Source organism: Archocentrus centrarchus, chromosome 8 (assembly GCF_007364275.1).
Source record: "Archocentrus centrarchus isolate MPI-CPG fArcCen1 chromosome 8, fArcCen1, whole genome shotgun sequence".
Classification (NCBI taxonomy): Eukaryota; Metazoa; Chordata; class Actinopteri; order Cichliformes; family Cichlidae; genus Archocentrus; species Archocentrus centrarchus.
This window is the reverse complement of record NC_044353.1, coordinates 8,801,603-8,862,550: the sequence shown is the minus strand read 5'-3', so window position 1 is coordinate 8,862,550 and position 60,948 is coordinate 8,801,603. Positions and strand designations below refer to the sequence as shown.

Here is a 60,948-nt window from a genome sequence, read left to right as displayed (position 1 = left end):
GAAGGAAGGCAACAAGACCCTCGTTAACGGCTCATTATCACACAGCGGGCGTGTTCTTTTGCACATATCTGTCGTTCACAGAGTACCATGATCCTAACGATGGCCTTATCTTGTCACCAAGATTCATATCCATTGTGGTTTTTGCTCTGTTCCTTTAATCATAAAGGGCTGGTGAGTTGCCATGCAAATATAGTTAATCAGGTAGAAGCCATTTGCAAGGCCTTGCTCTGCAGCCTGTTTTCCTCTTTGGGACTGTTTAATCAGCTCTAGGCTGAAACCTGATGATGTCCAGAGCAGGCTGGCCAGCTCCTCAGCCCCTGGCTGCATCTTTGAGTGAATAATGCATGCATGTTCTGAGGATCCTGGAAAGCTACACCACTTCACCTCACTAAGAGGAGTATCTGCTTCGATATTAGTCTATCGTATGCTCTCTCATTCCCATCTTCACTGTGTGGTTTTGATTTAGCTGAGACAGCCTCCCTCTGCATTTATTTCACGCTGAGTTGCAAGGTAGTTTGTGATTACAGTAGACTTGAAGTTTAAGTACTCAACTCAGCATAATTTATGTTTAATGAGGGTGATGTTTTGTCCCTCGCCCTTGTCCCTAAAGTGCCTGTGTTTTGGCTTCCTGTTAATTCCTTATTGCTTGTTATTGCATAGGTTTCCTGCAATTGGCTGGCTTGGCAGGTGACTGCAGACAGATGCTGCTCTCTCCCTCTAGTGGTGCCAGACTATCACAGCAGAGCACAAGTTCTCCAGACTGTGCAGTACAAGTTTTTTTTTATTTTTATTTAGCAGCTGTTGAGGTTGCCAGGCAATGACATCACTGCCAAAATTTAAAAAAAAAGTTTTTGTTTTAATTCACATAATTTAACCAATTTATTCATTATATATTTCATTTATTTCAAATTTAAGCTCAGCCAAGTTAGCTGTATTTGAAAATGCCAAATGGTAATGTACACTTTTAATATGACCCTGGACTCCACCACACAAAGAAAGCTTGAGGTGTTCTGGGTATATTCCTTTCTTAATTCTAATATTTTCTATTTCTAGTATACAAATAAGAATAAAAATAACAAAGAAGGTGGTTGATAACTGTGTCAACTACATCATTTTTTATTTTGCTGATGTGAAACCTACTTTGAGAAGACAGCATCTTCACACAAAAGAAGGTAAAAACCTGTACAAATCTCTCAGCAATCTTGCACCTTCTTAAAATGAGGTAAAAAAGAATTAAGACAGCATTTTTAAAAAAGAAAAAAAAGCAAACAAACACACTGAGCAGCAGTTAAATCAAAACAGTCTTAAAGAGCTTCTCCACAAGTGTCAGGAGAACACCAACAGGCGCCTTCGATTTATAATGCATTGTTCCGCTGTGATATACAGCTCCTACGTGACACATTTAAATCACAATTACAAGCTGTACATCGGACTTTAATTAAGAGGAAATAAATAAGTGTGCACAAAAGAACACTCTCCCTTTACAACTGTAAACAAAGTAAACGAGGCAGCTCACAATAATCTGTCTCATTTCCAAACCCGTGTTCCCTTTCATCCTGATCCAGTTTTTGTTCAGCTGGTGAAAATCGTTCCTCATATGACCTTCATATGACCTTAAGCAGCATGCTGCATCTTCATGACCACTTCAAGTTTATATAGAAGAACTTCAAGAAGGGATGACCTAGAGATGCCCTAATCCATTCATTGATAACATAAATTAACCATTTTGCACACAGTTTCAATGAAAAGAGCCTAAGTTAACATTTTACAAAATAAAGACACAACTGTGCTCCCTACAGTACAAACTACCATACAAAGGTGGAATTCCTAACCATATATTTTAACAAATGTAAGAAAGAAAATATGAGGACTGACACTTGATTTTCCCCTACCAATCTGTTATACTGTACAACTATCTAATTAAGGGAAAAGAGCATTAAAAATGAACAATAATACTTAAAACCAAAGTCTTGTAACAGTAAAGCAGCTGGATGAGCTAAAAAAAAAAAGAAGTCTACTACCAAATTAGCTCAATTAGCTTTAACTGCCTAGTTAAAGCTAATTAAGCTATCAGTGAGAAGTGTTGTTTGATTTTCCAACATCTTAGTACCTTAGTACTTATTACTGCACAAAAATGAGTCAATATCAAAATGATATGAAATAATGGAGAAGAAAGTAATACCCAATCAACATCGGCTCCTGAAACAAAATTAGCTTAGCTTAGCAGAGCAGCAGTAAATAGAGTTTCAGGAGCCTTTAGGGGATTGATTTCATGTGATTGAGCTACAATTAAATCACATATTTAAATGTATTTTTACATTATTAAGCAAAGTCTCTGGTTCAAATGACCAAGAGAAGTAAGGAGAATCAATGCACTGTGTTTTTTCACTGGCAGCAGATAAACATGAGTATTACTGGAAAAAAAAAAAACCTTCACCTTCGTTTATCTGTTTTATTACAAAATGACTGCTGTACAAAAAAAAAAAAAGGTCTACTACCAATGAGCCTAAAAAGGTATAAAATGATTTCTCTTCTTCAGCAGTTACCGTGTCTTTGTAAGGCAGTCACCTAACGTGCTCTAGTGAAGCGCACTCTGCCTCGCAGTGCATTAGCACAGACCTACACCTGGCACCTTATAGCAGAAAGGGTTCATACATATTGATGACTAGCTGGTTGGCCGCGGGGCTTGTTCTTCCTCGTGCAGCTATCATCTCCTTCCAGCCACACGAGGATGTGAACAATGGAGATGAGGAGCAGGAAAATTGAACTGGAGTGGAAGAACGGCCTTGACTGAATATGCTGGCTAACGCACATGTACAGCGGTTCATGGTCAGTCTTTTTCCCCCAATTTATGCCTAAAATCCACAAGACATACATATATTTACATAATCAAGAGGCACGAAAATCTTTTTTGCCTAAGTGGCCATGCGAACAATAAAATGATAATGAAAACCCTGTAAATGGTGGATCATTCAAGTGAAAGTGTGTCCTAATTTTGCCCGATAGACCTGGTGTCCAGGCTATTGCGGTGAATGTGTTTACTGACATTATGCTTCTAGTCATCAAAGCCCTACCAACCTGACATTCAGAAAGATGTAATAAATTATTCATACAGTACAGTACAAAAGCTGAAGCAGGTAATTGGGTTTCTAAGTCTTCAGTGCAATCTACCATTCCAGCACAAATTGAGATGCAAAATTCAAACAGGGTCAACAGGGGACAAAGCAGTCCAAGGTCAGTCAGTTCACTCTCAAGACATGAATTGGCCCTGCTGGGTGTCTGGAAAAAAGGAGTACAATAGCAGACAGCTGTCACTGGAGTGGAAATATGGTGCTTTAAAGAGGCAGGGGAAGGAGGCGGGGGAGACGACGACTATCGTGTCCTTCTACATACACGCTGCTCTTACTCCCTCTGTGCAGCCACTGGATCACTGTCCTCACCACTCACAGCAGCACAGGAAGGAGCACGACGAGGCTTCAGGCTCACGGAACTTGCCAGAACTGGGCGTGTCCGTGCACTGTGCAATGAATGCATGTAGATCTGTGATGTGTACCTGCTCCTGTGTTTGGGCCTGTAGAAAGACAACACAAAGCTGCATATGTTCAAAATGCTAATGTCACTTATTAAACAAAGCCTAAAAAAAAAAGAAAAAATAACCGTGCATGTGCACCAATATTCTGCCTTTATCTCGGCTCCTCTAGATCACATGGTTACTGGTTTCATCATCTTAGTTTAGCACAGGGCACAGGGAGAGGCTGATGGGTAAAAGAAACCTGTTAAAGCCACAGCGTAACAATATAACAAAGAAGCAGAGCGGCAACTGTACCATGATGGTGTCGTACGCTCCGGTGATGAGTGCGATGAAGAGGGACAGCACCATGTAGATGAAGAGGGAGATGAAGGTGTAAAGGTAGATCTGGCTGAAGGTCCACACCAGCGTGCCGCTTTGCTCCATCTCAGCGAATGTTACAAACATGTCGTCACCGTTGATCAGAGAAAACAGGCACTCTGACACCGTGGACAGGGAGCGGAACTGCATACGTGGGGTCCAGATTAGCGAGATCATTTATAAAGAAAACTTTTGAGACCGCACATTGAGAGGAACTACAAAATGGATCGCTAGAAAACTGTGCCGCTCTCTGGTGTGAGAGCTAAATATCAATTATTGTCACACTTTCTTAATTATATTCCGCATTATTGTTGATGCATGCATTGGCATATTCATTTTTTATTGAGTCATTCAATTATTTTTTTTTTTTATTATTCATTTTGTTTTCAATTTCGGCACAGTTGCTCTTCCATTTCTACCAGACATCCCACTGCAAACAAAAAGCAATATCCTAACAAAATGCTGTCTGATTCATATTTAATAACTGTCAATTTTCTTCTCCCATTAATTACACATAGCTACAAAATGACACGCTCGGGGGGTAATTTATGATAATTAGGACGTTCTGACATGTGCTGAGTGACTCATGCCTGCTTGCTCTTGTTTAGAGACACGGCAGTGTGTGCGTGCGTGTACCTTTGTGTGGTAGGGCCCCAGCACTATCCATCCACAGAAGCAATATCCCAGATAAATGGCGGCCGCACAGCAGCAGAAGCGGATAACGTTGGGAAAAGCGGCTCTTAGAGTCACAATCAAGATCTGTGTGACAGAGAGAAAGGGACCAAATTACTAAGTATACATACACTTAAAATGTAATATACTAACTAAATCAAGGTAATAAAAAATCTGCATTAAACAGTATTCACAGTGTTTGTGTGTTTCACATACATTGTACTTTTGAAAGAAGCTGAGGTAGCGGATGACTCCCACCCACACCAGCAGAGTGGAGGTTCCCAGCAAGATTCCACACACATCATATGATGACAGATCCTACATCACAAGGAAGACGTCATTACTTACTGGAAACTGGGAATTTTATCAACAGTTAAGGATAAGATTGTTACCTTGGACTCGATCCCAATTTTGATGAAGCTGCCGATGATGGTGAACACGTCACTGACGATGAGCAGAATATACCAGCCGTTGATGAACTCCATCCTGTCTCCCCAGCTCACGCTGCGACCCAGTTTGTGTTTGAAAAACTGCACGTACTCCTGGATAAGCAGATGGGAGACGACGGATGACGCTTTAAATGCAACACAACCTGTAAACCTGGGGACTGTGAAAGACATTTAACTGCTTCTCTGTGTGTGCTCTTCAGCATGTGTGGCTGTTATCATTATGAAATTATATGTGTTGAATGTGGCATCAGGGGGCAACGGTGTTTGCACTGCAGGATGTAATTTTGTTATGGTCTCATTTGTGCCACGACCTCCAGGCAAGCACTTAGAAAAAAGAAAATGCTGCAGACTGAACAGAGCAGTTTCATCTTTCATACTCGCAAATAAAAATCTGAATTTCTGTAATCACATTTTCCACAAAATGACTAACCTGACACACTGCAGCCTTGAGAAATAAAAAAAATTGAAAGCTCATTTCCAGCTCTTTATTTTTATTTTTGGATTCTACTGGAGTAGCTCTGCACAATTCAGAATATTTGATCTCATACTGGGCCTCTCTGCAGCCCTTCAGGTCATCCACTGAAAAAGGCATTTTTTTTTAAGCTCCTCTAACTTTAAGCCAACTTTCTTCTGATTGGCTGCCCATGAAAAACAGAAGGTCTCAAAGGCAGGTGGGTGGGGCTTCTGCACTCACAGGTAGAGCCGTGTGCCTGGGATGACCATATCAGGGACATCTGCTCTTAGCAATACTTTTCATGTGTCCTCAATTGGTTGTTCTGTGACCGTAAGAAACTGCAGTTCCTCGGATGGCCACTTGAGGCTTGCCGTAAAAGGGGGTCAGTTTCACAGACTTACGAAAGATGAACATGACAACTCTTATTGGTTTTAGATGAGAGGGTGAAGTGTTAAGTTGTCACTAACTAACTAGGTTGGTTAGTAACTAACACTAACTAATGTGGTTAGCAGTTGCATCCATTAACTGTATGAGTGCAACACGCAGATGCACACATCTATTAATTAGGGCTAAGAAACAGACTACTAAAATACTAGAATTTTCCTCTCACCAAACTGAAGCACAAACTTCTTGGATGGTCTGTACCATACAGTAAGCCATATTATTATTCAGATAATTCCATTAAAAATGCTTCAAAAGGCACTGACAGCACACAAGCACATTGAAGAGATTCAGTTTAATGACTCAAAGTAGCGGATGACGCCAAACAGACATGGATTGGCTACAGCTCCTGGTACTGGGACACCTGTCAATCAAAATGGTCATGCTCCTAACTTCAGTATCCAGGTGGATGAGTTATAAAAACAATTCATCTCACTCAGAGCTTCTGGGTGTGATGAATTACTCCCCATATGCTTGTACATATGGGGAGTAACTCCCTTTGGGGGCCAGCCCATTGCTTCAATAATGTTGAGGTCCGGGCTCTGGGGAGGCCAATCCATCACTGATAGTGTTTCATTGTGTTTTTCTATCCAGGTATAATTTTACTGCATTGGTAGTGTGTTTAGGATAATTGTCATGCTGAAAAATGAAACTGTTGCAAACCAGACACTTTCCAGATGGTATTGCATGGTGGATCAAAATAAGATGTTCATAATTCCATCCATTTTGACAAGATTTTCAACATCACGGCACTGAAATGCAGCTCCAAACCATGAGAGAGCCTCCACAGATGGCTGTAGACACTCACTGTTGTACCTCTCTCCAGACCTCCGTACATACTCACGGCTATTTGAACTAAAAGTTTCAAATTTGGATTCATCCAAATTAGACCCGTTGGCACTGATTTTCAGTCCAGTTGCAGTTTTTTTGGCTTCTTTTGTCCTCTACTTGTCCAATTTCCTCAGTTTTTTTTAAAGAACACACTGCACACCATTTTGAGATATGCCAAGTTTTCAGCTAGTAGCTCTTTGGGAATCACCCTGTTGGTGTAACAATTCTATTTTATGTCTGTCATACTCTGTAATCTTTGGCATTTTTCCAAGATTCACCTAAAGAAATGGGAACAAATGATCCGTTTTGTGACAGGCTGCTAGTAACAAAGTTTCTAAAGACATAATTTAAAACTGGTTCGGAAGCAAAATATAAAGAAATTAGGGGTGACTTAAGACTTTTGCACAGTACTGTAAATTGTATTAAGACTTCATTTAAGCATTACAAAAGGAGCAAGTCACTTTGACAGGCAGGTGCTTCTTTGACCAGGCTTCACTTCTATTTCTTGACAGTGTTCATAGTGTTGGTGCCTTGCTGTGCAGTTGCATACACCAACAGCCTGTTCATGTCTGAGCTCGTGTCTGCGACTGTGAAATGCACCCATGCAGTCTATAGATGCATCTTGGTAACGAAGCTCGCCAGGGTAGGCCAGTAACATTCAGAACTCCATTGTCCTGTCTAAGTAAGTTTACTTCTTTTTCCAACAAAGCAAACATTGTGACATGCAGGTGAAAACATACATATTCCTGCACATACGGAAATGGCTGGCTTGTTTTCTTACATGCTGCAGGAGGATGCCTCTGAGGATGGAGCGCCCGCACAGCACCAGGGACAGCAGGCAGACGATGGCCACCAGCACATCAAAGAACTCCCGCGCATAGTTCTCCGCTGACAGAAGAGGACAGAAATAAATGGGATCAAAGGCAATTAAAACACACCAGGGAAATAAATATCTCACCTACCAGTCACTCACCGTGCCCGGACACATTAGGGTCTTTACACTCCTTAATAGAGGCCTGGTTCTGAAGGCTGATCTTAACTTTACCGCTGTGAGCCCTGTTATCCATCACAATCTGACAGCACAAACATGAGCCATGCAACCATCAGCATGTAAAAACACACAATTTGTATTTTTGTTGTACTGCGATACAGGATGTTGAGTGAATTAGAGATCACAGAAGAGCTCACCGTGATGGCAAAGGTGTAGCAGTCGGGAATTTCATTGTTTATAATGGTCTGAATGTTGATGGCCTTCAGCTGGAAGTCAATGGTTACGTTGATCAACCTGAGGAGGACAGAGACACGCTGAGAATTCAATGTGCAGAAAAATAAGGCCTTTTTTGATATTAAACACACAAACATAAGGGAGTCTAACTTGTAAAACATGAGAGTGAAATTCTTGTAGTCACTGTTTCCTGGAGCAGAGCCGTGAGGCGGTGGATTCACCCCAACGCAATCTGGAAAAAGAAGATCAGAAATAGCATTAAAGGAACTATAAAAAAAAAAAAGAAATCACACGGGGAAGTAATGTTAGAAAGCCATACGTGATTTTTCCACATCACATGAATGCCACACCACAGTTTATTTTTACCCCCACATTTATCATGCATTAGCCATAGCCACGTCTGCCAAATCAGCAGATGTGTGCAAATAAGCCCTTTCACAGGATCGGACATGGTGTGTTGCTACTAAAGTGGAAAAAAAAGGGCTTCAACTCTTTAAAAGTAGGGCACAGTTGCAGGGCACCAGTTGACATATGTGGAGCAATAACACAATGACTCACTGACACTGTTGTTTCCTTAAGGGCCAAGAAAATACCGGCACTGGAAGAATGTGCAGAGAGCCATACAATGTAAAAAAACAAAAAGACTCAAAAGAAGGGTCATCCTACCCGTGACAACATGTGGGTCGATGTCGAACGTGTCATTGACGGGGTCGATGGTGCCCCTCCGATAGTACCTCTGGCAGAGGGAGAGCGCGCTTTCGTTAACACCGACGCCCAGCACGTATGCGTACCGTCCCAGCGAGATCTGAGGTAGAGTCAAGTACTGAAGAGGAAAAGAGGTGAAGTTAAGCTTGAGAAATCATCTGAAACATCTCTCTTCTTTACAGACATGGAACACCTATTTTCCCCAATTGAGAAAGTAACACTGAGGCTCCAATTAAAAAGAAAGCAGCTCAGTCAGCATGGCAGCACAACAGCAGCGTCTCTGTTGCTGCACATAATCTACAGAAAGCAGCCCTTTCCATCTAACTACTACAACCACTTCTTCATCTTCATCAGAATTTCAGCTTCATTAGCAAATACAGACACAACAGGCATCATCTGTGTTTGGGTGCTAATTTATACACTAAATTCTAAGCTAAGATAGTAAATAATGTAAACAATACAACTGCTAAAGATAATAGTTCTGTTAGCATTACAGCAGTCCTGCTTCCCTCCAAACATATGATTAAGCTTTGCTTTGCTGGCTTTTTGTCTAGAGCGGAAGTCTGCAGTCAGTGTTATAACAGTGTATTAGGGGCTGCTGTATGTAGTAGTAATAATAATAATAGTTATTATTATCAAGCTGGTCTAATGTATCTGAACCTTGGTCTGACGTAAACTGGAATTACAAAATTCTGGTTATATTAATAAATCAAGATATCTTAAGATATTTCTGTGCATGGTTAGATCCTAAATGTGGTCATCAGCAGGCTACCTGCTTTATGGCAAAGTGGATGTGGCTGCGCATCTCCATCTGCGTGTGGACAGCGTGGGGGGCTTTGTCCTTATAACCCTTCAGGAAAAGGTGTTTGAATGCCGCCGTGTTTTCCTCTTGAAATGTCACAACCATCTGGTTGCTCAGTCCAAACATCACCAACTAAGAGACAGAGCAGAGGCACAGAACGCATGAGATTACACATTTGGGCAAATGCAGGGCAGCAGTTGCAGCACGGTTAGAATAAAACACAGGATGGGAGCAGGTATTTGCATTCTGAGACTATATAGTAATCATGTTAAAGCAAAGGGCTGTATCCACCTGCACAGTCACAATGACGATTTTGAGCAGCTGCAGGCCCAGTTTGAAAGGCTTGCGCCCCTTTGCGTGATACTTGTCACAAGGGCTCATGAAGAAGTACTTGAGTTTCCTCCTCAGGGCCTCCTCCTCTTCTTCCTCCTGTTGCTGGAGCAGCTCGGAGCCCACCAGGCCCGAAGGGCGGGAGCTCCCACTTCCAAGAAGATCCTGGGACCCATAGCCAGATACGGAGGAGAGCAGCCTTTCCTTCTCTGGGAAGAAAAGCATCGATTTTGGAGAAGAGCTCAGCATTAATAAAATGTTAAAGAGGTGCTCAGGATATTAAGAATTGCATCTGCATAAAGCTGGGTCGCTAACAACTCATTTCATACTGGCAAAGCGGTTGGAGAGAGACTTTAATTCTGTGTCTACCTCCAGTAAAAATAAAGCCAGTGTCCAAGAGCAAAATGATTTTGCTCTTATGGCCACTTGGGGCTGGCTTCCAATCAATCAGTCAATCTCCATAGACTCCCATATTAAAATGCCCAATTTCAGACATGAACCTAACTTATTTACAACCTGTTAGAAAAAACCGTCATGGTCTCTAAGCTAATTTCCCCCTTTGTAACAACTCTACAGGGGGTGATTTTTTTTTTTTTAACTAACTGGGCCATGGCCAGTTTATATTCAATGGTGGCCATGAATGATCGGTCAAAAGGATTTACAACAGAGAAATGTTCAACTTCTGAAAAGTGTGTTCATTTATACACTGAATGCTTATTTGCGGCTCCTTCACCATGAATTACTGCATCATCGCTGCATTGCATGGAGACGATCAGCGTTCGTCTTTGCTGACATGTTACTGAAGCTCAGGTTGTTTTGATAGTGGCCTTCAGCTCCTCTATTTTTGGGTCAGGTGTTACTCATCCTCCTCTTAACAGTGCCTCTGAATCTCTAGAGTCTCTGTGGGGTTCAGGTCAGGTGAGATGGAAGCATTAAGTGGTCTAAAATCTCCTGGTGAACAACACAGTGGACCAGGATACCAGCGGATGACATGGCACCCAAAATCATCACAGACTGTGGAACTTCAAACACCTTGGAGCGTGGTAATCATCATCTGGAAACCAGTCTTCTCCTGATTGTGTATGTTCTGAACTAGACTGAGAGATACACAGTATTTATAAGATATTAATATTAGTATTAATAAGATATGAAAAAATTTGAGATAGCCTACTGGATTTCATATTAGTATTCTGATTATTCCTCGACTGGGTAAATTATTATATGAAACAGGGCATTTGATGACGTCACCTCGGGTGGGCCAGCTGTGATGAGGTTGTAGAGATTTCAAAGCTGAACCCCTGTGGGAGGCTCCCAGTCTGAGGCTAATTGCGCACCCCCCTCCACAAAAAAAAAAAGAAGTCTAAAATCGGTGGAATGACCCTTTGAATCACCTGCGAATAAATGAATGGAGCGGAAGTGCAGCGCACGGGGCGTTGAGGGTCCTCATAAATCACACCTTAGAACGTGATACCACCGCACAGATACAGAGCTCGTAAAATGATGCTGTTAAATAAATAAACGCGCAGCAGCTCGCGGTACAAAGACAGAGTCGCGCAGGTGAATAGAAATAAAAGGCAGACCTGTGGCGCTGTCCTGGACGCAGGTGTAACTTGAAGATGACATGGTGAGGCGTTCACGGTCACGCAGGGGCGCAGGAGGAGGACATTACAGGCACAAAAAGCAGAGAGTAGAGAGCCGATGGAGGCACATATTATTATTATTTTTCCTCGTAGATTGTGATGTTCGGAGGCGCTGTCTATAGATGACACATAGGTAAACACATCGCAGCTTCCTTATACCCACGTGACTCCACCATGTGACTAATGTCTTGCCTGTCAGCTATTGGTGCAGAGAAAACAAGAGACGCTCACGCAAACATCCAGGTCATTGTGGAGCAAATGTTTAGGTCATGACGCATTAAAAAATGATTTATGACAGTTTAACTGATTAAGTTGTATATTAATAAACCATTCTATCGATAATAAGAGCGACACATTGTAAATATTATGAGTAGGGCTGCCGGGATAGAGATGCCACTCATATCTGTATACGAAGCAGTCAGCAGATTTTTAGCTTAGCTTTGCACAAAGACTGAACGAAAGGGGAAAATCAGCTCTTATCTGATTCCAGGCTGGCATGCACACAACCAAAGTGAAACCACAGGCTCTGATTCCCGCATTTAAAACGTCCCTTACATTTGGTACACAGGATACTAGTTGCTTTTTCTGTTCCTTTGTCTTACAGTCATTAAAATGCTATTTTGTTATTGAATCTATGTTATATCATGTGGGATTGATGCTTAAACTTGTGTTTGTAGAAATAAATTATGCCAAGATGCTGAGCAGCAGCAGATTTTGGATTTGCATTATGACACTTGGGTTTTGCATTGACTTGGTTGCAGTTTTCAGGATAGCTTATATGAGTTTTTCAGCCCTGAAAATTTCATGGTATCCACTGTATTTTATTGCACTTCTGTACATATAGTGCTCCTGTTATCATAAACTCTTTTTTTTTAATCATTGCTCAAGCACCTCTGGTTAGATCCAATCTGAATTTTGTTGCGCTGTATTTGTGACATATGCCGTAAAAATAAATTGAATCTAATCTAATCGAATCCATGTCTTTCGACATATAGATCTCACCTATGTTATTAAGGCTAGTTATCAAAAAAAGGAAGCAACCCCCTCCTCCCCAAACCCCAAAATTTAAAAGAACAACCCACAACTTCCTCCTTATACTTCTCATATTTTTAATTGCTGGAGACAAAAGCATGAGTTGTAAACCTGTGCTTGTAGCCTTTCTTAGTAGCATTTCAGACTGCTTGCCTTATTTGGAACACAATTTCTCATGGGTCTCAGTTTATTTCAGGTTAATTATGGGTTAGGTCAGATATGTCAGGAGGACAAAAGAGGACTGTGATTGTAGGAGTCATACCTGTACTCTCCATTCAGACCTTAGGAAGGTAGATGTCCCCCAGACTGGAATTGTGGAGTTATTTGGTCATGAATGAGACAAGGTTTAATGACGTTTCACTGCCCACTGTTTGGATATTATTATTTAGCTTACCTTTGTTCACAAAGTATCTTAATCACTGATTTAACTTAGTGAAATTACACAGGTTACAGCAAGTTCTGATGCAAACATAGATTAGTCTCTGAATATCCAAAGTAAGTCTGTTATGATATACTGGTATTGACAAAAATTACATGTTTATGTGTGAGTGTGTGTGTGTGTGTGGGTACTCCTGTTCAACTGCTCGTTAAAGCAAATATCTAATCAGCCATGGCAGCAGCACAGTGCATTTAGATGTGCAGACATGGTCGAGACAACCTGCTGAAGTTCTAACTGAGCATGAGGAAGAAAAGTGACTTTGAATCCAGCATGGTTGTCGATGCCAGACGGGCTGGTCTGTGTGTTTCATAAACTGCTGATCTGCTGGGATTTTCACATACAATCATCTTTAGAGTTTACAGAGAAGGGTCTGAAAAAAGAGAAAACATCCAGTGAGTGGTGAAAATGCCTTGTTGATGTCAGAGGTCAGACAAGAATGGCCATTTTTTCCCATCAACATACATACCACAGGCCTTTAAGGTGGAATTAATTAAACCATTATTTCAAAGGCTCTCTTAGCTAATTATAGGCCAATCTCCAACCTTCCTTTTCTCTCAAAAATCCTTGAAAGAGTAGTTGTAAAACAGATAAGTGATCATCTGCAGAAGAATGGTTTATTTGAAGAAACAGCATTAGTGAAGGTTACAAATGATCTTCTTACAGCCTCTGACAGTGGACTCATCTCTGTGCTTGTCCTGTTGGACCTCAGTGCAGCTTTTGATACTGCTGACCATAACATTTTATTACAGAGATTAGAGCTTGGTTTGAATCATATTTATCTAACAGACTCCAATTTGTTCATGTAAATGGGGAGTCTTCTTCACACACTAAGGTCATTTATGGAATCGTGGAGTCATTTTTCACCTTCAATGCATACATTTAAGCAAATGTGTAGGACTGCTTTCTTGCATTTGCACAATATTTCTAAAATTAGAAACTTCCCGTCTCAGAGTGACACTGAAAAACTAGTTCTTGCATTTATTACTTCTCAAATGGACTATTGTAATTTGTTATTATCAGGCTGTCCTAAAAGCTCACTGAAAAGCCTTCAGCTGATCCAAAATGCTGCAGCTAGAGTACTGACAGGGACTAGAAAGAGAGAGCAGATTTCTCCCATATTGGCTTCTCTTCATTGGCTCCCTGTTAAATCCAGAATAGAATTTAAAATCCTTCTCCTCACATACAAGGTCCTGAATAATCAGGCACCATCTTATCTCAAAGGCCTCATAGTATCACCCCAATACAGCACTTTGCTTTCAGACTGCTGGCTTACTTGTGGTTCCTAGGATATTTTAAGAGTAGAATGGGAGGCAGAGCCTTCAGCCTTCCTCTTCTGTGGAATCAGCTCCTAGTTTGGATTCAGGAGACAGACAGGTTTCTTCCTGTTAAAAGGGAGTTTTTCCTTCCCACTGTTGCCAAGTACTTGCTCATAGGGGTCCATTTGACTGTTGGGTGTTATTGTACGGTCTTTACCTTACAGTATAAACACCTTGAGATGATTGTTGTTGTGATTATATTGATATATATTGATGAAAATGAATTGAATTTTTTTTTATTCCTGTAGACATTACAGGATCTGACCTGGAAGTGATCTCAAAGACTTTAGTTTTCTATTTTCCTCCATGTAAAAAACAATATGTCACTTTGATGTAATGTGAATTGTTACTGTTGCAACATAGGATATATGCACAATGTACATAACTTATTATTCTTCCAGTGTTATATTTATTTTATTGCATGCTTAATTTTATCTATTTTTTGGTATTTTGACATCCAGTGTGGGCAGCAAAGTAAAAAATTCATTGTACAGGGAAACAATGTTTCTTCACTGTGCATATGACAGCAAAGCTTTGAAACTTTAGAAAGATATTCATCTATTGTTTTAATTACTTCGGGCTATGTCTGTGTTAAGCCAAGCTAAGCTAACTGACTGCAGCTTCATGTTTGCTGTAAACACATGCAACAATCAGCTGCCTCATCTTTCTGCTTATTTCTCAAGAAACAGATAAGAATGTTTCATGTGAATTTGTCACATTTTCTTTATTCTGTTGTTCGATTCTCATTCCCAGTGTATCAATCTAAATGGTGTTCAATGCCTTTCCAAATCAGGAAGCATCAGTTATTACGGGTGAAACACTGAAACTTTTATTTTGTTGGCTTAAGAGTAGCCATATCATCTGAAACAACCACAATTTTCCATTTTTTTCATTGTAACATGTAAACTCCTGTGTGTTACATAGTGCCTCAATCACAAGACACTAAATAAAAAAAAAATGAAATTAAATAACACAAATAAGAAAATTCAAATAGTAAGACAGAGACTCGGTGACTCTACTTCCTCTTTTCCACAGATATGGAGAAGTTAAAAAAAAACAAAAACAAAAAAAACAATCAGCTTAGCACCACAGAAATTCTGTGCCCCAAGAAATTTATGGATTTGGAAGTTGTAGCTTGGTGACTGTATCCACTGTGATGTTATTACTACAGATTTATTACCTCAACTTCTGCTAGGTGGCGCTATGTTTCCTTTCATTATCAAGCTCATGGTCCAAATGTGACCTGGTTCCCCAAAGGAACCAAGACATGACTGACTCTGCATCAACACATGCACATGTTAGCTAAGCCCCAGATTATGAATCTGTTTTATAGAAACAAAAACTGAGGTTGAGCTGGAATGAAACAGAAAAACAACCGTGGCAACCCATTCATTCATCTTCTTCCACTTACACAATTCAGGGTTGAAGGGAAAACCTTGGACCCATCTCTATAAAATATTTTGTCACTAAAAACAAGTCATGTGATAATTCCTCTTAATATTATAGTAACCAGGGAGGCTCTGCTTTGTTGGCCTGCTGTGGCCAGTGTGTTGTTTAATTAAGATAAGAGATTAATTGGTCATGAATGTTTCATCCAATATATTTATGCTTTATAAATTGCTGTAAATATGCGACCAAAAAAACGAACCAAAACAAAAAACTGCAAAATTAAACCCCTTCAGGAGGCAAAACCAGAAAAAGATGATCAACAAAACCAACTAGGGGCGTATTTTCTGCTCTGTATGTGGCTCAGTACAGCACAGCGATCCATCTGTAATGTCACCTTGTCTCATCAGTTACCACAAGAAGATTCATTCACAGTCACCGATACTTCAGATACAAACAACAGCCTGGACCTCGATGACTTATCCTCATCCTGTACAGATTTACATAACAACTCGCCCTCTCCAGTCTTTCTTATCTGCCATCCAAAGCCTTGTCCCTGGCTATAACTGACTCGTTAAACTTTATCATCAGCGTGGTGCCTTTGTGCCAGTGGGCAGTGACCTTTGCGGGAAAGCCGCTGTGTGTGAGGATGGCTTCCACGATGCCCGCAGTGAAGGCAGCGCAGTTCAAACTGCTGTTCTCCTTGGGCACAGAGATGTACGCGTTGATAAGCGGCTCTTTCTCTATGATGTAATACGTCTTGTCGTCATCGTTGGCCTGCTCAAGCTTGTCAGCCTCTTTTCCGAACAAGGACTTCCACACGTTAACCTAAAGGGAAGACAACCGTTAAGGGTTTGAAAATTAAAAGGTTACTCACGCCTATAATTACCTTGCTTACCTTGATAAAGAGGAGCATGTTCAGCACTTTGGTCTCCCTCTTCCCATTCTTCTCCCTCAGCACCAGCACATCCAGCATGCTGGCTCCCACGCTCTGGCCCATGTCCGCCAGGCGTGTCTGCAACTCAGACACGGAGTACACGCGGCTCTGACAGTACTGCACCATCTCTGAGAACAGAAGCGCAAAGGCACTCAGGCTGACTTCAGTCTTGGGTCTGGTCAGAGGGCGCTCAAGGATGTTGGATTTCCCTCGAGTGAACCGTGTATCCATTTTCTGTTGGGGAGTGATGGCAGTCATTTTGTGTTTCAGCAAGATTATGGAAAATCTACTAAGCCCAGTTTCATTTACACTTGTGCACAATGTGCCAGCTCTGCAATTTTGTTGCCAAACAATAGTTGGTAACAGGGTTTCTCTTTGCCATTTGACCCATTTTCTTCCCTTCACTCCCTTCTTTTCCAATGACTGCCTAATTTGAAGTGTGAATCTACTTAAACAGGATGACAGCAGCAGCGTTACAATGCAATAGTATTGACACAGCATAAGTCAAATGTAAGTGCAAAAGTAGCCTAGGTTATAGTTTCTCTGGAAATTTGAAGCACAAGTATAACACAACTGCTGTACACCACTTTAGCTCAACAATAACTAAATGAACTTATCATTGTGACTCATCAGGAGCTGCCACGCAGGATGCTGTATCTTGGGCCAATCTTTTTAACAAGCTGTTTAAAGCCCTGCTTTTCCACCGTGTAACTACATCAGTAATTTACATCCATCGTTTTGCGATCGTTCAACCAGCCGGTGCAGCCTTTCACGCTAATAAAATGGCATGTTTAGTAAAGGCAATGCATAAGCGCTACAAAGGGGGAGCTAATCTAGCCTTCATATACTAATTTACTAGTCACTAACAATAAGGAAGCAGTAATAACATGACCACAGATTCACACACCACACAGACACACATCACACACGCTACAAGCTTTTGCCAAACACTGTGGACCCGCTGACTCTCCTAACTCCCGGTTTCAACACAACAGCTGATCAGCACTAGCTGTTAGCTATCGCCCTGCAATTGTTAGTCGGTACGCCCTGTAAGAGCACTGCATCCCACACACGCAATACCAGCAATGAAAGCATACGCTTTTTTTTTTAACACATAGTATGTATTATTCTGTAACAGGTTTTCGCATTTTGAGTCAAGTCTTTGCAGCATAAACGAACCTCGTTAGCGATAATTCAGCTGCTGTTCAGCTCTTCCCCTTTCTTTCTTCTTCCTTCTTTGACAGCGTAAAATCACCAGCATATAAAATTACATACCGCCATCTAGTGGCCGGACCTTTTAGTGCAACACACTGTAGCTTGCTTTCTTTTCTTTATTTCTTGTATTTTTTACGAGTCATTTTCATCTGGATCTAACACTGTAACCATTCTAATCACTTATCCTCCACACACACCCAAATATACAACATTTTAAGACTTTTTCATATGTATTATAATGGCACAGCTGAATCTTATAGTTCTAATCATGGATCTGGTCTCATTAACATCACTGTGTCCTTCTCATTCCTGCTTTTGGAAGGTCTTTTTTATTATTATTATTACAGATTACAGTATTTATCTGCATCCCAGATCTTCTGCACTGTACTTTCCACTTGGACCTCCACTTCCTGTTCTCGTAATCACGTGACAGCTGCAAAAACCAGTCTGTGACTTTTGGTCTCTGCAGTGTGTGTGTGTGTGTGTGTGTGCACATGTCCTGTAACAGGGTTTTTAGCTGTGTCACCATATAAACCTCAGTGAACACAAAGAACATTCGAGAATGCAGATACATTTCTGTCACTGCTACCGAGAACACAGGATTTGGGACTTCCACAGTTTTGCAGCCTTGCTCTGTATTTTCTCAGCATTAACACGAACATGTGTATTGCCTCAGAGAGGACTCCCAGTGATTTGTACTGTAGTGAACAGTCCTCTGCGGGCTGTTATTATTCCCAGAAGAAACCACATGCAAATGAGATGACTGAGATTTATTACAGAACTTGAAAAATTCTCGAAAATGTCCAAGGAGGTCACATCGACACACTGTGAGGTGCTCAGGAAAACCTTGACCAGTAAGGACAAACCATTTTATTTACAGGTGCCAGTTTCCCACATTGCTCAGACAGCCACACCATCAGATTAAACTCAGGCCTATCTACATTATGTGTACAACTGTTACATAACCACCCCTTTACTGCATGTGATAAATATGAGAGAGAGGCAATAAGGCTGGCACATTTGAAGCGCGGAGCTGAAGGGGTTCATAGCTCAAGATGGACAAAGACTGCTGGAAACTGACACTGGCCTTTCTGGTGCTGTTGGTCAGCACCTACGCAGAAGGTAGCACCACTTATTTGTTTCCACCAGCTTTATGATCTGCATGTATTCAGATAAAAAAAAAAACTGCATTTACTTTCATTTTCTTTTTTTCCCTGTTGACGATTACTCAGAAATCTTTTATTGTTGACTGTCACCTGAAGATTGCTGTACTTGTGCATCTACTTGGCAAATTTCTTCTAGTGTAAAGACTCCCTGGTCATTATATGTAAATAGATCAATTGCTAAAAAAAATCTTTTCCCATTCTTGACAGAATGAGGATTTCAGCTGCCCAGCAGGCTGGGGCGTCGTGTGTCATACTTGTTTTTTACTGTGATCCCTTGGTTTTTAGAGTGTGATGAGTCTGGAGTGTGTGCAAATCAGTTTAGCGGTGGCCGGACACAGAACCACGCTGCTGTAACACAAGCAGAAAGTGGTTTGACATGTTCTTGCTGAAGTAAGCAAAAAACAACATTTTGGGAAATGGCAGCTTTTTCACATGCAAACCAGTTTATAATGGTCCACTACCCACACGCCAATAGTGGACCATTATAAAACACTGCTAGCTATATATGCCTTTCTTAAGTCACAGTCTTTTTAGTTCCTCGCCACTTCTCTCTCAGTTAAATCAGTCTAGCCTGTGTTTAGGAACAAGGCTAAGTTTGTGGAGGGGAGAAAAGATGGGCTTTTGTTTGAATGACAAAGACACTGTTTTTTTTGTGTGTGTGTGTGTATTTTCAGCTTCATTTTCATATCATATGGAAGACTTCATCAAGGCAGTGAAGCAGGTGGAAGATGAGGACCCTGGGTCAGGGCCGCTAGCTGTGTTGAAGAGGCTGCGCCAGGCAGCTGGCCATAATGATGCGTTCATTCACTACTTCCTTTCAAATGCTGACTCTGGTGGTCCTCAATTGGCTGCTAACCTTTCAGATTATATTAGAAAAGCTATTCATCACAGGGTGACAGAAGATGCCAGAGAGGAAGGTGTGGTCCTAACTCCTGATGGTACCACTGTTGCCCTCAGACCGCTCCTCCTGGGCGTCGAGGCCGGTTTACTCTCCAAGTCTCGGAGACGTGTGCGAGGTCTTTATCAGCTCACTCTGGCCAGAGACCTCGGCCTTTCCCTCAAGCAGAGCCCTTCTGTGACACAGCGTCTGGGACCTGACGGATGCTGGGACAGCCTAAGTGCTCCTCAGGTGTTCTCCCTCTCGAACAGCCCCTCCCTGCTCACCACGGCTCAAGCCAACGGAGGCATGGACGGTGTCGTGCTTGGGCTGGAGGTTTCTGACAAATCCAGACGCCCTCTCAAGCTCAGCAGTCTGCTGACAGAGTACTACTGCCACCAGCTGGAGGGTAACGGACTGGACGCTGCCCCGCGCCTCATCAGCCGACGCCGCAGGGAGAACTTCAGAGGGTTGGTTGTCCCTCTGTTGCTGGCCAGACAGGTGGTGAAAACTGTAGAACTACAGCAGAGGCTGAGAGGACAATCAAATATGCAGGTGAAGGAGAAGAAGCAGCTGATGGTGGAGGCGAAGAAGGGGATGAAAGCGTTTGCCCATATGTACATGGGTGAGCATAAAACCAAACCACAGAGGAAGTGAAAGAATTTAGAGCAGCAGTGTGCTCTGTGAATATTACATACTAAGAAAATTAAGACAGTCCCTCAAAATAAGAGCATAAAAAAGTGATCGCTTCAGTCCAATTACATGTAACAAACTATGATGCGTTTCAGATTGTCCGCCCATCATTCCTCGGTGTATGTGGGGTGCAAAGCCGTACAAAGGAACACCCACCAACCTCACTCTGCCTCTCCCCTTCATGTACATCCACCACACTCACTCGCCTAGCCAGCCCTGTCTGACCTTTGAGCAGTGCTCTGCAGACATGCGCTCCATGCAGCGCTTTCATCAGGAGGACAGAGGCTGGGATGATATTGGATACAGGTACGTGGACGTTTTCACATATGAGATCTTTTCACTTGGCTCACATTGACTAAGAGTCTCTGTCCTCTCAAAGCTTTGTCGCAGGCTCTGACGGGTACATCTACGAGGGCCGAGGGTGGTTCTGGCAAGGAGCCCACACGCTCGGCCACAACTCCATTGGCTACGGCGTTTCTTTCATCGGAGACTACAGCAGCAGTTTGCCCTCTCAGCACTCCATGGAGCTGGTGAGAGATCAACTGGCAGCCTGCGCTGTAGGTGGTGGGAGACTCATACCCACCTTCACTCTGCAGGGTCACAGACAGGTGGTGAACACTGCTTGCCCAGGAAATGCCCTCTACAGTGAGATCAAAACCTGGGAACATTTTGGGGTACGTAGGAAGTGCTAGTGCTCTGTTCTCCTCCTCCTGCCCATCAATTACACATCCAGTACCTTGTCAGAGTATTTCTGTTGGTGGCATGACCTGGAGTTGTACTGAAAGTTTGAGTTTTACAAAGTGAACAGGAATGGAGATGGCACTGTAGACCAAATCAGACAGCCTGATCTGACAAACTGCAGCCTGTCTGTCAGGTAGCCAGTAGCAGCAGCTGAATCATGTTAAATGCACTTCAGAAATCAAAGAAAGTGACCCTCACCATGCAATGGTTACTACAGTACACTATACTGCCAAAAGTATTCATGCATCTACCTTCACACACATATGAACTTGAGTGACGTCCCATTCTTAATCCATAGGGTTTAATATGATGTCGGCCCACCCTTTGCAGCAATAACAGCTTTAACTCTTCTGGGAAAGCTTTCCACAAGGTTTAGGAGTATTTATGGGAATTTTTGACCATTCTTCCAGAAGCACATTTGTGAGGTCAGACACTGATGTTGGATGAGAAGGCCTGGCTCACAGTCTCCACTCTAATTCATCTCAAAGGTTGAGGGCAGGACTCTGTGCAGGCCAGTCAAGTTCTTCCACACCAAACTCACATCCATGTCTTTATGGACCTGCTTTGTGCACTGGTGTGCAGTCATGTTGGAAAAGGAAGGAGCCATCACCACCAAACTGTTCCCACAAAGTTGGGAGCATGAAATTGTCCAAATTGTCTTGGTATGCTGAAGCATTAAGAGTTCCTTTCACTGGAGCTAAGGGGCCGAGCCCAACTCCTGAAAAACAATCCCACACCATAATCCCCCCTCCACCAAATTTTACACTTGGCGCAATGCAGTCACACAAGTACCTCCTGGTAAGCCACCTAACACAGACTCATCTATCAGATTGCCAGATGGAGAAGTGTGATTCATCACTCCAGAGAACACGTCTCCACTGCTCTAGAGTCCAGTGGCAGCGTGCTTTATACCACTGCATCCAATGCTTTGTATTGTGCTTGGTGATGTAAGGCTTGGATGCAGCTGCTCGGCCATGGAAACCCATCCATGACGCTCTCTACACACTGTTCTTGAACTAATCTGAAGGCCACATGAAGTTTGGAGGTCTGTAGTGATTAACTCTGCAGAAAGTTGGTGACACTATGAACCTCAGCATCCACTGACCCCACTCTATGATTTTATGTGGTCTACCACTTCATGGCTGAGTTGTTGTCATTCCCAATCACTTCCACTTTGTTATAATCCCACTAACAGCTGACTGAGGAATATTTAGCAGTGAAGAAATTTCAGGACTGGACTTGTTGCACAAATAGCATCCTATGACGGTACCACGCTGGAATTTACTGAGCTCCTGAGAGCGACCCATTCTTTCACAGATGCTTGTAGAAGCAGTCTGCATGCCTAGGTGCTTGGTTTATACACCTGTGGACATGGAAGTGACTGGAACACCTGAATTCAGTGATTTGGATGGGTGAGGGAATACTTTTGGCAGTATAGTGTGTCTGGATACACTATAATAAATAATAAAACTGTGATGTGTAGCCCAGAGTAAGAAGTCTTCCATGGGAGGTGCAGTATTTGTGAAACTGAGGCTCTTAGGAACCACCCCAACTTTACCTATTGTAGGCCACTTGGTCAAACTGAGTCAGGGAGGTGACAAAAAAAGCTATGTGGGAGTTTCTCAGCTGTAGGAACAGGTAGACTGGTCGGAACTGATGGAAGAATGAACAGTGAAATAGTGAGTGTAGTGAAATACTTTCAACCTAGGACTGAAGTGACGGCTGACCTTTTAGCAAAACAATAACAGTCACAATGCCCTGCAGGTATTAATATAGCTATCAGATTATGACTCTGGCTGTCCTTGAATGATCCAGCTAAGTCCACATACCATGAAAACATGTGCAGAGGGGCCCGAGGGCGGAGCTTCACAGATACTTATCCCAGCAAATCTGACCAGGCTTGACGATCAGTTAGGAAGAATAAGAAAAAGTGCACAAAACAGGGTCTGAATACTTTCTGGATTCACAATAAACCAGCTCATGAACATCTGCTGATCGCTCAGATTTATCGTTGTGATTAAAACATGGTCCAGCTCTTTTCACTAAACTAGCAATGGTAATACCATACCGCCCAAACATCATGAGCTTTTATTCAGTGAGATTAGAGAACTGAACTTTTTATTTTAAAATGTTGCAGTCCTAATGTTAATTATGTAAATGGTCTGAATTCTTCTTCAACAGCTGTAAATATTCCACTTATTTTTCCTGGTTATTTAATTTAAATTTTTTTCTTTTTTTTTTTTTTAGGAAGCCAAGAGATGAAAAAACTAACTGCTCCATAAGAGGCAGAGCCTGGGATACATCAAAACATCATTATATATATATATATATATACCGGCCAATTGTTGTCATTTCCTGTGTTGTATTAAATCTTGAGCACCAAAATGGGATTCTTTTGTTTTCCTCTCAGTTTTTGATTTTCTTCTTTCAAGCACATTTAATATCGTAGTGTCTTTACTTTACAATCTAAAGCACACTGAGTGACTGTTGTTGCGATTTTGCTGCTGTTCAAACTGAATTGAACTGAAGCAGAAATAATGCATTGTGGCTGATTTGCATGATTGTTCTCAAGCTGCTGACATTGCTTGGAATTTCTGAGTGCTCTTCCATGTGAAATGTTTGAGGCTTTTCTTGCATATGCTGCCCATTCCAAATCCCCCCCACAACATTTCAGTGGGATTCAAATCTTGGCTATAACCAGGCTATTTCATAACCCTCTATTTCTTTTTTTTTTTGAGCCGTTTCATGGTGGATTTGCCGGCGCACCAAGGATCACTGTTCTCCTTAAACTTCCATTTCTGGCTTAACTTTCAGACTTTCACATTCTTCGAGCACCTTTAGATATGATGCAGAATTCATCAGTGACCAGAAGCTGCTCAGGTGTAAATGAAGAGCAGCATTATTCCAAAAAGCCTGCTCCTTTCCTGTTTGCTACATGAGTGCAAGCTATATTTTTGGCATGCACAGCCTTCCTGCTTGCACGCCTCCCACGCAGATGAAGTTTTAGGCACATGGACTTTGACACCAGTTCTTGCAAGAATTCCCTGTGATGAAGTTTTGGGGTTGTTGCTGCTTTTTGTTTCTTTTTTGCTGGGGAAGCCAGTTCCAGTCAAATCTGTCAGATTTTCCTTGCAGTGAAATGTGTTGATCTTTTTAAACACCTTATTAGACTCATAGTCAAATCAAACCCTTTTCTGAAGGTCTCTTTAGAGCTCGTTGTGGCAACAGCAAAGAGGACAGCAGAGCCGAGATGTCAAAGGCTGAGATTAGACACAAGGCTGGAACGACAGGCCCCTGGTCTGGAACACCTGATTGTGGATCTGAAGGTGTGACTAATGAGGGTACTTTTATGTTTCTTATGAGATTTATGGGAGTTATGGGAATGACTTCAGATTGTCAGTTTAATTTTTCATCTTTAGGCTTTCTGTTCGTAAGAAGATCGAGTGTTTGCTTATTCAGCTTTGCAGTGAAGAGCCAATTTCCAGGGGATGTACTGCAGATGACTGTAAACTGCTGTGGGTTTCTTTCATTAATGATAAATTGTGTGTCACAACATATACAAAAAAACAAACAAACAAAAAAACAACAGCAACTGTAATGGTGTAAGGGGAGTATTTGCAGTAAGGTTAGTCTCATTATGACTTCAGCACATGCATTGCGGGACCCTGGGGAATCAGGTCCATCTCACTGATCAGGAATTAGATAACATTTGGTGATCATTAACCAAATTCATGTGAAAAATTGCTTTTGGTCTTACATGTAAAATATTGAAAGGCCTGGGCCTAAGAGTTTCATTGCTGGTAGTGATGTGCCATTGTTACCTGTAATAATACACTAAACTAGATTAATTCATACATTATTTTTATTAAATGTACTAGTGAATAATATAAATAATAGCATAACTAAAGACTGGCAAACCTGATTATTTTTACATTTCATTATAAATATAGATAAACAGTGAAATCTTTGTTAACAGCAAAGTGTAATTAACTAAGAATTTACAATTTATTAGCAGTGGTTCATAAACCATCCATAAGTGTATAATGTAATTAAAAACCACCTTTACCAGCTGCAGCATATAAGTCATGTGCTCATTCATTTATCACTAATTAAAAGGTCAATTTTACAATCTTACAATTTCAACTCAGCCTTTGCTTTGATGTGTAACTTCAGCTACTGCAGTTTTGCCCATTAAAGAAATAATAAATTATGCACACAGTTCTGAAAACATGACGCTCATGTACTGACAGCATGTGTCCAAACTACAGTTTTCTTTTGGTCTTATTCAAACATCTTTCTACAGTAAATCACAGTTGTGCACATCTCCGAACACAAATTGCATCTTTTTGCACACTCTGTTCAGCTAGGAGTGCTGGCCTTCAAAATGCAAAACTCTGATGACCAATTACTCATGCTGCATTTGTGCAAACTCACCTGGAAGAACAATTTGGTCATGTGTCAGAATACAAAAGAGGCCTGGAGTGACTTATACAGGTGTTAGGGATAAGATGGAGCAGCAGGAACACAGACAGTGGCAGGAAATTTGCATTTTTTTTTTTTTTTTTTTGTCAGTTCAGCTGAACAGCTTTGCAGTGTTTCTCATTTACTTACATGACACAGGTGAAATCACTGGGTTTCTCTACATATTACTGTAAGGTAAATGCTTTTTACACTTAAAGAACAGGAGAGAAATGAAGCTTATTCCCACACACTTGTACGCAGTTGAAACCGGAACATGAGTCTGAATTCATCACCTATTTGATGCAAGATGTAAGCATACATAATAGCTGCGTGTACTTGGTGTGTGTGTGTGTGTGTGTGTGTGTGTGTGTGTGTGTGTGTGTGTGTGTGTGTGTGTGTGTGTGTGTGTAAGGAAGCAGTTTAAGAACAGTTTTGAGAGTTTTTGTAAGAGATGCGCGAAGTTTTGAGGAACAAACAGCGAACTCTTTTCAGTTTGCGTGGAGAATTTTAAGAAACTGAGCCGCAGTGTGTGGAAACGCGTTTAAACAGTTACTAAAATACTTTTTCATCCCCTGCAGACACAAACACGCAGTCCAAGGAAAGCCCAACAGGGGGCGCAGGCTGACTATATAACGTCAAATAGGCGTATATTGATTTTTGATCATTTTGGGAATTTTGATACACAAATTGACAAACTCTGTTGAGGTGTTGCAATCACTTAGCGTTATTACATGTTATGATATGCAAATATGCTATTCACAACAGTGTTAATATAAAGGCCAACTACGTGTTGACTAATGTAAGTAGAGCGCTACAACCGATATTTATGGTTTATCTATTTACATAAAATAAAACGGATATGAAGAAACATTATTACTGTGGCACGTTTACGCTGCTCAGACGTCCATTCCCCTCCGAGAGAAGAGTCACTGTGTGCTCTGATCGCTCCGAATAAAGAGTCCGTCACATAAATACGAACAGAATTAAAGAAATTAGGCTGCGAACGAAGCACTCGTAAAAGTTTGACTTCGTAAACTTGCCCCGGTGGGTTACTCGAAACTCTTCTCGTCACCCTCCCCGCTGACGTTTACGTACGCAGCCGTGGCGTGCCTGCAAGCCAAATAACATGGAGTCCTCTGCCTGGCATCTCCAAGGGATCCCTGCAAAAAACCCGAGCGCCGATTAAAAAAAGAGCCAAGTTCCTCCATGGGAGCAGTCAAAGCCTCTTGCGAGCATCGTCGCGGTGCGTAAAGCTTCGGCTCCGTCCTGAAAGTATGACGAACGGTGCTTAAAGAGGCAGCCTTTCACTGCGATCCGCGAACCAGGCCGATTTCAGTGAGTATTTGCACACACAAAAAAAAAAGAAAAGAAAAAAAAAACTGCAGTTTATGGGCGTTTGGGTTTCAAAGGCAACGTGCATGGATGCGTTGTTGTTCCAAATCACCTGACAGCGACTGGATCGATATGAGCCACGTCCTCTGAAGCGACAGAGGCCAACCCGTGGGACACCTTGATGTGCCCGGGCATTTTCCTGTTTTTTTTTAAGAGGGGCAGCAGAGAGGACAAGGGCCTGAATATAAAGGCCACTTATTTATGTAACCAATTGGGCGCTCCATTTCATTCTTTAAAGCCAGACATATTGTGAAAATAGGTCAGACAGTCCGAAAACTGCAGCTGCCAAAATTAAAAAAAAAAAAGAGAGAGAGAAATACAGAAGACAGCCGAGCCACGGCAGATTCTCCAGATTATAGCATTAAATGAGGTCTTACCTGCAGATACACGCTGTGTTTTATGCTGGTTTTAAAATTATTCTCCATGCAATTTCCTCCAGGAAAGTTTTCCAACATGACAAACTTCAGTGCGAGTTCATGTGTGAATGTTTTCCAGAAGGAGAGGAGGCTGCACGATGTAGGCAGGCTGCTCACTAGTGGGACTCCATACTGTTCTCTGGGGGGGACCATGGAGCCAGAAGGGCAACCCCTAACCCCAGGGACCAGCTATGGGCCCCCACCCTTCAACTCAGCACAAAATCCCGTCACCCCAACTTTCCTCAACAGCACCTTAGAGGTTTGGCATTAAAAAAAAAAAAAAACTCTTGTCATCCCAGTTTCACCCTTCCATCAAAAATATATGGTTTGCTTGTTTTTATTCCTCTCTAGTCCTCATGTTCTCCAAATCTGAGAGATGGCCTGATGTCTGCTAAATGCTCGTGGGGCCTCACCGGGGAGGAGGGTACCAAGCAGAGCGAGGGCCCCGAGTCCGGTGCCGACCTGGGGAGGAGCGCACAGAGGAGATTCAAGTCCTCGGCCTTTCCTTCCTCCTTAAGCTGGGACTCTGACTCTGAGAAAGAAACACTAGATGGTAACAAACTTGTTGCACGCATCTCAAGACAACCATAGCCATGCATTCTGCGGGAAAGCTAAAGTAGTTCTGAATTCAGCTAAGACACTCCTTAATGCATCAGTGTACCTATCGTTGTTGTCCTCTTATTGTTCTAAATGTTCTTCCAGTCTGCTGTAGTCAGAAGTCTTTCAGCTTGCTCTCTATGTAACCTGCTCAGTACTTTCTTTAACTGTGGATTTTACCTGTTAAGCTGTGAAGTGATGTTCCTGTGGTTGTGTGTTTTGTGTGCTGTTATGCGTCAGAGGAGGAGCTACAGAACTTTTCTAACCCTCACGGTCTGGCTGCTCACAGTCCAGGATCTCCTTCTTCTGGACTCAGGTGAGGAGGAGGAGGAGGAGGTGCAGGAGGAAGGGTGGTGAAATTAGAGTTTCATGAATACCCACATGGAAAAGAAATTTATTTCAAGACATTTATGCTTACTCATGAAGGTTGGAGTTTTTCATTGACAGATTTATGTTTACTTGAGTCATATTTAGCTTTTAATAAATGTTATATTAAGAATTAAAAGAGAAAGGAACAACTTTCATGAGTAAATCATTATTGTACAAGAAGTGTAATACATATATCAAACATGAACAGTTAATATATGCTTTTTTTTTCTTTTTCATATGGGTATGCAGGGTAAGATTTTAGCAATACTAAGGTCATAAGGCCATAAGTGTCCTCAAAAACACAGAGCAGTTCAGTGCTTCCTTGGTGCTGAGTGGGATCATTTAAAGAAACTTCTCTGGAAACCATCAACTAACTGCATGTAAAGTGAAAGCACTGGTTCAACATTAGGAAACATGCTTGGTCACTTTTTTGCTGAGAGTTGGATCAGAAGCTGCTGAGAGTAGCTGTTAGCTTAGCATGAAAGCACAAACGTATTTAAATCTTTCTTAATAGTACTTCATTATGGCAAACTTTAGTCCGTACAAAGATGCTTATGTGTTTCGTTCCATCAGTACTGCGTGCAGTGTGGTTATTTATCCCAAACAGACAGCGTTCAAACTGGACAGATGCTGTAAGCTAACCAGAAAGCCCTGAGAGTCTTGGCTAAACAACAAGATGGTGTTTTCTCTCTGCTTCTAGTCTCACTGCAAAATTCATCTGCAGGCTGGTTTGCAGTTTACACACAGAGCTCAATGTGTCATGTTCTGAAAACCCCACGATATGAAACAACTCGGGGCTGAAATGCTTACAAAATGCCTTTAGCCGGCTAAAAACATTACATTTTAGCTCCCTGTGTCTAGTTAGCGTTTAAAAAAAAAAAAAAGCTAATGTTAGCAATGTATCAGTAAGCTATTATAGTTAGATAAGGCACTCACAGCTTTCTTAACAATCCACATTCCATAATAGGACAAGTCGTAGTCTGTTAAAATATTTAAATTACAGAAATATAGTAGTGTAACACTGACATTTTGGATGCTTGACTTAGTAACAGAATGCTTGCTGCACCAGTAGGCATACCAGCTCAAATAGGTGCCCACAGGCATTTCAAAAATGTAGTTCTGGGTTGATAGTACTGTTTCACAACACACAGCAATTATCAGACATTTTTCAATTTTTTTATTAAAAAAACGAAAAGAGAAAAGAAACGGAAGCCCTACAGCAGTCTTATGTTAAAACAGGCCTCTCTTTCTATCTCCCACGTATAGGAAAAGTCAGTTGTTTACGCAGTTAGGTTCATAAGCATTTGGATAAAGAAACAATTTTTTGTAATTTTGTCTCTGTAAACCACCATAGTCGATTTTAAATCAAGCAATCAAGGTGTGATTGAAGTGCAGACTTCCAGCTTTAATTCCTTTGCGGTCAGTGCCTGAAGTCTAGAACCCATAGACATCACCAAACACTGTCTCCTCCCTTGAGATGCTCTGCTATGCCTTTGCTGCAGCCACCTTTGGCTGCTGCTTGTTTTTGGGTCTTTCTGAATACAGTTTTGTATTTAATAACAGGTTCTCTGTTGGCTTGAGACCAGGTGACTGACTTGGCCATTGAAGAATATCCCATTTCTTTGCCTCAAGAAACTCTTGGGTTACTTTTGCAGTTTGCATTGATTCATTATCCATTTGCGCTGTGAAGCGCTGTCTGATTAGCTTTGCAGCATTTCTCTGAGTCTGAGCAGAGGCCTCTAAACTTCAGAATCCATCCTACTGCATCCGTCAACAGTCACATCACACTGATCTGATTCCACTGGCAGCCATACATGCCCATGCCATAACATTACCTCCACCATGCTTGATGGTTCATGTGGTATCTCCTCCAGACTTCTCTCTTCCCATCATTTTGGTTCAAGTTAATCTTGGTTTCATCTGTCCAGGTACTCTTCTTTCAGAACTGTGCAGGCTCTATTAGATGTTTTCTGGCAAAGTCTAATTTCGCTTTCTTCTTCATGAGTGTAATCTTGTTGTTAAACCCATTGTATTTCCATTCATGAAGGCGTCTTTTGATTGTAGACTTTGACAATGATATGTCTAACTACTCGAGCGTTCTTGACTTAACCATGGAAAGAATTCTGCAATCATCCAATTTAGTTGTCTTCTGTGGTCTGTCAGGCCTTGTGGTGTTGCTGAGCTGGCCAGTGCATTTATTCTTTTTAAGGGTGTACCAAATAGTTAACTTGGCCACTCCTAGTGTTTTCTTTTCCTATCTTTCCGATAGGTTTATTTGTTTTGTTCAGTCGAATGATGGCCTCCCTCATTTGCATCAACATGTCTTTGGACCTCATATTGAGAGTTCCAGTGAAAAGACACCAAATGCAAGTTCAACACTTGGAATCAGATCCAGATATTTTATCTGCTAAATTTGTCGTGAAATAACAAAGGAACAGACCTCACCTGGCCATGAATCTGCTTGTCAGTCAATGGTCCAATTACCTTTGAAAATGGAGGACTGTTTATAAAAATGGCTGTAATTACTTAACAGTTCAGCCAAATTTTTTGTTAAACCCCCTGAATTAAAGCTGGAAATCTGCACTTCAGTCACATCTTGATTATTTGATTTAGAATCTGCTGTGATGGTGTACAGAGGCAAAATGAAAAATAATGTGTCATTGTCCAAAAATGGACTGACCTAACTATATATTATGAACTTGCACGTTTAACATTTGCATGTAATTGTAATTTAGATGCACAGAAATGGGAGTGGTATAAATCATCTTACCTGATTCTTTAAACGATAGCAAATAAGTGTATTTCCTAAAATGTTGAACGTACACTTGAACAAACTGGACTGCTGTCTTTTCAGGAAACTTCAGTAACGTACTGACATGTACAAAGGATTGTTGTTTTCTTTCATGGCATGTTACTCCTAGGTGTTGTTCCAAAGTCATCTCTGTGCTGCCAGGAATACATTTATGGTGGGGAAAAAACTGAATTCTTTATTTATGCTGTTTACTTTAGGGTAGTCAGTTTTATATATAAGGAGTCCACAAGTGCTAGAATTAGTTTAAAACATTCCCACCATTTCCATGTTTATAATTACACTTCCCTTAGTTAGCCAAATCCCATGAAATTCCCTGAAAAGATACGGAGGACTTGACCTCAGTGGTAGCAGTGGGCCAGAGAATAAGAAATAAAAGCATCCACATGGTTTCTGATTTACCCTGATCTCAGGCAGAGATGCTTTGTTCATTGTGAATGTAATGTTATTTATTTATTTTTATCTGATGGTGTCCAGACTTGATAGTGAAGATGACCAAGAACCTGATAAACTGCAGCACTTCCATAGTAAGACTGACACACCTACACCTACACCTGCACCTACACCTGCTGAGGGGCACAGTGATAACAATGAGAGCACAAAGTCAGAGGAGCCAAATATGTCCCAGCCTGGCCAAACAGAATGTACGTACCATACTGAAGAAATTTAAGTCTGCCTGTATACGTGATAGCTTTCTTTTTTTAATCTTTCCTTTCATTGAGAATTCTCCTGCTTTCTTTGCAGTAGCAGACAGCAAAGTCTGGAATGTATCTGAGGGAGCTGAGCCATTCCTGTCTAAAGTAAAACCAAAGGAAGGTTGCCAAATGGAGGAGGAGGAGGAGGAGGAGGTGCTGGAAAACAGTGAGGAAGAAAAAAAGCCCAAGGGAAAGGAAACCAAGGAGCCTGAGAGAGATGTGTACACCTTCCCTGGAGACTCAGACCAAGAGAGTCCCCCTCCAGCACCCTGGGCTCATTGCACATTCATTCAGCGGTGCAGAAAGAAGAGGGTGCTGCTCAGGCCCTTCTCAGGACTTGGCACCTTTAAGCGTACATTGCCTGAGACTGCCAAATTGGCAAGACCTAGTCCTCAAAAATCTGAAATGGTGCAGCTGAATAGAGGTGGAGAGGTTTATGACTTTGAGGAAGTCAGCTTTGGAGAGGGAGGGGTGGAACCCATAAAGTTCAGAGATAGAGGTGGGAGAAGGGACAAAGAAGGAGAAGAAAGTGGGGTGGAGTCAGATAAAGAGATTTTCACCTGTGTGGAGTGCAGCATTTACTTTAAGAAGCAGGTCCATCTGCAGGAACACATGATTGAGCACAATCAGAGTGGTGCAGGGGGTGGCAGGCGGTTAGGAAAGGCCAGCCGGTTTCAGTGTGTTGAGTGTGGATGGAACCTGCAGAATCGACTTGCACTAGCAGAGCACCACAGAAGGCACCAAGAGTCCCGTCTGAAGATCCTGGAAGAGATTGAGAAACTGAATGAAAATGGGAAAGCAAAGGAAATTCAGACACTGGACAGCAAGGTGTTGAAGAATAGAAGTGGAGACCCGACTGTTATGGAAAATACCGGCCCAGTCTCAATACTAAAAAAAGTGTTAGACCAAGAAATAGTCAAATGTCCACCTCTATCGCCAGCATCAGCACCAGACACAGAGTCAGGAGTCCTTGATCTTGATGCAGCCCCACCAAATTCAGTTCGAACCCCAACTCAGACGCGAGCTCTCTCTACCTACCGCCGCCGCTTTGTCTGCACCAAGTGTAACTTCAGCACAAGAACATCCCAGGCACTAGCTAATCACTCCAAGACCCACACCAGGAAAAAAAACACTCTCCATCCTGAATCTTCTTCCTCTGGTTCACCATCCAGTTTGGCATCTACTTCCCTGGCTTGTGGTCACTGTGGCTTCCTGACCTCCAGTGAAACCATACTGAGGGAACACCGGGCACTTGTTCACCCGGGACAGATTGACGAGTCCGGCCCGCGTTTAAAGGCTAATATTGGAGCAAGAATTTTAAAACCCAACCTAGACCCTGAGATCATCTCCGAGTCCGATGCAGCTCAAGGCAAAAGCCAGCAAGCAATCACTGCCGCTGACAATAGCAAAACACAGGACAGCGCTGCAGCTCAGCCTGCGAGACAGGTGGTCTTCAACAGGAGATTCAGCAGAAGAGGCAAGACTTGGAGTGATCTGGCCAAGCTTGATACCGCGATGAATGATGAAAAGCTGCCTGAGAGTGAGGAGGAAGAGCAGGACCAAGATCAGAGGACAGAGTTTAACACCGAGCTGTCTCAGGAAGAGGAAAGCTCACCAGTGGGAGTGAGGCCTCAGACCAGAGTGCGATCCAACATGGGTGAGACGAAAGTGAAGAATAAAGACTCAGATGTTGAATTTAGAGTTATTTGTCACCTTTAACTGATTTAAATAGAATTTTTTTCATCTAAGTCATATAACAGTGATGACAGAAATGACTAAAAAGAAGCTAATTGTTATTTTTTGAAACATTAAACACTTGACTCGCATTCAAATTTCTGGATGCACACATACTGTGTACTGTTTTAGTTAGATTTGTTGGCGATTTTAAACAAGAGTGCCTTTTTTTTTCATTGATAGATGACGGGTCCTTGCAGCAGAGTGCTACATTATCACTCCCCACTAAGAAGAGTGGAAAGGACGATGACAAGCAGGAAGCGGAAAAAGATGGGAAGGTTTTCTTTCTGAGGAGGAGCACCAGGGTCACCGCCGCTCCTGTAGAAATTGACAGTGACGACGACGACGACACTGACGAGGAACGCGTGCGACGTTTCCTGTCAGAGGCCATCCTGGATGAAGACAAAGACGAGATTGATGAGGACACAGAGGTGCTGAAGAGCGTGGAGAGGAAATGCCCCTACTGCCCCGATCGATTTCATAATGGAATTGGGCTTGCCAATCATGTGAGGGGCCACCTGAACCGAGTGGGCGTCAGCTACAATGTGCGTCACTTCATATCCCCTGAGGAAGTCAACGCGATTGAGAAGAAGTTTTCTTATCAGAAGAAGAAGAAAAAAGGTCAGTAGCCTGTCATGTGTGTTTCTTAGACTCTGTAGATATGCATATTTGGAACCCCATCTTTTTATTGTCTCTTCAGTAAAACATGTTTAGAATGAAGACTCTAAACAGCTTTACCTCAACAAAAACCCTAAACATGCATCTCACTTAAATACCTTTTTTTTTAACCCAGTAAAAGGCTTTCTTTTTTTTAAGGTTTTTCTCTCTGTGCATTTCTTGTTGATGTCATCAACACTTTGAAAAATGTGTATTGAGGTTGTTTCTATATAAAATAGTGGTTCCCAACCTGAGTATCAGGACCACCAATTTAGGTCTTCACAAAGGACTTCAGGTCTCTATGAATTATTCAAATTACATGAGAAAAACAAGACTAAAGCTGCCCAAATCCAGCAGCAATCTGGCAACCCACTGGCTAGTCCTATGACTTAGGCCTTACCAACATATAAAGCCATTCACTTGCTGCCTATTGATGGTTGTGGATGTCCCATGCTCCGTTTACATAGGTACTCGCCTAATGAACTTATCACCAGTTATGTGTCAATCAATTGCTCATATTTCCTTCAATTGCTCACCTCAAAGCTGAGATAAGTTTAATCCTCAGAAGTCTTAAGTCATCATAACCCTAACCCAACCCTAACCCTGTATTTTGGAGAAAGGCAGAGTTGACCTTTTTTTGGGAAAAACTCCAAATAGTTTTTGATGTGTGTCAGTTTCCTTTGTTCCCTGATTGCCAAGACTTGGAAGAACAATTGAATACAAACAAAATAACGCTGATTGCCTAGTGTTAGAGTTAGGGTTAGGGTTGGGGTCATCACTGATGACGACCTAAACCTCAGAAGGTTAACCTGCTAGTCTCTTCCTGTGTGTTCATGGCAGTCGTTTTTGCAGTTATCTTGACCAAAGTGGTAAAAAGTGACCAACAGACAATTTTGTGACCAGATTAAGGTCAAAATGGCACAGCTGGCCCATCAGTTTGTGGTGGTCATAATTAAAAAAGGTCGGGAACCACTGACATAAAGTGCCTTACTGCACATTCAGTCAGTTGCATTGCTTCTTTTCTCCGTAGTTGCCAACTTTGATCCGGACACCTTCAGTGTCATGCACTGTGAGTTCTGTAGTGCCGGCTTCGATACCCGGGCGGGCTTGTCAAGCCACGCTCGGGCCCACCTCCGCGACTTCGGCATCACTAACTGGGACGTTACCATCTCTCCAATCCACATCCTGAGGGAGTTGTTCTCCAGCAGGCCCGACCTCGTAATCCCCACGGCTCCCCCTCGGAGTTCTGGCTCTCCAGAGGAGGGGGAGGAGGAGGAAGAGGAGGAGGAGGGTGAAGAGGAGAAAGACACAGAGGATGAAGGGGAGAGAATTGTTGAGGTAAAGCTGGAGGAGGAGACAAGCGAAAGGACCCTGAGTGCTGCTCTTTCTGATGCACTGCCTTCAGCATCTCCCCAACCCTGGAAGAAGAGGGACGGAGCAGAAGAGTGTGAAGGTAGATGGAGTTTTCATTATTGATCCACCCTTAAAAGTGGGAATGTGATAAACGGACCTTACTTATTGGTTGTGTGATTGATTATTCTGCTGGCTGCTGATGGGTTTGATAGTGGCTACCTGCCACTGTTTGAAGTTTGAGCTTGGCTCTCTGTTGCCTCATAATACCAAGATAGAAGGAGATAATCATAAATTCTTAAAGGAGTTGGAAATGTGTTTTGAAGTTACTGTTTTTGAACTAAAAACTGCCTGATCTCAGTGACAGGGCTGTGTGCCTTGCGAGGTGTTGGAATCAGGGAGCTGCTGAGAAAAATCAGCCTTTGCACGAGTGTGTGTAAGTGCGTGTGTGTGTGTTGGAAAGAGTGAGAGAATCCCTGATGCCCATGGTTGATGTGGCACTCGGTGCATTTATCCCAACCTCCGCCTCCACTCGATTGGTCACGCCTTAGCTTAGCGGTGCATATGGGGGCAAAATGGCTGCTTCCACCTCCCCGCAGACCCAAACAATAGCGGAAAAACTGTCTGGCTTCAGCTGCCGGGAGTCCGATGCACTGCGGTTGCGGACCGGTGAGTACCGCGCGCTGTAATTCCCGTGTACCGCGTGCCCTCGGATCGCGCGGCGGCGGCGGCGTTGCACTGCACGTCTGGCGCCGCATCTTCTGTCACATTGTAGCCAGAGAACAGCCATTAAAAAAAAAAAAAAAAAGAAAGAAAGAAAGAAGAAAAAAGAAAACTCTTAATCATGTCGGAGACCATGTAAAGAAAATCATTGTCGCGCAGAGCCGCGCAGGTAGCCTCTGACACGCGCGTCAAAAGCTCATAAAGCGGGTCATTGTTATTGTTTAGCCTGTCCCTGATTTACACACTGGGGATGAAATTGTGATGATTTTCGCTGTTGTGATGATGTTGTTACAGTTTGTCCCCCCCCCCCTTTCAATATGTGTGCTTCCCCCTTCTATTACACTCGTATCGAATGACGTCCAGTATTTCCAATGCTGCAGGATCTCTAAAATTACCTACAGTTGCCCAATCCTCGCCATTTTACTTTGCTTTGATTTTTGATAGAGGACACGCTGTGCTTTCAAGTGCATGCATTTGTGCGTGTTTCGTGCAATAAACTGACCGCAAGAATAGTCGGAGAAAACGTGGTAACTTTGTTGACCGAAAGAAGTAGTAACCGGTAATCTTATTGCAACTTATCCGGATCAACCAAGTATAATCGAAGTATCACTTTTTTCTTTTTTTTTGACTTGGAAGTGTCGGGGGTCGCTCACTCTTTCTCTGCCTGAATGGGCACAAAGTTAGCGTTTGCGACTTTGCTCGGATTTTATAAATATCCCTGTGATTATTTCGCATTGTCTTTTATTATAATAAATGGTGTAATAACGCTGCGTTCCGAGGTGTCACATCGCTGCTCTTTTACAGTCAAGAGATGAACTGACAAGCGCAGAGCCGCCCACCAGACAAAAAGCATTGTCTGTCTCCACGTCTCTTTTGATTTACCGATTTGTCGCAGAAAATGGCACTTTTGTCCCAGGAATGTCTGACTGCGGGGAACCAAGGCTGCCGCGTTTGTTTCATACAAGCGGTGCAGTTATTACTTTTTTGACAGGGATTCATTACTTATATTGTTTTTATGCATATTTCCTCACAGAAGGCAGTGTAATGCTCTGCTGTAATAAGGAGTGAGAAAATAAGAGGCAATGAGCTCACAGGAGTGAGCTGATTTTTTTCGGCTCTGAGCCTGATTCTTTTATTCATATTGTTAAGGCAGAATGCATGTATATGCATTAAATGCATTTCTTTTTTAATGTAAAATTAGCTTCTAGATGCATCCCTCATACTGCTATTTAATGTGATTTGTCATGACAGTCATCACTTAGCTTAATTACTATGGATTTTCTGCTCTTAGACGGGTACGGTTATGTTTTAGGTGATGACGAGGAGGCAGCGGAGGAAGATGATGATGAGGAGCTGCAGCTTTCAGCCCTGGATGGTTTGAGCTCAAGTCCCGGGGAAACAGGGCTGCACCGCGTGAAGGCAGACAGCCTCTCACCTGGGGAGGATGCAGACACCACGGGTGAGGCAGGAATATGGGAATGCTGACCTCAAGAGTGTTTACAAGGGATTGGATTTGCTACAGCCAAGCCTCATCATAGCTGTCAGTGGGAAAATCGTAGGGGTATGGAGATACTACATTAGAGAGGTTTATCACAAGGGAAATCCTGAGAGGTAGAGAGATTATTTAGGGGCTAATAAGAGCACCTCTAGCACTGTGCTAGTGTTAAACTGAGTGAAGAGAGGTGACTATTCTGGGATATCTGTGGCCACTAAAACAGGCTGAGCCACCTGCTGCTGGTTTTTAAACTTTTTGTTGTAGCTCAGGCTGCATAAAAATAGATGTCATCTGTGGTAGTTTGAAATATTTATAACATTTGTAAGACACAGCTTATTGTCCGGTCATATGTTGTTTTTTTTTTTTTTTTTTTGCTTCTTTTCACACTTTTTCAGGCAACAACTTGAAGTGTGAGGTGTGCGAAGCTAAGTTCGAGACCAGGCGTGGCCTCTCCATCCACGCCCGCTCTCACTTGCGCCAGCTGGGCATCACCGTTTCTGACAGCAGCGAGACCTCCATCGACCTTCTCCATCGAATTGCCAAGGAGCGCAACGCAGACAGCAAAATAAGCTCACCTCCTCTGGAGCCGCTCGGTGCCAAGAGCCCCTCCACGTCTGTTCCCCTGAAAGATGAGGACATGGACTTAGACGAGAGACCCGTCCCTCTCTCCATCTTGGCCAAAGCAGCAAAAGCAGTGCCGCCCTCTTCCTCCTCTACACCTTCCCCGGGTGCTTCTCCAGCTCCGGCTCACTCCAGCTCCCCTTCCTCGGTAGTGAAGAAAGCCCCCATTTCCTCTCTACTGCCTGTGTCTTCCCCCTTGCGCTCTCCTGAGCACAAGGCAGGGGGCATGAAAAGCTTGACCTCTAACCTCTCTGGCTCAGCAACCATCACAACAGGCAAACCCCTCTGGGCACCAGAGGAGAATGATGCTCCTCTCAACCTCAGTAAGTGTCACTGCCCAGACTAAAGGCTGTTTTCAATAACTGTAAATTGCTCTTACGTGTAGTCACTTTTTCTTTTGTTTGTAGCACTGGAGGTGGACCCCAACAAGGACATTGTTTGTCAGCTGTGTGGCGCCTGGTTTGAAACCCGGAAAGGCTTATCCAGCCATGCTCGAGCCCACCTGCGGCACTTTGGGGTGGAGTACTCTGAATCCAAGGGCTCTCCCATAAACCTCCTGAACCAGCTCATCGATACTGATGACTTCAAGCACAAAGCCAGTGCACTGCAGCTCGACAACCACACGGAGCCACGGGGTCTCGCCACCACTACACTCTCCTCCCCAAAGCCACCCTTGCTGACACTCTCCTCCTCTTCCTCTTCATCACTCCTCTACAAGGTGACCACAACCGGGAGTGGATCAACATCCAAAGCTACCTCTTCCTCTGCCTCGTCTGTACTTGGCCCACCTGCCAAGCGTCTCAAGTCCTCTTCCATGCAGGTCTTCCGCCTCAGTAGTGGGGAACTCATGGCACTTCCACACAGTGAGTGTTGTAGTATCTATAATAATTAGAGGATTTATAGAGGTGTAATGCTTTGTCTGTTTAACACAAGATCAAATCTTCTCATCCCTAAGGTGAACCTCCTAAGGAAATAGGCTGTGAATTCTGTGGGGAATATTTTGAGAATCGCAAAGGACTGTCTAGCCACGCTCGCTCTCACCTACGTCAAATGGGCATTACAGAGTGGTCTGTCAACGGTTCCCCAATCGACACCCTGAGGGAGATCATCACAAGACGGGGCCTGCCTTGCGCCCTGCCTCTAAAACCTCTCAAAACGCCGCCTCCATCTTCTCCAGGACCCCCTCGTTCCCCCCTTTCAGTCTCCTCTTCTCCCTCAGCTACTCTCCTCAGTCGCCTGCCCTTCGCCTTCGCCCGCCCCGCCAGTCCCCCTCAGCCTGCGGTGTCTAAGTCGAGCTCAGCTCCACCGACGTCTTCTAGTGGGCTGATTCTCAAGCTGAAGCCTGAGCCGGTGCAGCTAGAGGTCACCACACCTGGAGCTGTAGGGAGATCTGGAGGTTTTTCCGCAGATTCTCTCAACTCTGGCTGGAGGAGCTCTGACAGTTCGTTTCCTCTCAATTTAGGTAACTTGAATCCTGTTTTGTCTTCAGCACTTATTTAACAATTGTTAAAGGAATAGTTGATAGAAAAAGGAAAACTCATTCTCTCTGAGAGTTAGATGAGAAGATGAATACCGCTCAAATCAAGCCTACTGGCGTTTCTAATTTGTATTCATTAATTATTAAATATTGCTTGCTTCACTGACTGAATTAACCTCAGTTTATGGGGTTAGCTTTCAGCATATTCTTAGTCAGGACCATTTTCTTGGCAATCAGCAGCTACTTGGTGGAAGCCAAGAAATATCCCTGTGCCTAATGTAGCATAAGACCACTTACTGCCATTTTTGCATTTAGTTCTTCGTACACATGTAAAAAACAAAGTTTTAAAAGTAGGCAGATTTTTTATTTTTTACCTTTGGATTAAGCCATGCAGGCTGTTTTCCTCATCTTGAGAATATGTGCTAAATCATGCAGACCATAGACTGTATATAAAAGATGGTCTTAGCCACAAGTGCTGCCACCCATTGTTTAGCGACGTCCCTTTGTAAAGCCTCAAGCTCAGCATCTTTGCCATCACGGCCAAAGGGCGCTGCATGCTAACGGGCTAGTCACTTCTCGGTCAAATTGCAAAACAAACTTGATTTATTCTCCTTTTTGACTATGATTTACAAAATTAACATCATGTTTTGTTCACTAAGACTTTATACTAGTCACTTATACTAGTCACTTTTGGCCATGCACACATCAGGAAAGTGTTTCCTGAGGTCATAGTTTGAGTGAGCCATGCCTATAGACTTACATACAACCAGATGTCTTTTTGCAACCAGAGGAGCCCCCCCTACTGGTCATGAGAAAGGTTACAGGTTTAAGACACTTTGCAATGACAGCAGTTGCTTCCACCTTTTATGTACAGTCTATCTCACAGACAAGAGAATGGTATAGGTTTGTAATGCTGCAAAAAACAATATATGTAAATGTAGCGTATTTCCTGGCAATAATAACTGTTAGGTAGTTGTCAGTGATTCACTGTGTGCGATAATAGAGTGCATTGGTCTCTCCTTAGCCATGGCCCATGAAGTGGAGCCTACGAGGGATATTCGCTGCGAGTTCTGCGGGGAATATTTTGAGAATCGTAAAGGCCTCTCCAGCCACGCCCGCTCCCACCTGCGGCAGATGGGCATTACAGAGTGGTCCGTCAATGGCTCACCCATTGACACCCTGAGGGAGGTTATGCACAAGAGAGGGGTAGGAGGCTCCTCCCAGTCAGACCAAGGAGTGAAGAAGGAGCTGAGCCAAGGAGCAAATAGTCCCCTATGGGAGAGCACAGGGGGCGCCAGTGGCTCTGAAGGTTTGGGTGCTTCGGGTTACCAGTCCTCCAAATTCCGTAAATCTCCTCTCAGCTTGCTGCAGTCAGGGTCAAGGCTCCATAAGCAGGGTGTGGGGTCTGTGGGCCCATCTACTACTCCATCTGCAGGGAAGTTTTTCAGGATGTCCCCACTGGGGAAAAGGCCTCTGTCCGAGGAAGCTCAGTCGGTGGAGACTGCACGCTCATCTCCACATCCGCTTAAGACTTTCTCATCCCTTCCACACGATTTCTCCTTCAAAAGAAAACCTTCCCCAGACAAGCATGGACACCAGGGTAAGTCATAGCTTTTTCCACTTACCCTGAACCCCATGTGATACTGATCATTATCCTGTAAGAAAAGGTCTTCGCTTTACTCCTTCCCTGTATTTTTCAGATCCCAGTTGTGAGCTGTGTGGTTTCTACTTTGAGAACCGTAAGGCTTTAGCCAGCCACGCGCGAGCCCACCTCAGGCAGTTTGGCGTGACTGAGTGGTGTGTAAATGGATCACCTATTGAGACGCTTAGCGCTTGGATGCGCAGCAGGCCGCAGAAGGTGCTGGAGATGCACCGCAGCTACATGCAGGGTAACCGCACCGCCCTCAAGAAGGTGAGGCGTGGCAGTCAGTCTTTGGTAATGCATTTTAGTTGAATAACTCAGATCAGTGCAGCAAGCCGAGGTACTTGTTTTTTTAAAAAATTTTTTATTTTGGGCCTGTGATGCTTCAGCAAAGTCTATTGTGGCTGCTGTGAATGTTTGATTTTAAAACAAAAAAATGGAAGTTATCAGTAGAGGAGCCCGTGCCTCAGACAAAAGTGTCACAGCTATGCAATACGAGATCATAACCCACTGTGCTACTTTTCTGACACTCACGCTTTCCTTGCAGTGTCTTTGAATAGGCGTCATGCTTGGAGATCTAACGAGCCCCAGCTGGTGGCACGACAGACATTTTGTGTCTTGGAAAGCCTCAGACGTGTTGTCTCGCAGCTTTGAGCCTTACTGTAGATCCTGTGTCTTTACACCAAGCAAAAAAAAAAAAATCACTGTGGGGACAGATGCCAGAACAACTCAGCTATTGACTTGATAGTTGCCATAGTAACCAGGGTGCCTGGCAGCTTATGTTTCATCTTCAGATAAATTATGGCATGCTGTTGATAGAAGAAAAATGTATGTTTTTTTTTTTTCCCTTTTCCCTCCCTCCTGAATTAGTTTCTGGTGCATTTGCGTCAATGTCACACCTTTTTCCCTGAGTGCTGATGTGACACACATACAGAACGGATTACCTTTTAAATGTCCTTGTAATCATATTGTAAAGGGTTTTTTTTTCCATCCAGGCACAGTCAAGTCAACCTTGCTGTAGGTATCGATTGGTCTAAGTAACGACTGATGTCATGGTTAAAAAGGCGTCTTAACGTAAATATCATTAATTTATTACTCAGTTGACATACCTGTGCAACTATTCGGAGATGCTGCTTTTATTTCTTATTGTTTGATAGGTTTGAGGTAAAGAACAGTTTAAGATGATTTCTTTGTCTTCGAGGGACTCATGACAGTTTTCAATGTTTTCTGACATTTTATACACCAATAAATTGAATTCACTAATGAAAAAAATTGTTAGTAGTCATTTTGCGGCTGATAGTGAACAGTAAAAAAGGTCTTGTTTACTTTAATTTGCAATCTCAAATATTACATTCAGTTTACAACTATAAAAAAAAGTAAGAATAAGAAAAATAACTAAACTATGGAAAATTTGAATAAAGCTCATTTCAGGTCATATTTTAATATTCTGCCAGGAAACTGGGAAATAGGTGAAGTGATTTATTGAAACATCTGCAGACATACATGGAAATGCAGTATATCAGACAAAGTCAGTATTTGGTGTTCAGCACAGGCTGAACTCTCTGAGGCAGCTTTCTTCTCATTTCTTTAAGCAGTCTTCGGGAGTAGTTCTCCAGGCTTCTTGAAGGATATTCAAAGCTCTTCTTTGGATGCTTCAATAATGTTGAGGTCTGCGCTCTGGGGAGGCCAATCCATGACTGATAGTGTTCATGTGTGTTTTTCTATCCGGGTATGCTTTTACTGCACTGGCAGTGTGTTTGGGATCATTGTCATGCTGAAAAATGAATCTGTTGCCAATCAGATGCTTTCCAGATGGTGTTGCATGGTGGTTCAAAGTCTGATGGTACATTTCTGTGTTCATAATTTCTCTGTATTATTGTAGGGTCTTTACCCATAAAACAAAGCGCCTTGAGGCGACTGTTTGTTGTGATTTGGCGCTATATAAATAAAATTGAATTGAATTGAATTGAATCAATTTTGATAAGATCTCCAACACCACTGGCTGAAACAGCTCCAAGCCATCACAGAGCCTCCACCGTGCTTTACACACTCACTGTTGTACCTCTCCTGACCTCCTCTGTACATACAAACTAAATTAAACAAAAAATTTAAAATTCAGATTCATCACTCCATCAGACCTGTTGCCACTGATATTCAGTCCAGTTCTTCTGTAATGTGGCATACCTCAGGCTTTTCTCCCTGCTTCCTTCCTTAAGAATTTCTTCTTGACAGCCGCCGTTCCACTGAGACCATTTCTGAGGTTTCAGTGAACAGTAGATGGATCAGCTGAAGGTCCAGATGCATCTCTCAGGTCCTGGGTCAGCTCTGTGCTGGATTTTTTTCCCTGTTTCTTAAGGTGATGACTTTCAGAAACTGTTTATCTGCTGTAAATAGTTTTTGTCCATACATTTTCAAATTTTTAAGGACACACTTCACACCATGCCGAGGTATGCCAAGTTTGGAATCACCTTATTGGTGCATAAATACTAGGGCTGCAGCTGTCACTTATTTTAGTAATCGAGTAGTCTATCGATTATTCCATTGATTAATTGAGTAATCGGATAAGAACTACCTTTTGTCTTATTAATGAGAAATAATTAATATTCAAAAGAGAAAAAAACACGGGTCTTTACATTTTAGAAATTGCAGTTTTTAATAGTTCAACTGCAAACATCTGTCAAAAAACTAAAGCCTTTCATGTATTTATGTGCCACATTAAAATCATATTTTTTAAAGGATACTTTTTCTTAAAATACAAAATTAGATTATCATAAGTACAGTAATGTCAAATACAATAAAGTATACATGCAACCTAAACTAAGACATAAAATAAAGTAGCCTTTACTCTGTCGTCTTGGAAGGCTTTCTTACAGTAGGAAGCAAAAAAAGGAGTTCTGACAGTGTTGCATTTCCTGGATGAGGTAACTTGGTGTGTGTTCATGTGTATGTGTTTTTGTGTGTGTGTGTCTGCGTGTTCAGGTTTGCTTGGGAATGAGCCATTATGTGTGTCTGTAAGCCTTTAAAGGAGCATGAAGAAAAGTGAGCATTTGAAGCTTTTGGTATTTTTCATAGATTGAACTAAAGTAACGAAGTTTCTGAAGATATGATTTGAAACTGGTTCTTTGCTAAGTTGTCTGCTATGTGTAGACACAACACTGGTTCATCCCTTGCGTTAGGTGACTTCAGTGCTTAAATGATTCATAGGTCAGTATTAAATGGTTCAACAAACAAACACAAAAACACTCCTCTGAAGGTGGTCAGGTACAATGACTGGACTGAAAACAAGTGGATAAAGCAGCCAGAACTGTGAACAACCTTCAGAAAGCCTGGAGATCTACTGCTCAAGACCACTTTAAAACATTAGAAGAAAGTTTGGCTACTTGGAGGCAAAGTGTAAAGTAATGAGTGTTGGTTGTAGACTGCTGCACGGTACTATAAGTGTGCATTAAATGCCTAAACCACAGAGCTCAGACATTCCTTAAAGCCTTAAAGTGGAGTAAATGTGGCTATTTGTAAGCAGGTATAGACTTTACATTAGAAATATGTGACCTGTGTCTCGTTTTTTTTTCTTTTTTTTTGTCGGTTTCATCTTTTGTTTGGTCTCTCAGTTTGTGATTACTGTTGCCGGCTGTAATGGGGGTCACTGCCCCCTGATGCTCCTGTTAACACTGGCTCCAAAAATCCAGTATTGGTGTGGCTCTGCACTTTACTGATATGATATGATGGACTGATTCTAACCGGTATCACAGGAAAAAAAATAGTAATGATGTAATAGTGTCATCAACCCAGCGAGTCTGGTCTGTGTCTTGGATGAAGAAATACTGCATTAGCACACGTTTTGAACGCCCACACTCAGACAACTTCTGTGATGATAGCTTGTTTTTCTAAACACGCAGACCAACACATTCTGACCAGTCAGCAGGGCTAATATAACTTACATAAGTAAGTTTGCTGATCCAGGCACTATTTGGGACAACTGATCTAATTAAAGCTGTTATGTCAATATTGGTTGAAGATTGTCAGATGGTTTGGGAGCGCTTAATGCTTAAAACTGGGCAGCTATGCCTCGTCATTGGTGCTAAAAAACAATAGGGTAATAGCTGTGTGTGAAAGCTTCAGATGTCATCACACTGTTCTGGTTTTATTTTCTGAACTTTATAAAGTAAAACACTAATTGCCACATGCAGAAAACATTTGGTAATTTTACTTTTTGTAGCAAGTTAAAGCTTTCTGTGTCGGATCGATGAGTCAGTCGCTCGTCCTTGGAGATCTTTTCAAGTTTGGAGAGATTTTTGTGGCTGGGTTGTGCTCACAACTCGTGGTCCCCTGGCAGATTTCCAGTGACTTAAGTCAGGGGACCACAAGATCTACTCCAAAGCCTTCAGCATGTGTTTCTTCAAGGAGATCATCGTGGATTTTGGGGTCTGTGCTGCTGTAGAAGTCACCTCTTCAGTGTCTGTGTCTCAGCTCTGTGACATTTAAAGCCAGAGATTTGCTGGAGTGCTTCTTTTATTGTCTGCATAGTAGATGTGCAGTTCTCTTTGGTAGATCTTCCTTGGACTGCTGTTTTAAAACATGAAGTTTAACTTCATTTAAAAATAGTCCATTCATTTTTAAAGAAGGTCACATTTCTTGCCTGCAGAGGTTGTATTTATACATTTCATGTATTTCCTGAGGTTGTATTTACTTATTTGCAAAAATGATCAAAATGTATAATCTCTTGTGTGGTACCCAAACGTTCTAGCTGTAATGCTATAGCCAACAATATGACTTCTTTGTCTGCCCTGAACTTTATTGTCTGTTTTACTGTAAATGGGAACATAATTCACAGTGTGGTGTACGAAGCAGAACCTGATGGCAATCGAGGCCGTAAACTCATTAGGAAAATGTTTAATGAGGGTCATTCTCTCATAGACTTTTTATACATTCTGACTTACAACCTTTACACAACCTCACATTCCTTTAGCGCCTGTTAGAAATGCAGGTTTAAAGCACTTTCACGTTCGCTTGACTTCTCGGACCTGTAGGCCGTGTCCAGCTTCAGCCTGTGTAGCCAAGAGCCAGTTCACCAGTTAGTTTTGTTGGGGTCATGTGCCAGCACATAGCTTGGCCAGTACCTGCCACACAAGCACAAAGACACGCAATCGCAACACACAGTTGGCGCATCTGTTTCTAGCCAGCTTACAGCTGCCACCTGTACACAGCCATAGGTCCCAATTATCTGGGCCTCAAACGTTATGACATTTGGGCCTCATCTAGCTCATACATTTACCAGCGCTGTAACTAATGCGTAAGTACCAGTGCGTAGTAGCCCGTATGTGTCCGCTATCACATCTATTGCCTCCTTATTGTCCCCATTATTTAATTATTTACAATCCATTTACTTTGTAAAGCTCATTGGGGGTCTGTTAATTGCTAAGTGCTTGTATCATAATCAGACTCCTAATTAATGCTTTATAGATGACAGATGTGAGTAAAGGTCAGCAGGGATAGCTGGATATATACTTTGTAATATGGTAATTTTAAAATAAGCATAGAGGATCTTTTCTGTTACAGCTGCCTAATTCATTAACACAATCTGAGTATTTCTAGTTAGATGTGCCGTCCTCACTGTAATTATTGTAATTATGTGTGCAATTACACATTTTTAACATAAGTACCGAAAGAACCGTGTGGGAGATAAAACCCTTTTAACACGTCGTGCTCAAATTTTAGGGTTTCAAAAAATTATACAGTACTGTGCAAAAGTCTTGAGTCACCACTCATCTCTTTATATTTTGCCTCCAAAGAGCCGGACCTTCTTGTAATGTTTAAAGTGGTCTTGAGCAATAGTTCTTTAGTCTTTCTGAAGGTCTTTCCAATCTTTTCTATGGACATTGGCTGCTTTTTCACTCATTTTCAGTCCAGTCCTTGTACCTGGCCATTTTCAGAGGAATGTTTTTGTTTTTTTATTGAACACTGACCTATGAATCATTCAAGTTTAAAGTCACCTAACGGAATGGATGAAAGACCTATTTGCTTAAAACTCGGGCTATCTAGTCACGGTGTGCAGTGTGTTCCAAAAAAAAAAAAAAAAAAGATTAAACTGGAAAAGTGGAGGACAAACAATGAACGGGGGAGCTTCAAAACTATTTACAGCAAATAAACAGCATCTAATGGTCAAGAAATAGGAAAAAAATCCAAAGCAAGGAGCTGATACAGGACGTCAGAGGTGCATCTCGCCCTTCAGCTGATCCATCTACTGTTCACTGAAGCCTCAACAGAAATGGTCTCAGTGGAAGAGTGGCTGTCAGGAAGCCATTCTTAAAGAAGGGAAACAGGGAGAAAAGGCTGAGGTATGCCACATTACAGAAGAACTGGACTGAAAATCATTGGCAACAGATCTGATGGAGTTATGAATCCAAATTTGGTTCAAATGGTCAGTAATATGTAGAGAGCAGGTAATGAGAGAAGTACAACAGCGAGTGTGTGCAGCCATCTGTAAAACATGCTGGAGGCTCTGTGATGGTTTGGGGCTACATTTCAGCCAGTGGTGTGGGAGATCTTGTTTAAGTACTATCAGAGTTTGAGCAACCCTACAATGCCATCTGGAAAGTGTCAGAGAACAGAAAAAAGGCAGCCAACATCCAAAGAAGAGCTTTCAATGTCCTTCAAGAAGCCTGGAGAACTATTCCTGAAGACTGCTTAAAGAAATGACAACAAAGCTGCTTCAGAGAGTTCAGACTGCTGAAGAATAAAGGTGGTCACACCAAATATTGACTTTCAAGCATGTTAGAATAGGACAAACACATTTTTTCAGCATGCAAATAATACTTCCTCATAGGGCTCGCCAGACTACACAGAGACAAAGTCCACGTCAATCTAAATGGCACCTCATAACTCGCAGCCACATGTGACCCACAAGTTTAACTAACTTTGAAATGACACACAGCTGCCCAAGAAACAATTTGTAGGGTCCAGTTACTTATGTACCCATGCAGTATAGGTACTGTGTGTTGACATGGGCAAATTTCCACACACAGTTATTCTGATAATGATATAAACTCACTTAAATTAGAGGTGAACTGAGGTAAAAACAACAAAAATTCTAACAGTTCAAATACTGATCTTTTTTCTGCAACTACACTACTATCAAACCTTTTAAAAGGGTAAATCTTATAAATTACACTGATGATTTTTCCCACTACCATACATTTTGCAGAAAATTAAGATAATTTTTTTAAACATGCTCTTGAATGTTGCTTATTGTCTTATCATAATGAGTTGCAAGAAAATGTTTTTAGTTTTTCCGTGACGCCAAGCTAACCAGTTTCAGGCTGTAGCTGTAGATATGCCTTTATTGGTAAATAGAAGGAAACATTCAAAGTATTATCTGGCATTTTATTTACTTTGTTAATATACCAGTGTTTACATTTGCATATTAACAAGTATACCAGGACTTGGCAGTCTTTTGGTAATATACTGCTGATAGGATCACTCATTTTTTCCCATCTTCCAGAAGAGCAGCTCACCTCTCACTGCGGATTCTGATCATATCCTCCCCATCTCATCGCAGAAGGCTTCCTCTTCATCCTCCTCCTCCTCCTCCTCTCAGTGGTCTTCTTCTTTGGCCGTCAGCCTGGTGCGTCCACTGAGCCACGAGGTCAGCCAAGGCTCTTCCAAGACTGCAGAGGAGGAAACTGGTACCAACTTCCAGGATGCTCCCATCAGGGCTGGCCGCAGCAGTCCCAGCCTCTCGCGGCTCGGCAGCAGCCACCCGCTTCAAGCACAGGTGGCGCGCAGTGAGCTGAATGTCCGCCTGCCCAGAGGTACGTGAGGATACAGCATATGTTTTGGCTCTAACTCACTCACTCAGGTACATATACCTGCATATATTACATATTCCCCCCAAAAATTCAAGTATTTGAATCTAAAATGAAAAAAAAAGAGACCAGTTTAGGTTAGTTACTGCCATTAAGCTGTTGTCATGTGATTGATCAGATATCGGCATTAACAGGCATGTTATAGCAGAAATCACCTGCTGTACATATGGGAAAATGAATGAAATGTTACAAGAGAAGGAAATTAAAGTTCTAGCTTTTGTTTCAGTCAGTGTTTAACCATTTTACATTATGTAGTTATGATTTTTTTCCAAAATGAATGTGAGCACAATAGCAAATGAGAAAAGAGAATATTACAACCTACATATTTCAGCTTTAAACAGAAAACTGAAACCCTTTTGACTTTAAATGACTGAATTACCTCCAAGCTATACTGACATACAAGCGTTTTGGTGCAGCTCTACTTCGCACCAACCTCGTTTGTTACCTCCTCCTCTTGTTCAGGCTTTGAGCGTCGGCCCTTGAAGCACCCGTCTTGCCCGGACGGAACAGAGAGGGATAGCGGCCCTCCTAAGCCCCCGCGCACAGGCACCGTCCCTGCCCTGGTGCCCAAACCACCCTCCTACCCGCTGGTCAAAGTGGTGGGCAAGTTCTACACCCTGAAGTGCCGGTAAGTAAAACCTGAAACTTGGGATGTAGCTTTCCAGGACTCAAGAGAAAATGTTCAGGGCTCTTAATATTAGGAATTTTGAGACTGTAGCATTAATAGGACTGTCTGGCTAAGTTTTAAATAGTCTGTTAATCCCCCAAGCAGCTATCCCTGTTCCCACGCCCTGCCGAGCAGTACTCTACTTTTAGTTTCTAATGCACTATGTTGAGAAGAGTGAACCATTTGGGATTTTCAGGCAACATGAATGAGCGCTTAAGTTCTGATATAACTGCAGCACAAATGGCAGAATGGGCTGCCCCTGAGAGAGAGAATCTGGCTTAACAGCATCAGACTGTGTTTTATCTCTTTGTGCTAGAGGAGTTGCAGATATTTTACTGGTTATTAGTAGCATTTAAAAGGTGTTTTTTTTCTTCGACAGATTCTGTGAGGTAGAGTTCCACGGGCCGCTGTCGGTGCAGGAGGACTGGATCAGACACCTCCAGCAGCACATTCTCAAGATGAACTACAACAAGCCTGCTGGTGCCAAAGCAACAGCCACTGAACCGCCTGCCCTGGTTGATGATCCAGCACCAGTCCAGGCCTCTGCCCCAGCCTCCACCTCTACCTCCAGAACCACCTCTACCGCACCTGCTCTCACTTCCACCCCAAACAGCATCGCAGCTCCCAAGAGCCGCTCCCCCTCGCCTGCGGCCGAGTGTGCTCCCGCTATCACTGCCACAGAGATAGTACAAGTCTCAGAGGAGCAGCCAACCCTAACTCCGACTCCTATTCCCCTCCCCACCCAGACAGCGTAAGCTCAGATTCATCACCTGTTCTCATTTTATTTCTTCCAGTTTCTACTTGTTCACCCGTTTCTGTCCTTTGGCCTTCACAAAGTGGTGTTTAGGAGGAGCGTTCTCCCTCCCAAAGAGCCCTCTGAGCCCCAAGCACCTTTTGAAGCAGCTTTCTAGACTGTTACTAAGTCCCGTTGCCATGAGAACGAAGCTCTACTGGCTTATCTGCACACCAGGGATGGGTGATTACGGAAAATGTCCAAGGTTATGAGGAGAGATGGACTAATGTTTTTTTGTTTGCCTTGTTTATATTGAATGTCCAGATGTGAATCGTTGCTGTACCCCTCTCATTCACTGGGCAATTTAGGGTTTAATATAGCCCTTTATTAAACTTTAACACCTTGTCTACTACAGGTTCCCCTCCAATCTTCTACTAATGAACAGCGTATTAAAGGACCTGTGAGGTTTTGATAATTTCTATCACCACATTGGTAGCTTTGGCTTCAGTCTCTCACCTAAAGGTCCTGACTGAGATTAATCAACAATTCTAATCATGCTAGTCTTGTGGTTGAGACTTTAAACATGCGATAACACTTAGTGTTAATAAAGGCACTTTTGATGTTGACACTTAGCACTTAATGAAATACCATTTTAAATAGGTTAATAATGTGTTCTGGGGATGCACTGATGTATGGGCCTAACACTGATATCAGCTGATATCGGCCTTGTTGACTCATATCTGCTCATTAGCAAATAAGATGGGATTTACAGATATCAGTGGCCGATAATTACTTATAGTGATGATTGAGTTTTGCGCTTGATAAATGTGACGCAGCGTGAGAAAACCATGCCCATTTTTTATACTTTTTTGTTTCCTGAAATTTCCAAAAGTCTAGATTAATGTGTAAAATCAGATTGCATCTGTTTATTTTCTACAAATTTTTACATTGAACATGTCCAAATGTGTCCATTCTTTGAATTATTGTTATTCAGATTGATGACAGTCACCACAGGCCAAAGATGCATCGCTAAGGAGCCAAATTTTTTGCTGGCTGAGTGGCCGGGTCGCACCCCCAGCTCTGTTGTTAAGTTTTTGCCCCTCAGTGCGTTGTTTTATTTTAAGTGTATGCATCAGAAACTATTCAATATACTACAGTTTTCAGGCATAGTGTGAAGAGACAGTGCAGACAGCGAAGTTAAGATAACAAATACTGGAAATATAAGACCGCTTCTTGATTGTGTTGCTGCTCGGCTGTTTTTGTGAGCAGCCGGGATTCTCAATCTGCACGTTTGGCCGGGTTTCCATGTGCTTTTCCTTTGCTGCGTCACAAATGTTTAAAGGTTTTACCATGAAGACCTTTTAAAACACTTAATTTTCTATAATAAATATTGCTTTGTTCTCCCAGGACAGGGATCAGCAAACCTTACTGTCAAAAGAGACATTTTTGAGCAATTTTTGACCAAACAAATCTGTATGGAGCCATAAAACATATTTGACTATTACAATGAAGCCTAAATTAAAAGCGAAAGAAGTGCGTGAGGTATAAATTAGCATATCAGTGTTACTAATGTTGATATGCCTGTGATCATCTGCGATCATGCACTCTAACTTTGTATTTGTATTTATGAAATTATAGCACTAAAATAATGAAAATTGTTTTTTTTTGTTTTTTTTTATTGGCAATAAAATAAAACAATTAGGAACATTGAAGTAGTTATGAAGCTATACAGGCCACTTTGAGTCCTACCAGTGTTTGTGCAAATTAATCACATCAAAAGTAGCCTTTGATAATAAATAAGAAAATGAGCCTAATAGCTTTAAAAATAACGTTAAAGATTTTGATATCTTTAACTTGCGTGATTTTTTTTTGAAGGCGCAACATAGCGTCACGTCACTATGCCCCCCCCCCCCCCCCCCCCCCCCCCCCAATATTAAACTCATTCCTACGCCCTTGGTGATGGGAGAAACACCTTTCAAGCACATTATGAGTATTGATATTGCATAGGTTGTCCACTAGAGGGCACTCTGCAACTTCGCTCTTGGCAACACATTTGGACCAGCTGATCTGAGCAGAGTCGGTGTAAACGAGTAAATAAATAACTGCACATAAAAAATGTCAGGGAAGTTTGTTTATGTTTTGTGTGCATGAAAACACACGTGCAAAAAAAAAAAAAAAAAAAAAAGGCTGATAGATTTGTAAATCACCCAATATCAGCACCAGTATCGTTTGTAGAAATCCTCTGTCGGTCAGCCACCAAAACATTTGTAATTGGAGATAAGGAGAAGAGCCACAGGTTTGCAACCCCTGTCCAAGAACAACAAAAACATAATAATCAAACAGAAAAAAAGAAATATCAGCTGCCGCCAAATTGTTATTATAAAAACTGTTATCTGTAACATCCCAGAATCATTGCATCCCTAATGTGGACTGACAAAGATGCATCCCGACTTATTAAAGGAGCAAAAAAAGTGGAAGCACACCCCAAAAAGGGAAAATCTTTACTTTAAGTAATTCTCTCCCCAACATATATGTTTTTGCTTGAATGTAGCTTAAAGCACCTATCAGAACCCTGTACGCACACATTCATACACAACCAAACAAACAACCAAACACAGGCCCCATTTCACATTTCCTGTAATAGTTCTACCTTTCATGACATCACCACTCCACAGCCTGCTGTTTTCAGCAGACAGGGCTGCAGTTTGCTTTTAAATCTCAGAGACGCGAGGCCACGGTGTTCAAGGTTACACATTTCCATTCACAGTGTTGCCATTTTCTACCTGCCTTTTTTTTTTTTTTTTTCTCAATGTAACCCAAATTATTTATTTATTATGTTGCATCTGAATGTGGTAAGCTAGGTCATTTAAAAGCTAGAGTATCACTTAGGAATGTTTGAAAATAGGTCAGCGGTGTGAGCGTGTGCGTTAGTTTGTATGTCAGTGTACATACTGAGCAAATGTGCATTTATTTCCCATTTTAAAGAGAAAGACAGAAGTAAACGCGCTTGATACGTAGGACGCCTCCTGAGGTCGAAGCGAACTAAATATGGGAGCCTGTCTGGACTTATATGCATCCACCGTCTTGTCAGGATGTGCCAAAGAGTCTGTTTACTTCCCTGTCTTGCCTCTGTAAAAGCTGTTTACATTGGACCTGATGGTGGAGAAAACTCGGGTTCCAGCTACCGGGTTCCCCAAGGCCCCCACGCAGAACAATGGACTGAACCAGCGGTGATCTGCATCCGCTGTATGCACCGTTGAATCCCCCAGTTTTAAAGACTCGGGCTGCTCGTTTCCGTGGGGGTTAGATTTTTCCAATTAAACGTGAACACAAGCCAAACTTGATTATAAGCAGGGCTCCGGAGAACCGTCAGCGCAAATGCAGACACGTGGCTGACCTCGGGCTCCCGAGGATCGGGCCTGCGGTCTCTCCCATATCAACCTTGAACCCAAGCAGTAACTAAAGGGTCCATGTAGGCTGGCAACCTTTTAGAGTTTGTTCCAGTGTTGCCCATGTTTGAAACATGACTGTTTGATCCAAACGATAACCCTAACCCTTTTATGGAATATAGACGCATACTATATACAGTAACTACATGTACTTAAGAAACTGTTGACGCTAGTAGAGCTATCAGCAGTTCTATTAGCAAGGTAGTTAAAAATAAGTGATCTTAATTCCTCTATTGTGATTTGATTTCAACATTTGATGCTATGTATTTTTTATTGCTCTGTGCATTTCTGTATTTGCAGTCCTGCAAGGTGAATCTTAGAGTATTTTTTATTTTATCTGTTAGTCTCTCCGAGCTGAAACTTCGGTGCTGGTGAGTGCGTTGTAGATGGGGAACTGGCGAGTGACTGAACATGAGGAAGACATTTTAATATGATTGTCACGTCCTGGTATCAAAGGACTCTAATAAGCGGGCCTTAAAGGGGACCATTTTGCAAGGTGAGATATAATCCTTCCTGTCTGCATTCACAGAGTAATAGACACTGTTGCCTCCTGCAGGTGTGTGGCTGCATTGCTGCGTGAGGTGTGAATTGGAGACCTGTGCATTAGAGTTCCCTTTTAAGATCACCTGATTAAGCCTCAGCTGGTGTAACTGGCTGATTTGTGTGTGTGTGTGTGTGTGTGTGGGTGGTGGGTGAGTGTGTGTGCGCGCGCGCGTGTGAGTCAAAAGATAGACGACAATGATAACTGAGAAGAAAAAGATGCAGTTGAGAAAAGAACTGTACTGTACACAAAGGGTTAAGTTTTAAGTAAATCAACTCCAGAACAAACAATAAATGTGATTTCAGTTTCAGACACTGAATCGTTGTCTTTATTGTTGCATTACGGCACACGACCCGCCCAACCGTGTTACAGATTGCCCATCGACCACTAGGGGGAGCTACAGCACAAGCTCTAGTTTTTTTATTAATTCAAAGCAGGTTCGACATGCAGCCAGCTGTAAATGGCAGGAGGGAAAGTTAGTTAGCGGTGTTTAAATGATCTTTTTCTAAACCACAAAGCACAAAAGCAGTGCAGTTAATTGAGAACAGATCAAAGCGCCATGGCTTTAAAAGGCACAGATACACAGCCTTCAGACTTCATTCTCACCCTTGGAAAAAGAGCTGGACAAAGGAGCCTCACCACGAGTCCTCTTAGTTGCTGCTCTGGGCCTTTTGATCATGACAGCTTATGGAAGAGAAATACAGTAATGTGAAAAGTGGAAACAGACACATTTTTGCAAGCTCTGATTTGTCCATTGTGTGTGGGATTGATATATAAAAAAGGACTGTTTCTGTTAAATGTTTCTCAGTGGCATCAGTGCAAAGTCCTTCACATCTGCTCCTCTATCTCTGATCTGTGGAATCTATGAATTAGCTTTATTTAAGACTCAGCTAATGTTCAAGTACAGAAGATAGGTAGATTAGGTAGATGGTTCTACCTAATCAGCCCACGATTAGGTAGAACCACAGCATTTCAGTCCGGTTGAGTTCTGGACTTTGGACCATTGCAGCACTTTGATTCTTTTCTTTTTCTGCCATTCGGTTGCAGATTTGCTGCTGTGTTTGGGATCACTGTTGTGTTGTATGATCCAGTTTTCTGACCTTGGGGTGAATTTGCTGTAACGTCCTCTCCTGGGAAAATTGGCTCCTGTCTTTAATGTTTTCCCCTTGTGAATAATCTGCCTCACTGTAGAATGATGGACTTCAGATTATTTGGAAATGGCCTTCTAACCCTTCCCAGACAGCAGCAGTTAGTGTATTTGATCAGCTGCTACTTATTCTTAATTCCTGTGGAAGCAGTAAAGGTGCACTTAGTTTTTCCACACACTGCTTCTGCACGATGGTTTAGTTCTTGTTAAATAGTGACACAGCGTAAATGTTGTGTTGTTCATCTGAAGTTGTATTTACCTCATTTTAATCCTGCTGAGGACCAGATTTTTTTTTTATTATGTCCTGATACATAAAACCTTAGAAGTGAATTATACGCAGTGTTGTCGTGCACTCAGCTTCACAGTTCATATTTTCCAGTAGCAGCAAAATAAAAATGGTAGCAACCAGCTGTTGAACATAGCAGAGCACTTAAAGAGAGTGAATATTGGACTTGGATTTCCCAAGTGGTAAGCGTGCATCTAAATTAATGCCAAGCATCAGTCTCCAAATATTCAGCTGTGCCAGGTGAGATTTCATTTGTAAATCTTTAAACTGGTTTGCTATGCACATTTTGAGCAGATATAGCAAAGTAAATAGTTTTCTGCTTATGCATACTTGGCATGTCGACTAACGCTTGACTCTTTTATTTGGTCTTCACCAATCTGAGAGAAACCTTTTGTCCTTTCAGCTGCACTACACCCAGTTAGCTGCTGACTCAGTCTGTCTGTGGTTTGATTCTGGAGAGGGAATAGAGCAGATAATGGCTTTCTGCTGCAGGTAAAACAAGCCAGTGGACAATGAGAGCAGTGAGTGTCACTTACAGTAACAGCAGGGATTTTTTCATAATTTCAGACTAAATGCAGAACAAGCCTAACGAGCCCGGGAATGTTTGCCAATAAGCTCAGAGAGGAGACAAATGAAGCTGCAGGACAGACACAGACTAAATGTATTGTGCTACTTATCATTTCCTGGTTCAGTGCTTATTAACCACATTCGTGTCTTCAAGTAAAATCAATTATCATCATCATCAATGATGAGGTTAATGAGTTCTCCAGAATGATCAACCACTTTCTATCTTTGCTTTGTGACTTGATCAACACTCGCTGATCTCATTACGCGGTTTCAGAAAACACTCAGTGCCCGACAGCTCTCTCAGCTTGATGCTGAGCACATGCTTTATGGTTTATACGTGTAAATAAGGAACACTCTCCTAATAAGGCATTTGAATAACTTTGCAGTTTTTTTTTTTTTTTTTTTTTTTTTGAACAGACTGTGCAAAGGCGAGTGACAAAATCTTCCACAGGTGTTCACCGGCGTGGAGGCCACATGATTCGCATCCTTTTCACTCTCATCAAAACATTCAGTGACCGACTGGACGGGGGCGTCGTCATCCTGGGAGAGCCTATTTCCATCTTTAATTAGCCACTTACTTAATTTAAAAATCTCGGCTGTCGTTCATGTTCAATGCAGACTCGATCTGAACCTCATGAAATGAACCTTCATGACTTTAATGAGCTGTTTTGCGACCTGACACCCAGGACATCATTTCCTGGATCGACTCTCATTAACCTGATCCACGTCTTCAAATAAAAGCATTTCTTCTGATCAGCCATGAGGTTAATGAGTTCTCTAGAATTTGCTCTCCCCTGCATTACTCAACACCATTTCTTCTTATTTTAATTTATTTAACACCAATATAGTGCATTAATATACTTTGTGTGAGAGTAGGTTTGTATGGATTTTACAGCGTGGGCAGATGATTCCAGTGACTGAAAATATCCCAGGACTAGGACTGCTTTTTCTCAGTTTTACATGGGAAAAGCCGCTCCCACATACAAGAGGACAAAACTGTCCTGTCACGTTCCTGTGAACATGTGTGAGTCAATCACATTGTTTTTATTCGCCTCCCTGGTGGGAAACTCACTGTGAGCTGAGCCTGAGCAAAGAGGCCACACAAGAACCCGCAAAAGTTCAAGACCTGAACTAGATGGAGCAGATGCAGTCACGAAACATACAAGTGGAAAATTTTATATATTTTTAATAAAGAAACATGAAGGACAATGAGGGCATGGTCTGAAACAAGGAAAAAACTAAAACATAAACCTCTTGTTTTCTATCAAGAGACACTAAAATCACCACAAATCCAACATTCCTACAATCTAATAATAATTAAAGGCCCTTATCCTCTAAAAGGCAACACACAGCACTTATCTGTGTTGTTTGTGCATTCCTGCCAAGACACACTTGAAATGTTACAGAAAGTCTAATGAAGTTGTGTGTTTCTCACTTCTCCTCCAAACTGCACTTGAGCTTTCTCTGCTTTGGATTCAGGAACTGCCAAACTGGTCCAGACTCCTTTTATGGTCAGCTTCCTGAGGGATTGTGACAAATGTGTTTGGGAAAGGGGGTGGGGGGGTAGTTGCATGATGTTTGGAGAAAGTGTTGATTTTAAGCAGTGTGTGAGAGCCGGGTCATTCTCTGTATAACTAGATATGCTTGCCTACTGTTAACTTGCAGTGGGTGTTTGAATTATTGATTAAGGACTGCTCAAAATGACTTTATGCTTAATTGCTGTTTCCTGGAGGGGGAGGAAATAGCTTATAGGCCTGTATGTATTTTTATTTTTTGATTTATGTCCAGCTAGCCTCTCTTTATTAACATAAAGTTCTAGCAGCTGATCTCAGTGCTAGTCTACATCAGCTGATGGCTGCTCACATCAATACAGTTACTGCTGCACCTGCAAGCTGCTTTGCAACCCACCTTGCTCACTTCATATCTATAGTCAGATGCCCCGGTGTGCTCTGTGCGTGGGTTTAGCTGCTGATCTTCCTGCCTTCAGGTTTTCCATCTATGCACATGCTGGAGGTCATACAGCCTACTACCAAATACTGCAGTAATGGTCTAATTTTGAGTAGTCCTGGCAGAACTATACTAATACTGTATTGTAAAATAAATCTGAATAGAATTGCTTACAACATTGCCATAACAACTATGACATTACTTGGCTCATTAAAAAAAAAAAGAGAGAGAGTGTTGTACAAAAGTCTCTCATCTTTCTGAAGGTCTCTCAAAGTTTTTCTTTGGACATCATCTAATTTTCCCCTTATTTTTAGTCCAGCACCTGATCATTTTCAGAAGAATATTTTTTTTTGCTTGTTGAACCACTTAGCACTGACATATGACTCATTCAAGCACAGAAAAGGCACCTAACTCAAGGGATGAGCCTGTGATGCATCTACCTGGAGAACTATTCCTGAAGACTGCTTAAAGGCTTTTGCACAGTACTGTATGACTTTGTATAAAGTCAAGCCTGTAGTTTTCTTTATTTTCTTTAATTGTGCTTTGGTGAGTCAGGGTCTGACACTGCCTGATGTTTGCATCAGCTTTTCCTACAGCTGCCCAGAGTAAATACCTTCAGAGAAAAGAAAGGATCGAGCGCCTCAAGAACAAATATTGGTGACATTTATATTTGTTTAAATAAATTAAAAAAAAAAAAAAAAGGCTTAGTTGACTGTAATTACGTGTTGGGTTGGATCTACAAAGAGAAATATTGCACCACGGCTCGTGCAGCTGCAAATGTTACCCTCGGACTGGCTGCCAATACACAAACACCTTGAGCACATGAGAGGCGAGAATCCAAATAAAAAACAAGGCTGCCATGTAAGAAAAGTTACACAACACCAAATAAACTCTCATGTTTTGTCACTCAGACACAGATGGTAAATATTACAGATGACTTATCTGTCTTATACTGTAAATAAATCCCTTGGATTCAGATTCCATTAAGAGCACAGGTCATGATATGGGCCGTGATGTGTCAAAAAAAAGGAATGTGAAATCCTGTTTTCTAAAAAAAAGCATATATCTTCAGACATCTGACGGCACTGTAAACATTTAGAAAAAGCACCGACCTAACACATAAACAAACTCCATCCCTGAGCAGCGCAGCTCCTTTGGAGTGAAATCTCTGTGGCCTCAGTTCAGTGAGGTCATCAGCTGGCTGCGGTTGTTTTGTTATGGAAAAAAAAAAAAAAAGCGTGATTCAAAACACGAGTTCAGATGGAAGTAGTAAAACTCCTTGAAGTTTTATCAGGAGATGCTCTGCAGATCAAACCAAAGTGATGATCTTTTGATGAACTGACCATCATGATGTTCGCCAAAGCGTGACAGAATAAGTCGCCGCAGCTGTTTCCTCTTTTTTTTTAAATTTATTTATTCTTTATGACATACCACGCAGGAAACAAATTATATCACCACGCTCTTATTACTTTGGATGTCCAAAGTCAGTATTAGATATCTGATTTGTGGAAGGCTGTTACCTTGATATGTGACCTACATCACACTTCAAGGTAACATCTTTTCAACTTCCTTCTAACAGGACAGCATGTCACCAGCTCGGTCTCAAGACCAAACTAGTAAATACACTAACAAGATGCAAAAGTACACACTGAGGCTGATTGCAGGTTTTTTTTTTTCCTGAGATTTGATTAATCTCAGGAAAAAACAGCTCAGAGGGGGGAGGTGGAGCAAGTTGGTGTACAGGCGAGATCTTCAGCTGGTGAGTTTCTTTCCAAATGGACGGACAGCCGGCTCGTTTATGTGCAATAAATGGATAGAAAACAGGTGTGCCGGCCTGTGATTCAGCAGGGAGAGGTGAGGACCTGTCCCACCAGGAATATGAACTTGCCACTAACACACACGCCCACACAAGAGCTTGAGAGAGGGAAAGGGGAAGTGGGAGAGGCACTGAGGGACCATGACACAAATATGCATTCACAAAATGCAACACAGCCACTTAACTGAGACTCCTGGCTTCCAGTAAGATCTTCTGGCTGTGTAGACAGAAAACACGAACAAAGTCGTGATTTTC

At 42.2% G+C, this 60,948-nt stretch overlaps 4 protein-coding genes across 5 annotated transcripts; 2 read left to right on the top strand and 2 right to left on the bottom strand.

The window, feature by feature from the left end:
- Window positions 1–1,140: 1,140 nt before the first annotated feature.
- mcoln1b (mucolipin TRP cation channel 1b) lies at window positions 1,141–11,584 on the bottom strand. The gene is made up of 13 exons (XM_030735541.1): window positions 11,379–11,584; window positions 9,760–10,007; window positions 9,439–9,600; window positions 8,628–8,784; window positions 8,112–8,193; window positions 7,925–8,021; window positions 7,710–7,809; window positions 7,518–7,624; window positions 4,954–5,103; window positions 4,778–4,879; window positions 4,526–4,648; window positions 3,827–4,033; window positions 1,141–3,571 (listed from the first exon to the last, which is right to left on the bottom strand). Exons 1-13 carry the CDS (start codon window positions 11,419–11,421, stop codon window positions 3,437–3,439), a joined length of 1,713 nt encoding a protein of 570 aa, XP_030591401.1. The 5' UTR covers window positions 11,422–11,584; the 3' UTR covers window positions 1,141–3,436.
- A 4,216-nt stretch (window positions 11,585–15,800) lies between these two features.
- On the bottom strand, window positions 15,801–17,794 carry LOC115784385 (trafficking protein particle complex subunit 5-like). Its single transcript, XM_030735610.1, has 3 exons — window positions 17,728–17,794; window positions 16,510–16,782; window positions 15,801–16,439 (listed from the first exon to the last, which is right to left on the bottom strand). The coding sequence occupies exons 2-3, from the start codon at window positions 16,777–16,779 to the stop codon at window positions 16,143–16,145; spliced, it is 567 nt and encodes a 188-aa protein (XP_030591470.1). The 5' UTR covers window positions 16,780–16,782; window positions 17,728–17,794; the 3' UTR covers window positions 15,801–16,142.
- Window positions 17,795–18,782: 988 nt separating this feature from the next.
- Window positions 18,783–23,624, top strand: LOC115784350 (N-acetylmuramoyl-L-alanine amidase-like). Its single transcript, XM_030735559.1, has 5 exons — window positions 18,783–18,885; window positions 19,604–20,431; window positions 20,595–20,805; window positions 20,879–21,173; window positions 23,488–23,624. Exons 1-5 carry the CDS (start codon window positions 18,819–18,821, stop codon window positions 23,500–23,502), a joined length of 1,416 nt encoding a protein of 471 aa, XP_030591419.1. The 5' UTR covers window positions 18,783–18,818; the 3' UTR covers window positions 23,503–23,624.
- A 677-nt stretch (window positions 23,625–24,301) lies between these two features.
- On the top strand, window positions 24,302–52,838 carry wizb (WIZ zinc finger b). 2 transcript variants are annotated; one of them, XM_030735475.1, is made up of 18 exons: window positions 24,302–24,566; window positions 27,589–27,768; window positions 27,861–28,062; window positions 28,347–28,422; window positions 31,762–31,928; window positions 32,029–33,636; window positions 33,897–34,334; window positions 35,401–35,823; window positions 37,756–37,902; window positions 38,334–38,882; window positions 38,967–39,422; window positions 39,515–40,021; window positions 41,061–41,636; window positions 41,737–41,948; window positions 49,177–49,486; window positions 50,003–50,168; window positions 50,587–50,958; window positions 51,045–52,838. In XM_030735475.1, the coding sequence occupies exons 2-18, from the start codon at window positions 27,661–27,663 to the stop codon at window positions 51,052–51,054; spliced, it is 6,327 nt and encodes a 2,108-aa protein (XP_030591335.1). In that variant the 5' UTR covers window positions 24,302–24,566; window positions 27,589–27,660; the 3' UTR covers window positions 51,055–52,838. The 2 variants fall into 2 exon arrangements, with proteins under 2 accessions (XP_030591335.1, XP_030591337.1); XM_030735477.1 differs by lacking the exons at window positions 24,302–24,566; window positions 49,177–49,486; window positions 50,003–50,168; window positions 50,587–50,958; window positions 51,045–52,838 and adding exons at window positions 26,802–27,036; window positions 42,226–42,796.
- The last annotated feature ends 8,110 nt before the right edge of the window (window positions 52,839–60,948 follow it).

What these genes read in the sequence shown, in the direction of transcription:
- LOC115784385 (XM_030735610.1), bottom strand. Translation starts at nt 16,779, where the DNA reads ATGGATACACGGTTCACTCGAGGGAAATCCAACATCCTTGAGCGCCCT. An exon ending in ACATGCTCCTCTTTATCAAG is followed by an intron (nt 16,440 to 16,509) that starts GTAAGCAAGGTA and finishes TCTTCCCTTTAG; the next exon opens with GTTAACGTGTGGAAGTCCTT.
- LOC115784350 (XM_030735559.1), top strand. Translation starts at nt 18,819, where the DNA reads ATGGACAAAGACTGCTGGAAACTGACACTGGCCTTTCTGGTGCTGTTG. An exon ending in GGTCAGCACCTACGCAGAAG is followed by an intron (nt 18,886 to 19,603) that starts GTAGCACCACTT and finishes GTGTATTTTCAG; the next exon opens with CTTCATTTTCATATCATATG. An exon ending in TGGGATGATATTGGATACAG is followed by an intron (nt 20,806 to 20,878) that starts GTACGTGGACGT and finishes GTCCTCTCAAAG; the next exon opens with CTTTGTCGCAGGCTCTGACG.
- wizb (XM_030735475.1), top strand. Translation starts at nt 27,661, where the DNA reads ATGGAGCCAGAAGGGCAACCCCTAACCCCAGGGACCAGCTATGGGCCC. An exon ending in TCTCCTTCTTCTGGACTCAG is followed by an intron (nt 28,423 to 31,761) that starts GTGAGGAGGAGG and finishes GATGGTGTCCAG; the next exon opens with ACTTGATAGTGAAGATGACC. An exon ending in TTCTACACCCTGAAGTGCCG is followed by an intron (nt 50,169 to 50,586) that starts GTAAGTAAAACC and finishes TTTCTTCGACAG; the next exon opens with ATTCTGTGAGGTAGAGTTCC.
- mcoln1b (XM_030735541.1), bottom strand. Translation starts at nt 11,421, where the DNA reads ATGTCATCTTCAAGTTACACCTGCGTCCAGGACAGCGCCACAG. An exon ending in TTCACTCTCATGTTTTACAA is followed by an intron (nt 8,022 to 8,111) that starts GTTAGACTCCCT and finishes TGTCCTCCTCAG; the next exon opens with GTTGATCAACGTAACCATTG. An exon ending in GCTACACCTTTGCCATCACG is followed by an intron (nt 7,810 to 7,924) that starts GTGAGCTCTTCT and finishes TTGTGCTGTCAG; the next exon opens with ATTGTGATGGATAACAGGGC.